The sequence below is a fragment of the Camellia sinensis genome, unplaced genomic scaffold (genome assembly GCF_055761805.1).
Source record: "Camellia sinensis isolate YWXY unplaced genomic scaffold, ASM5576180v1 Unanchor1, whole genome shotgun sequence".
Classification (NCBI taxonomy): Eukaryota; Viridiplantae; Streptophyta; class Magnoliopsida; order Ericales; family Theaceae; genus Camellia; species Camellia sinensis.
In genome coordinates, this window is record NW_028128987.1 from 7,012,936 (window position 1) to 7,085,024 (window position 72,089).

The 72,089-nt window shown below is 38.7% G+C and overlaps 2 protein-coding genes across 2 annotated transcripts; both read right to left on the reverse strand.

Moving 5' to 3' along the window:
• Window positions 1-9,215: 9,215 nt before the first annotated feature.
• LOC114295919 (uncharacterized) lies at window positions 9,216-22,856 on the reverse strand. Its single transcript, XM_082910884.1, has 6 exons — window positions 22,669-22,856; window positions 16,697-16,784; window positions 12,491-12,555; window positions 9,834-9,902; window positions 9,700-9,749; window positions 9,216-9,550 (listed from the first exon to the last, which is right to left on the reverse strand). The coding sequence occupies exons 1-6, from the start codon at window positions 22,741-22,743 to the stop codon at window positions 9,439-9,441; spliced, it is 459 nt and encodes a 152-aa protein (XP_082767010.1). The 5' UTR covers window positions 22,744-22,856; the 3' UTR covers window positions 9,216-9,438.
• Window positions 22,857-29,429: 6,573 nt separating this feature from the next.
• On the reverse strand, window positions 29,430-31,670 carry LOC145814061 (uncharacterized). The gene is made up of 4 exons (XM_082910587.1): window positions 30,915-31,670; window positions 30,575-30,797; window positions 30,232-30,475; window positions 29,430-30,075 (listed from the first exon to the last, which is right to left on the reverse strand). Exons 1-4 carry the CDS (start codon window positions 31,668-31,670, stop codon window positions 29,430-29,432), a joined length of 1,869 nt encoding a protein of 622 aa, XP_082766713.1.
• Window positions 31,671-72,089: the final 40,419 nt, after the last annotated feature.

Genomic DNA, 72,089 nt, shown 5'->3' on the forward strand with positions numbered 1-72,089 from the left:
CTTCTCTGTCTGTCTGTCTCTCCTTTTCTCTATGTGTCTCTGTCTTTCTTCTCTGTCTCTCTCTCACTCATTACTATTCTCTGTCTGTCCGTTTCTCTCTTTCTCTCTGTCTCTCTTCTCTTTCTCTCTCTCACTCATCACTTTTTTTCTGTCTGTCTGTCTCTCTTTTTCTCTGTATCTCTCGTCTATCTCTCTTCTCTCTATCTCTTTCATCTATCTTCTCTCTCTATCTCTCTTTTTTTTTTCTCTCTCGCTTTCTCGCTCATCTTTTTCTGTCTCTCTCTCATTTATCTCTTTTCGCTCTTTTTTTTTTCTCTCTCTCTATTTCTCTCTTTGTCTATATATTTTCACCCATTTTTTCATCTTTTTCTCTCTATTTTCTTTCTCTCTCTCATTCATCACTTTTCTCTCTCTGTCTGTCTATTTGTCTCTCTCTCTCTGTGTCTCTCATTCATCTATCTCTTTTCTCATCTCTTTTCTCTCTCTCTCTCTCTGTGCCTCTCACTCATCTCTTTCTCTCACCACCCATCTCTTTTACCACCTTTACCACTACTGCAAATGCCAATTCACTACCACCACTACAACCACGGTCGCCATTTCACCTCTACGACTACCATTACTACTACCATCGCCGCCACTCAACTACCGCCACTACCACTATTGCCACTACTACTACTACCATTACCTCTCTTTCACCACCGCCACCGCCGCCACCATCATCTCTACTACTACCACAACTTCACTACTAATCTCCTTCGTCATCACCACCACCGCCACCGCCGCCACCATTATCTCTTATCCATCACCTTCACCACTACTGTCGGTTCCTCTTCTCTACCACAAAATATTACCTCTCTTCTCTCTCTCACTCATCACTCTTGTCTCTCTCTCTCTTTCTCTCTCTGTGTCTGTTTGTCTGTCTCTCGCCCTTCTCTCTCTCTTTCTCTCTATGTGTCTGTCTGTCTTCTTGTCTCTCTCCCCCATTGTGTTCACCTTGCTCACTCTCTCCCTCATCTCTTCTCTATTTACCGAGCTCTCCACCACAAGAAAATGCACTTTTAGCGACCACTTTGTCTTTCTCTCTCGCTCATCACTTTGTCTCTGTCTGTCTGTCTGTCTCTCTCTCTTTCTCTCTCTCTATCTCTCTCTCTATCTCTCTTCTCTATCTGTCTCGTACTCATCTCTCTCTTACCACCCATCTTCTCTACCACATTCACCACTACTGCAAATGACATTCCATTATTACCACTACTACCACTGCAAATGCCACATTGACCACAAAAAATTAACTTTATTTTAATGGAAAATATTATCCCTACTTCTACCAAATAAAAAAATAATAATAATTTTTTATTCATTGAAATAAATATGAAACAAATAAATTTTCAACCTTACTAAATGAAAAAATAAAAATAAAAATTCATTAACTATAAAAAAAAATTATTTTTATTGCAAAAAAAAAATCATTTTATTATTTAAATATTTATTTGTAATGAAAATAAAAATAAAAAAAATCCCAAAAAATTTCCATGGCCACCCTCTCTCTTTCCATTCCCACCCGGTTCCCCCCCTCCCTCTTTCCATTCCCGCTCCCCCCTCCCCAAAAAACCCAAAATCCCTAATTTGTTTGTTGTTTTCCATTCCCTCTCCCCCCAAAAATCCAAAATCCCCAATCTGTTCAGTCTTTGATGGGGCAACCAGGCAAAGAAAAGAGAGAGAGAGAGAGAGAGAAAAGATCATCGATCTCGTGGATCATCGATCTCGTCTCCTCCCCGCCCTCTTTCTCTCTCTCTCTCTCTCTCTCTCTCTCTCTCTCTCTTATTCATCCTCTTCAAACCCTAATTTCTGCCTCCGATCCTCCTCTCGTCGCTCAATCTTCCACCCCTTGTTTCTCGCTGTGTTTGGGAATCTAGGGTTTTTTTTTTCTGTGAAACCCTAAGAATTAATTGAAGAGGGAGGGAGGGAGGGAGAGAGAGAGGGTTGATGGTGCAAAATGGGTAGGGGATGGACCCTGCCGTTCTTGATGACATCATTAATCGGCTTTTGGAGTTTCGGCAGGTGAGGAGTGTACGCCAGGTCCAGGTCCAGCTCTCCGAGGCTGTGATCCGTCAGCTTTGCACCGTTTCGAGAGAAATCTTCCTCCAACAACCCAATCTCTTAGAGCTTGAAGCCCCCATCAAGATCTACGGTAAAAGTTTCATCTTTTTCTTTGTTTATGTTATGTAACTCTGTATTTGTTTGTTGTTGGTTTTGGGTTTGTAAGATATTTGTTTGTTTGTGGGTTGTTCTTATCTTGGTTACATACATACATATATCCGTAGTTGTTTTTGTTTTTGGTCTGTTTTTGAATAGGATTTAGAGGAGTTGTTTTTGTTCAGGTTAAAGACTACTTTTGTTGAGGAATACCCTATTGCATTAATGAGTTAACGAACATGTGATTTTTACTTTGCAAAGATTTTTCTTTTTTCCAAGGAGTTAAAAGTGTCATGCTTTTGGGGTTAACTGTGTCTTGGGACATCACAGAACAACCAAACTTCTTTTGCTGCATTTAAGGCCAGAAAGTGTAGAGTAACTGACACTTTCTAAGTATTTGAGATCTTGGCTGTTCTAAGAAGTCATCTATTGCATTAATGATCTTCCCAATTATATTTCTGGAGTTATATTGATTACTTATTGATTGTTGGTTGGTTTTGGTAGTTAGTTGAGTTGAGTCAGTGTTTCCTCCAACACAACATCAGCCTCTATTACAGAACCAGGTTTCTTTCTAAATTGGGAGCTTTGAGGATCTTGGGTTGGTCTTCTCATGGCACATATTGGTGGGCATCATTTCTCTGGAGGGTCTCTATCAGGTTTGAGATTTTTATGTATTCAAATTAAATCCTATCATATGATTTTGTAATTAGTTGGAGTGTTTAATATCCCAATGGTGGTGGTTTATTGCTTATTGTTTGTGCCCACTTCACTACCAATTATAAGTGGTTGGAACTAAGAATTATGTAATGAAGTTTTTTGACTGAAACTTGTTCTTTAATTGCTCTCTGTTTGGTTGGTCTACCATAATTAGAGACCCAGTATTTCAATATCTTGGCACTAAAGAAAAATAAATAAAATAATTAAGGCTCGAGCAAGACCAGTTGAATTCCTTGTTTAGTTAAATAAGATCCAGTTGTTAGATAAAATACGATACTTCTAAATTCATGTTTGTTTTACTTTCCTCAAAATTTGGTGGTGAAAAAGCATTAAAAGCTCCATTTTATTCAGTTTGTTTGCATTAGCTTGTCCAGATGACGCTGATTGAATCACCACTACTTGTGCCTGATTCTTGGGCTATTATGGGGTTATTATAGAAACGTGAGTCTTGGGCTATTAAAGCAGCTGAAAATACATGAACAGTGCTTCTTTGCTCTCTTATTAAAACTTGGTAGTCATTTAAAGGATTTTTAATCTCTATGGTTACTACTTGCTATGTCATACTCCTATCACATGCTGGAGGTTTGGTGGCTTATCTACTCCATGTTTTAATTTGTTCATCTATCAGTTAATCAATTCAACGGAACTATTATTGACAAAGATACTTGGAATCCATAAATAAACAGAGGCATATTCTTATGTTCACCTTATTTAAATTATTTGCTGTACTAATTATGCATTGTATATCTAAGCTTATCTACTAATTCCTTTGTGATTGGCTCTGCTGAAAATATTCAATTGAGGCCCTTAATTCCTTTGATGTTCGGATGACATTAATTATATTCGAAGATTCTAGCTATTAAACACCTATTGTGGCTCTTATTATGTAAGGTTTTCAACATTGTTATGTTGTATTAATGCATTTACTTCCTTTATAGGTACTTTTGTTGAATGGTATTCATGATCGAGAAACTAGCGGCTTTTCTGCTGCTTGCTTTGGGTTGGGAGGGTTTCGAGCACAATCTAACTCTAACCCACATAAATAGGTCAGTCTCTCTTAATCAATTCATATACATCATTGTATTTGTTTTCAATTCTCTCAAATTTTCTTTCTTTGCTGTTTCCATTAGTTTTGAGGGATTGAATTAGTTTTTGGTTTCAATCTGAGGACTTGATGCTGCAAATGATATCATCTACGCCAAGTGTTTGTGTTTTTGCTTCTGTTTCTGTAATATGGTGTTTGTTGCTTTCATAGTTTTGCTCGAGTTCAAATCGTAGAATCGTATCAATTCATTGCTTGTCCTTCTAAGAATTAGTATATGATTTGTTGTTCAAGCTCTTCGGTGATTGAGTTTGTGTCTCGTTTGGTGGCTTGGGGTGTTGTTTTAATAATATAACTTGTTATATTTGTAAATACAATCACGCAGCTTTAATTCTCCGGATTTCTTAGCATATCATTTTTTGTCTTTCTTGACGTCATTAGGGATGGATGCATCACTTATCTATTACAGAAAAAGTATTTAGAACCATAATTGTTTTCAAGAACCCAAAATAATTCATATACTGTCCCACAGTGGAGGCCTCATCGTGCATATGTATGTCATGTAATCATATATCAGCGAATAAGCACTCTCCCTCACATTCTTGTCAGAATAACTTTTTTTCTTCTCTTCTTTTTTCATTTTTAAATTTTAAAATTTTGACAAATAGACTTGCCTAATACTATATGTCAAATGATAGTAGTAAGAGATGTAATTAGAAGGTTGTGATTGGTGGGCTTTGCCTAGAGTTCTGTTATTTTGTCAAGTTCTGTTTCTCTGAGACATCTTCTTTCATTGTGGGTTGATGCAATTTTGCATAATTTCTATTACATCATTTGTATGATGCTTCAGCTGAATTATTATGTTTGCCTTTTTATCAGTGAATTAAGGTATGAACTCTTCATTAACTCAATTTGCCACTTCAGGAATGATGGGTTTATATGAGAGACAAATTTTTTAGAAGTGGGCGCACCAATAAATTTTGTAAAATCTAGTCAATTCCTGTATATTTTTATGTTCATTCATGTATTTGGTTTCTAGATTTGTAGTAAAACTCTTTCCGGATAAACCACAACCTAGAAAAAATGTCCACAAAAATAAAATGTAAGATGTAGATTAATGAATCTTTGGTCTACATATTTTATTTTCTACAATTGAAAAAATGTCTAGCATTACTCTACATTTTCACACCCACCAACCACTTCATGGTTTTTTATTATAATTCCCCACTCTTAAGGTTTGGAAACCAAATCAAGTAACCATCACAATCTTATAACAAATTATTGGTTAATTTACAGGTAATGAAGCTCAAGGAACAGCTTTCCGAGGCAAAGAAGGAGATACAGAGGCTACTGGAGAGATGCGATGGTGTTTCAAGCAACAGCCCGGCTTCATTGTTCTCCATGGAAGCCATGGATCCACCTCTTTTTCTAGGGAAGTTTGGGATGGAAGGGTTTGGAAATATTTTTTATGTGCCAGAAAACAATTACAATCATGGCATGGATTGGGTTAATCTTATATGATATGTAATTAAAGCAATTCTAGTATTAATGTAGCTAGTGACCATCTTATGTACATCTTTTTTTCTTCCTTTTTTTTTTTTTTTTTTTTTGCCCTTGGCTTTGTTTTTATGTTGTAGTGTTTCAGTGGTACTTTACATTTGACTAGAAGATGGAATTATTAATGTTAGAATATAACTTGCTTTTTAATTATGGATGAATTTTTATTTATATATTGGACTTTTTATATTATTATATAATTATTGGTTTTTTTTTATAGTTATTTTTCATTTAGTACAGGTCATTTTCATATTTTTAATAATTTTATTACAGGTTTTTTTTTTTGTTTTTTGTTTTAATTTTTTTTAATTTTATATATTGGCTTTTTGCGACGACACTTATACTATCGCAAAAAGTAGGGAATATAATTGCAAAATAAGGCCTTTAGCGACGGTATCATAGCCGTCGACAATAGTCATTAGCGACGGCCCAGGTTGCTGTCTCAAATAGACTTTTAGCGACGGTATTTTTGCCGTCGCAAAAAACCCTTTTAGCGACGGCAATACTGTGCCGTCGCAAAAAACTCAGATTTTCATCCATTATTGGCGACAGAAATTTGCCGTCGCAAAAAAGAAATTTTCCCGTCGCAAAAGCAAAGGCGACGGCACTTGCCGTCGCTAAAACCCTTTTGCAACCCCTTTTGTTGCAACCCCCACTTGCCGTCGCAAAAACCTTTTGAGACGGCATTTGGGGTATTTGCGACGGCGTTTTGCCGTCGCAAAAAATAATTTTTTTTTGTAGTGAATGTATCATATGGTTTGGACTATTACATGGTTTTTATCAAAATTAATGAGAAAAAAATGAAAGTGAGAGCAATTGTTTGGTTTTTTAGTTCTTAGATATTATATCTGCTTCTGCTCTAAAATTTCTTATACAAAAAAATTCCTTCTAAAAAAAATTGTTAATGTAATGTTTTAATGCTGTGTTTAGAACTTAAATTTAAGAATTTTGTTTTTTTTACAAAAAAAAAAAAAAAAGAAAAAAAAAAGGAAGAGTTAAGAAAAGAAAGAAAATGAAATGGGGGATGAGATGAGACCATGACACTACTACAAAAGGTGGGATTTTGCTTTCTGTTTTCTTTCTTGACAGTGAGTTTGTCGATTCTAATAATAGTTTCGTGCGTTGTTAACAAGGCCGGTTTTGACATTTTTAGGCCCAAAGCGAGCTCTTAATAAGGGGCCTTTTATATGTTTACGAAGAAAAAAAAAATTTGTAATCAAAAGAATTTTTTTTATAGATTGATTGTAATCAAAAGATTATCCACCAATTTTTTTTTTCTTTTTTTGACATAAAATTTACTTAAATATATAACAAAGTTTACAATAAAAAAAATATCCAAAACAATCTAAACTTAAGTACTAAATAAAAAGAAAACAAATTGTAACGAAATTTCACTCAAACACCACCATTTTCACATTTTTAGTTGCAAAATTGCTAACCAAACTTGTATAATTCAACTTATCAACTAAATATTTTTCAATGGCTAAAATTATTAATCCATGTAATCTTTGTTGTGACATAGGTAAGATTTATTCAATTTTAAATTTGATTTTTTTTTTCCTCTAGAAACAATTGTAACTGGCATAATTAATTGTATTCTAAACACAATCCATAAATTTGGAAAATAATCATCTATTAATTTCAAATAACTCAGCAAATCAATAGACTTTTTGATATTTTTAGAGTAAACACACAAATCTACAAAAGTCCAATATACTTAAGTCAACCCAGCAAGTGTTCTTTACTAGTGAGTAGAAATTAGATAGGTATTTTGTCAATTTTTTATTTTTTTTAATCCTTGTTTTCCTTTCCCCTCATTAATTCCATATATTGCTCATTTCAATTGTGTTTGAAATTTATTGCCCTTCAAGGTTACTCCCTTTATCCCAAATTGTTTGTCCATTTTTTATATTCACCCCCCTTAATTGAGTCAATAAATATTATTTCTGTTTAAAAAAATCAAAAATTTCCCCACAAATTAAAAGATCTTAATTAGTTCTTTAATTGTGTCAATAAACAATTTTTTTTATAAAATTAAAATAAAAAGAAATTTTTTCCCACAAACTAAAGATCTTAACTAGTTCTTGCATAAAGTTTTCAAGATAAAATAAATTAAAAAATACAGACAATTTTTTAAAATGTCTAGAATAATAAAAATAGACAAACAATTTGAGACTAGGAAAGTATTAATAAGAGAATACACGTCTAGAAGAAGAAAAAAAAAAGCGCGTATTTGTAACTCTCGGTAACTATAAAGTTTCTTCATTGATGTGGTGTAAAAAATATACTTCTTTTCCTAAAATAAAATATATATATATATATATATATACAACTGATCTTAAGGTTTAATAATGGGCTCATAATGGTTAGGCCATTCAGTGCCCAAATGAACTTATAATTGTATCAAAAATGACTTAGACCCCCAGCTCGGGGTGCTGAGAATCGTCCGTGATTGGGCCAAAAAGATTGTTTTTTTTTTCAGCCAACCACAGGCCGACACGTGACACTGAGGCGTCGTTCGTACTGGGAGTCGGAAGCATTGTTGTAATTGTATGCATAGTGCTCGTTTGGCACGTGGGTTTGGTGGGTAGGATTGAGATTATTTTAGTAATAAAAAAATAAAATAATTTTTTTAATTTCAAATTAAAAATTATCATATTCAAATTATAATTATTACGTTTTTTTCTCTTATAAAAATTATAAAAAAATAAAAAATTCATCTCAAACGGAACTATTTTAATTCCAAACTAAAATAATTAAAAATTTAAAAAAAAAATCAACTCACATCCTAAATTAACCCATACCATATAAATATTGCAAAACTTTCTAAAATGAAATGATTGCATTGGTAGTATAATAGACAAAATAGTTGACTTAAGTGGCTCAAGTGCTTTGCTTCTTTGGAAAACTAATATTACAGCAATATATTCCATACCCCACAATTCATCAAATATGTGGGGGCCTATTAAAAATGAAATCATTTTCTTGTGAATTTTGTAACTAACCAGAACCTTAATTCTCAACAACTTTATATCAAATCATACAAATCATTACAAACCAAAGTCACAAAAGAACAAAACCTCTAGTAAAGGTTTGTAAATTTCTTCTTCTCATTTTCTTTTCTTTTCTTTTCTTTTCTTGAGAGTGGACCTTAGTGCAGCTATAAAGTTATTCCATCGTGACTTGACACACAAAGGTAAGACGGCATGTATCTGAACCTTCCCAAGCCACACATATTTATAAATTTTTTTGTAAGTAAATTACAAACACAACCTTGAAATTTATTTAAATTATAAATTACTCTTATAATTTTAAAAATTATATTATACCCCAAAAATTTCTAATTTCATAACAAATAGATCTTTTTATTAATAAATCAAATTAATTAACAATTTTTAATAATGTTAAAATTTTATTTCATTAATAATTCAGATAATTTTATTATTGTATAAGTAAACAGTTAGAAATTTCACTTTTTCAATTAATTTTATTAAATAAAAAATTATGACAGCAAGGTATTTGTAATTTTTCAAACCATAGGAGACAATTCGTATTTTAAGCAAATCTCAAAAATTGTATTTGTAATTTACCCATTTCTTTTCTATGTAATACATTTTTATCAATTACCTATTTTAATCGAAGTAATACCTTTAAAAGCACCTACCCCTTCTTATCCTTGACATTAATGTTATGTTTGTATCCTGAATTCATCAAGAAAAACGGCGTAAATATATATATATATATATATATATATATATATATATTTAGTAAAATAGCAAAGAGTTCTGTGAATCTAAATTGTATAGGCAACATCTACTGGACTAACATCACTTACCTGATCAACTACAAGCTTGCAATATGTAAGAGAAAAACTGCTCAACACTTTTAAGACACTTTTAACAGGTTTTCTTTTTCTTGAAGTTCCCATATTAGGAGACGCTTGCACTGCTAAGCTCAACTTGTGTAACTGCTGTGTTAATTGCATCAATAACGTCCATTTTTCCCCTACTCACTGCTTCGTCCATGGGAGTCCGCTCGTGGCTATCAATCACCCAAACACCACAATTGATTCAAGTAAAAACGAGGAAAACACAAGCGAAGTTAATAACAGAACAAACGACGACGAAGACAACTACGATTACAACAATAACGATAGAGAGGAGAGTAACTGTGGTTAGACATGAGCTAACCTGTTTAGAACCGATACACTTGCTCCCGCTAAAATCAAATTCTTAACCACCTGAAATGGTAATGTTTTATCTGAATTTCAAAAATGCAGAAGAAACAAAGAATGGTAGAATGCCTGAGGAAACACATTTCTTACTTCAATGTGCCCATTGAGGCAAGCCCAATGAAGAGGAGTGTTCTTCTCCACATTAGATGCATTAACGTCCTGTTTCCGTTGGGGGTGGGGTGGAGATCTTAGTAGTTGCAGAGGATAAAAAAAAGAATATATTGAAAAACATATATCGACACATTGTCTTTTAAAATACCAGAAAAAAATTTACTCATGACAACAAACTAATGAGACTCAGAAATAAATGCCCACTGGTCAAAACTGCAGTGAGAGAGAGAGAGAGAGAGAGGGGGGGGGGGGGGGGAAACAGTTGTCATTCATTTGGCTGCTATGAAAGGTCAACATAACAAAGTACTTGGGGAGTATAAAGCAACTACTAGAATGGTATTGTTTCCTAAGGGCACAGCATAACCCCTCTTCCATTTTTAGGAGCCTAAATTTTCTTGCCCGTTGTCAAATTGTAAATCTATAGAAAACAAAAACTATAGAAGCACAGTAAAATGGTTTTTCAATGAAATTTTACTGCCTTAGTTCACAAGGCCAAGGGAACTACAATCTAGCAAAGAAAGCACACAACAAAAGCAAACTGGCTTATAACCTTTGAACACAACCAAGGGTATCATCATCAATGGAAAATCACCTTGCCTATTGTAGACATCCCGTTTTGACTACCCATAACAGTCAGACCGACTCTTAGTAGTAGGATCCATTGTTTGCAAGTTGGACATCAGAGATATCGTTGCACCAACTTAAAAGTGTTATGTTATGTGCTTATCTATGAAGTATTGACATTCCAAAATAGGTGTTGTAATGCTGTCGAACACGGCAGGGACACGTATGGGACACGCAAGAACACGACAATGAGGTTTTTCTCATATTCTTTAGTACTTTTGATGAATATTAAATGTTTCTTACTTTGTACTTGGATTTAAATAATCAATATATTAACCATAAAAAAAACATAACAATAAGAGTCAACTTAAAAGAGAGTTTTTTATTATTATAATTTGAATTAGTATTAATTTTTGTTAATTTTGATTGATTGTGAATGTAATATTAATCTACATAACAAATGAAAATATATGAAATAATAATAAAATTTATTGTCATGTCCATGACTCCATTTTTTGAAATCACTGTGTCCCAGTTCCATGTCCATGCTTCTTAGGTGCTTATGCTTCTTAGTAGCTTGAGGGATATTTATGTACTTTGGACCATTCTAATATTAATGTGTGTTATGGGAGAGAACCCTAATTTCCGGCTCTCTTTCATTAGTTGTTTGTTGTATCTCTATCTTCTCTCTTCTCTTTTCCTTCTCATCTTTTTCTCTTAGAGAACACTAAAAGGACGCCATAGCCAGCTCATAACTTACTCTATCCTCGAGAATTCTCAACTCTCGTAAAGAACATATGTCACATTGTATTTGCTCATGATACTTGATTTTCAACACAACAAAAATTTTCTTATATATGAAACCATATTTTATTCAAGCAACATGACAGAGGTTGCAAGATTTTTTAGTCTATACCACAAATTAAGAGCCAGCATAAACATGTCTGACATCAGTTGGATATCCAATCCCATTTCACTCATTTTCTTCAAAATACGTTAACAAATCTGATAGCCATATGAAATGGTATAAAAAACATATCATTATGATAGTTGTACATAAAACTATAAAGAGTGTCTAAGAAGCACAAACACGAACACAGGCACAGACACAAGACAAGGTAATTCTAAAAAATTTAGGTTATGGATGTGAGAATATTAGGTTAGGTTTATATATATATGGTAGTGTACATTGTGCATATATTCTAAGAGATATATATATATATATATATATAAATCTAATCTAATATTCTCACAATGGATACACTGGGAATACAAGAATATATATATATATATTATAGGAAATCCTATGGTACACACCCGCCCTACCATAAATGGTAGTTTACTACAACATAACATCAATTACAAAATACGTAATCTCACTACAAATTAGCCTAACAAAATGTCCAAAATTTTGTGGTTCATGTAACAAAAGTTTTTGGCTTGGTTACGACATTTTTTGTTAGGCCAATTTTCAACGAGGTTACGTATTTTGTGGTTGATATTCTGAAATTTTGTAATAAAGTTATGCCAATTTGTGATAGGGTGCATATGGTACCATAGGATTTCCCATATTATATATATATATATATATATAATTTATCATATTTTTGTTTGCTAAATATTTTTGTTTACTATGTATATGAATATAATTTTTTCCCCCTATTTATTTCCATATATTTTACTTTGACCCCAAATCATCTTTCTAAAAAAAAAAAATAATGCTACAAAGGTGTCCCAAAACATGTCTAAGCAAAAGACACATGCGTCCATGAAGTACCAAAAATGGCCTACAAAAAAAATAATAATTAAAAAAATTGACACCACATGGCCACGTTGTGTCAGACATGTTGGCGTCCATGAATTACCAACATGACCACAAAAAAATAATAATTAAAAAAATTGACACCACGTGTCCCTGTCGTGTCGGACATGTTGGTTTAGACGAGTGTTTACTAAGATAGATAAAGCATGCCAATACAAATCATTTAAAATAACGCCACTTAAATATCAATCAATTAAATCATATAAACAAGAAAAAATCAAATAATACTCTGATGAAATGGCTCCCTCACCACTCCATTTCTGATAAGATAGTCCACAATGTCAAGATGCCCATTTGCCGAAGCCATATGAAGTGCTGCAAGCATAAGTCAGCAAAATAAGCTAAATTAAATACAGATGGAAGTAGCAGTATTTTTCTGTTACTTCAGGGAGAACTTGTCCTCCTTTGTATCCGCATTTGTACTCTTATCTATTTTGATAATATTATTTCTTGTTGCTAATCAAAAAAATAAAATTAAAGATGGAAACCATGAAATTATCAACACAACAACACTCTTTAGGTCCAATGATAGGACCATAAATAAATCTGTTCTGTTGTACCAGGTTAGGCTATCAAGTTTTCCAGTACTGAGATTAGGCACTTTTGGGACAATAAAATTTTAGGGATATCCAATTAGTCCAAAATGAAAATCATAACACATACTAAAGAAGTATGAACTTCATTTGGGGTCGAATCCTACAGAAAAGGTCCATATCATGAAAACCATAATTTCATTAAAGTCATAATTTAATGAAAGTTGAAGTCAAGCAACATCTACTTGAGCGCATTATGAGTAAAACATTCAGAATTTGATTAAAAAGTTCCTCAAAAAAACCAGATGGATAAATTGAAGAATTGCTTTTGTAAGTGTTTGTGTGGAGACTATAAAAGTAGCCCATGGTAAGTAAGAAATATTTAGAAAATATGAATGTATAGAAAAAGAATGTCAAAAGTCTCAAGACTAAAGAGTAGTAAAAAGCATGTAATAATATGCAAAGAAAATAATCCATTTACAAAAAGTTAAGAAGTAGAGCTAATTGAAAACAAGATTGGCCAAGATGGTTTTGATCCTTTGCCACAGTATTAAAAAAAAAAGTATGTTTCAACTGGAAGGTGCTCAAGGGAAAATCCATAAAAAACTTTTCTTGGCAAGTTTATAAGATAAAGCAATGTAGTCCCTGATGTTTCAAAAGATATTACTGTCCTACTAGAGAAATAGATTCTGTATAACAGATGTCTCTACATGATGTACACCACTGGATCAACTCAGATAAGCACTCTCCACTTTTCAGATAAGCATTTCAAGACCTTTGGCCTCTATCTCTATTCTTCTCGGGCTCATGTTTCATCTATACTTTAGAGATATGGAAGACCTTTTGTGCACTTCCTCTTGACATTCTTCTAATGTCTTATTCTCTTTGTCTTTGACTATCTTTATGTGCCCTTCCTCTTGACATTCTTCTTACGTCTTATTCTCATTCTCTTCATCTTTGTCTATCACTTTCGTTACTCGTATCATTGAAGCTTTGGTCTTCCATTTCGCTTGTAACTCCCAACATTTGAAATCATTATATTAAGTGGCATGTATCAAATTAGTTCTTCTAATTTTTCCAATTATCCAATCTAGATTTAGAAGCTCTGGTCTTCATTGATCATGCTTGGGGATTTTTTGATAACTCCTTTTATGTGTTTAGTTTAAAACATTTTGAGCGACTCTCCATTAGGTGTGCTTGATGATAACACATAATCATCTTCCAAGTAAATCTTAAATCGTGGCTTTCAAGGGTCATAATTTTGATGTTAGCTAACCTGCTTAACAATAATGTTGACCACACCAAAGTGAAATATGGTTAAAAATTCTAATATTAACTAAAACATTAATCATTATTAACATCTAAATTTAAAGAGTCGGTAGTAAAATATTTCCGCACATTTATTTCAGCAATAAATTTCTTAGTACTTTATTTTCAATTTTATCAAACGACTCCTTACTCTCATCCATCTCAACTTCATCATTTCCTTTCGCTCACACCAAAACACCATGCACTTGGGTTGTCAAACCAAAATGTTATTTAAGGTGAGGTGTCAATATCTCCTATGGTAGCAGGGTGAGGCACAGACTCCATCAAAATGAGGCTCATATTATAAATATTGCACAGTTTTTTATGAGTATTATGTTTAATAACAAAATACTAACCTAGTAAATATTATATTTTTACATGAGCTTCTTACTGTTGGGTCTTGTAGACCTTGATAACTATTGTTCAATGGGCCCTGGGTCCAATGGGCAAGGGGAGGGGGGTCTAGGGGGCGCCTCTTTTCTATTGCTTCCGCATTGCCCTAATTTTATACTTATAAATAGACGAAGGGAACGCCTCTTTTCTGCAAGAGAGTTGTATTGTTTTTTGATCATAGTGAAAACCGCAACAACCATGGACGTAGCCCTATTTTGGGATGAATCACATAAATCCTTGTGTTTTTGTGTGTGTGTGATTTCTTCAATTTGTTTTATCTTTCTTGTTTGTTATTTCGTGTCTCATAGATCCTGGTTAGGAAGAGTCAATTCCTAACACTTAGTACCCAACACATTATGTCAAGCTTGATAACTTGGACCATGCACAATTTCAACTGAAGCAAATTCAAATTGAGCACTCAAACAATTAAAAGTAGTTAAAAAATTATACAACCCAGCAGTTAAGCAAATTAAGTAATTAAAGAACTAAACACAAAAAAAGGGAGAGAGGAGGGGGGGCACACGTTGACTGGGGTTGAGGCTCTATGGACTTGTTTGGCAGAACTTCTTCACAAAGGATTGTTTTAGAATGGACTTCACTTGAAGTCCTTCAAAAAAAGACACAGAATAATAAATTGTGTTCGGTAGGTGCACATTATAAAAGTGTTGAATCTCCATCCCTTATTTTAGTTTTAAAGTTGTTTTCCAAAAATCTCCAACTATAAATTTCTATTCATGAAATCCTGGGCTCGTAATTAGGGCAAAATGGAGATTTCAATTATTATCATTAAGTGTTGCAATCACTTTGCGAGAAGTGATTTCAAGAGGCAGTCTTGCAAGCTTCTGTTAAATGGACTTTTGGAGGCTGCACTTCCCGTACCAGTTCATTTTGAAATTTTTACCGAACAAAAAATTTGTCTATGGAAGGACTTTTGGGTTTCAAAAGCCCTTTGCAAAGTTCCGCCAAACAGCCTATATATTTATTTGGGGGGCCTTTGATAGGATGCATAACACAAAATTATAATGAGTTTCATTAGATTGAAAGGTTGATCTCACGTCTTTAACAAATCAAACACAATTAAAAGTAGCACGAGCATCATTGCGCCTCATGTGCCTCAAGCACCTTGGTTACAACTTCATTAAAGTCACCTTGCCTCAAGGGTGTTGTTGACGCACCTCAAGTGTGCGTCACACCTAAACAAGCTTCTAATAACTGTGCCTAACAATCTGACACCTAAAGGGAAATTTTTATTAAGCCTAATATCCAAATTAGACGATATACTTGAACACAAAATTGTACTCGAACCAAACACCATAATCAACAGAGAAAAAGAGCAGGAAATCATTAACTTCATACCCACTGTTGATGGATCCAAAATCCCATCTCTCACTTGGCGGTATCAACTGAATAGCTGTTAATCATTGGGGTAACAGAGGAGGAAGAGATAACATCTCCAAGGAGGTGATTGATTACTTGAAAGTTATCTTAGAAGGTAGTCAGAAAATGCAATACACATATCAGAAATACAAGAAACCATGACTATGGTTGTAACCATCAAAAACATAGTTTTGTTCTTCTTCTTTTTTCATTTTGTCTATTCATGCTCTATTAACACAATTTAAAAACTACAATGTGCACAAGAACACATGCAAATCTAATTGCTAGAGCTAGAAGGAAAAACTGAAGAATAAGTCGTACATGTCATCTACAAATGCTTATAGAATGAGCAATTCAATAAGCGAGCTGAGAGAGAATTTGACCAATAAGCCCAATCAACAAATGAAATGAGCTACAGCTTTTTTTATTTATGCTTTTAACCACCTTTTTTTGGATAAGTGTTTCTTATCTTAAAACTGTACCACTCAAGTAAAGTTGACCAATTAACCTATATCAATGTTACTTAGCTCATAATAGCTTTCCAGATCTTTCATTTCAATCAATCAAGCTAAAGGATATGCAATGACTTATTTTATTTGATATACTGCAACAAAAATAAATAAATTCCTACATCATGATTTTTAGTCAAACAAACAACTAAACAATTGACTAGACCTTCTTACAGCATAAGGAAGTTAATAGTAGCTAATGAAACAACAAATCAACAATCCAAACATTTTAAGAAGTATGAAAAATAAAATAGCATGAAAAAGTATGAAAAAAAAAAAATACACCATCACGAAGCAAATAGGCAAAAATGTGCATTATATGTCGCAGGTAATAACCTGTTCGGCCCTGTGAATCCTTGGAATCAAGAGAAATGCCAGCAGAAGCTAAGTTCGTGACATCATCAATATCGTCATATCTGGCAGCCTATAAAACAAAAAATAAAATATAACATAATTCAAGTTAACTAACTGACTAATGGAACAGTTAGCAGCCAATAGACGTAACCAAAATGTTTTACTTGGAAACAATAGTCCAAAAACTTTAGACTGGAGATAGGGTGTGATAAGCATATTAGTAACAATGGTTCTGGTACGTCAGCCACAGTAAATTAAACCTCAGTTGTACATGATCCAAATGTATGACATGGAGGTTCACTTCTAAAATTAAATTTTTTGCTTTAAGTTTCTCCATCAAGGAGAACAGACAGATTGAATGTTGTTAGGTGTTATGTGTTTAGGGGGTAATTATGTGCTTTGGACCATTGTAATATAAATACTTGTGTTTATGAGAGTAAGCCCTAATTCTTGGGTTTCCCTTATTAAGCCGTATATTGTTTCTTTTTCTTCTCTTCTCTTCCTCTATTATTGTAGAATATTTCAGTAATGCATTCCTTTTAGTGTTGGTACTTTCTGTACTAAATTCAAACCAATTTCAGATTAATATGCACCAGAATATATGACATTCTATTGAAGATAAGATTATATATAAAAAGAGGAAGATATCAGGATATGTAAAGATCTCAAGATTTGTGCTTCCAATACTAATTTTGCCTGTTCCTGAATCAATTCCACCCGCTTCAAGTAAAGCTCAACTTCCACCACTTTCGGCTTCTTCCATTTTTCCTCAAATTCTATCTTCTTAGACCACTAATTAAGTGCAATCTCTCCTTTATAATCACCTCCTCCAAACTTGACAATACACCAATAATACTATTAAACTGAAGAACTGACAATAACATTGACAACCCTGAACCTGGCTCAACTTCTGTCATCATTTGTGAAACTTATGCTATTCCTGTACGAGAATTTGATAGGAAAGCAATGAATAGACAGATTGAATGTTGTTAGGTGTTATGTGTTTAGGGTAATTATGTACTTTGGACCATTTTTATATAAATACATGTGCTTATATGAGAGTAAACCTTAATTCTTGGGTCTCTCTCAATAAGCTGTATAATGTTTCTTCTTCTTCTATTCTCTTCGCTTCTTTTCCTCTATTATTGTATAACTTTTAAGTAATGCATTATTTTTAGTGTTGGTACTTTCCATGCTAAATTTGAACCAATTTTCAATTAATATGCATAAGAACATATGACATTCTATTGAAGATAAGATCATATATAAGTAGCTATGGAAGATATCAAGATCTATGGAGACCATGTGATTTGTGCTTCCAGTACTAGTTTTGCCTGCTCGCGGATCAATTCCACCCACTTCAAGTAAAACTCAAACTTCCTCCACTTTGAGCTTCTTCCACTTTTCCTCCAATTCTATCTTCTTATGACCACTAATTAACCACAATCCCTCCTTTATAATCACCTCCTCCAAACTTGTTGATACACTAATGATACTATTCAACTAAAGAACTTATTGTAACATTGACACCCCTGAACTTGGCTCAACTTCTGTCAATCATTTGTGAAACCAATGCTAAACCTGTATGCGGATTTGATGGGAAAACAATGAATAGGCAGATTGAATGTCATTAGGAGTTGTGTTTAGAGATAATTATGTAAATTGCACCATTGTAATATAAATACATAAGGTAATTCTATTTGCACACACTCATTTTATCAGTACCCCCCACTCTCACTTTTTTTTAATTACAATTGTGTCCCTCAGTCAAATTACTTTTTAGAGAAAATCCTAAACCCGAATTTCTCAATACAAACCTACACACCACCACCAGCCACCGCTTCTGCAACCTACCACCCACTGCTGCGCCTCCAGCTTTGGCTTTAGTGTCGACGCCGCCCCCTCCCTAGCCCCGTTGCCCCTCATCCTTTCCTAATACCACCCCCTCGCACCTCCCTGCCTTCCTCCTCCTCCTTCTTCACCGCTGGCTAAAACCATGTGCGAGTTGGGGGTCGCGATGGATGAGGGTTGTAGCAGTGGTCACAGCAGTGAGGGGTTACAGGGGTGGTGGGTCGCAACGGTGGGGGCTATGATTTTGGCAGGAAAAGTAGGTCATGGTGGAGAGCAAACCCTAATTCTTGGGTTTCTCCTAATAAGCCGTTTATTGTTTCTCTCTCTTCTCTTTTCTTCTCTTCCTCTATTGTTATATAACTTGTAAATAATGCATTCTTTTTAGTGTTGGTACCTTCCATGCTAAATTTGAACAAATTTCAAATTAATATGCCTAAGAATATATGACATTCTATTGACGATAAGGTTATATATCAAAAGATATGAAAGATATCATAATATATGGAGATTTCACGAAAATTACATCTATTATTAGAAAAATTACATAATATTTAAAAAAATTTAAATAAGTATACAATGTGCAAGCAATGTGGAGAGAAATAATGAAGCAAGAATTAAAAAAGGGTGGGGGATGAAAAGAAACGAAAAGAAGTGAAAGATATTAAGAAGTAAGATTCTTTTAACAAGATCTATCATATAAAGCTAGAATATGCACATATGCCACATCTTTTGAATTAGTAAAAATAAGTGTTTTAATTAGTGTGAGGCACATGTAAAATTTGGAAAGAAATATCATACTCAAGGAAAGTTGGAGGTTAGACATGCACTTTGAGAAACAACTTCCAGTGAAAACACCTAATTTTAGTTCTTCAATGTGCAAGTGCAAAAGGCATCAAAAGCCTTAAGACTTGTGAACCCTATTCATGCAGACTAAGGATGACAAATAAGTATAGTAAAGAAGAATGCATGGTTCCATATTATTTTATTTTATATATAAAATAATAATAATAATAAAATAACATAGAAATTTTGAGATGGGGAGATGCATATGTTGACGAAGAGAAAAAGCATTGCTTGGCATAATATGGTTTTGTAGGAGATTAGCAGCAGTTCCATTCATGAAAGATGATGATGTTTCAAAATATTGAAAGAAACATCCAAAGGTGAAGGCTAGATGGTCAACTTGAGGCAACGATGGTGTGGCAATGATGCAGCATGCCACATAGGAGTTATGGACCCGTATATACCCATGCATCTATTGTAGGACAACCATAAGTTTAAGAATTGCTCCAACAGTTCTATCATGCATGAAAACATCAATCGTTGGACAAACATTCTAGTCAATAGTAGGATGTTCATAAATTCATAAAAAAATAATAAATAAAATCAAGAAAATCTGCACAAAATTTAATAAGTAAATCATGTTAGTAATCCCTATGCTTTGGTTTTTATATCATTTTGGTCCATGTAATTTCAATGAGAAATTTAGTCAAAAGTCTCTTAACATAATTGTGTAGTATTAAAAGGATAAGTAAATATTTTCTAATGCATAAAGCCCTTCAAAATTTATTTATCATGGATTACGGACATAAAAAAAAACATGTCTTCAATATTTACTCTCTCTCTCTCTCTCTCTCTCTCTCTCTCTCTTTCATCTATATATATTATCATCAATATTTCCAAGTTGAAAATTCCTACAAGATTGCAAGAGATGGCACCACAATCGAGTCGTACAACTTCGATAATTGCTATATTTCGAACCTTATTTATTGTATTTCAATGATTGTTTCGATCAAAACTTGCAATTGAGCCATACAAAAAATATGTATTTCGTTTGCTTCTTTGAATGAAATAGTGAATAATTGTTAAATTTTTTTTTTTTTTTTGTGAGATTGAAGATTGAACAATGTGTATTTCGTTTGTTATGATTATTTTTATTGAGTCTAATTGAATAACGAAGTTTTTGTTTGTTGTTATATTAATTTTACTTTTGTTTACTTTAGTAATATGTGGCTTATGTTTTATTGGCTGATATGCTCTATTTTAAAGTGATAGTAAAATTTTACTCTGGTTTGCTACCTGTTTTTTGTTTGCTGACTTTGTTTTAAAGTAACAATAAAATTTTACCCTGTTAACATTATCATTTCATTGTTTTAATAATTTTTTTTACTCAATATTGTTACTCGTGACGGTAACAATTATAGTGACTATGGTGTTTAGTGATGATAATGGTATTTTACTATTTAAACACTAAAATTTCACTGTTGACGTTAATTTCGATGGTAAAAATTTTATTATTCTTTTTTAAAGAATTTCATGGCCAACATAGATCTTATTTGATAGATCTTGATGAGAGAATTTTAACAATACTAATTTTATCAAAAAGCAATAGCTAAATTAAAAGTTATATCATTTTAAAGTTTAAAATATTAAATTACTCACTAAGGATATTTTAGTAATAATGATGTGTGGTGGACTTTTCAAGGAAAAAATTTTTGTATTTGTCATTAATGCATAAAAATTTTATTATAAGAGAGGCCTTTGACCAAATTTCTCAATTTCAATTAGTTTGATTTTGACTCTTAATTTTAGATTTTGTATAAAGTTTATTCAATTGATAATAACGTTAAAGTTTTTGATGGAAAATGATTATTAAGTTGGTTGAGATTAACTTATTGAGTTGAGAAAGTATACAAGGAGTTAAGGTTTTTGATGGAAAATGATCATTGAGTTGGTTGAAGCTAACTTGTTGAGTTGAGCAAATTTACAATTTTGCCCCTAAAAGCATAATACATTCCGCTTATGTGTGTATTTTTAACTAAAAAATGATAATAGTTGTAATCAACTATACCAAATTGAGACAAAGTTATAAATTCAGGATCAAAATTGAACCAATTAAAAGTGTTATGACCAAAACAACACAAGAAGCAAAATCTAGGGACTATGACAGCACCATCAAGGTTTACAATTACAAGCAGAAAATAAAAAGAAATACCTCCAAATTCAAAAAATAAAACACTAGAGGGGTCAAGATTTGCACTAGGTCTCTATTTAAGGTTATTCATGCCCCTATTGAAGTACTTTTGGTGCAATATAACTCAGCATACTTCCTACAAGATGCAACACTTCCACCACTCCCTGCAACTTCCCTTGGCATACACAACTTAGAGAGAGAGAGAGAGAGAGAAGAATATCCTAAACTTGTACCTTCAAGCATTATACAATGCATTAAAACTTAGATTTGCAATGAAAAATTTAATGTCTAGCTTATTGGTACCCAATAAATGAGAAGCTTGATCATTTTTCAGAGACAACTGTTTTTTGCAAATACATGATGATTGACATAGTAAGTTCAAAGGTAACTAATCAATCAATCAGTTACAGTATGTTCAGGTGGGGTAATTTGGTTAGAAATGAAGATAAAGAGAATTTCTTCTCATGTTTGGTTTTAGATTAGATGAGAAATGAAGGGAAATTATTTGAAAGGAGAACTCACGTATTTTGCCTATTTCATTTCACACTAGAAGTGGTGACATGTGATGAGAAACAAACTAATTGGTTATATAGTTTTCACAATACCGAGATTGCCCCGTTAAAATACATTAAAATACACACACCAAAAAATAAAATAAAAATCTCACTCATATCCCTCTCTTACCTGCCTTGTTTTTTTACCCATTCAAACATGATAAAGAAAGAAATATATATAATCAATTTTTTTCTTTCCTTTTCTCACCAAGACACCGCAATCATTCCATTTCTTTTCTCACCTGCTATACCACGAAGATTGTTAATTGGGTTAAGTTAATTTTTTCACCAATTGGGACCATTGCTCACTAAAACCTCCATCATAGTCTGGGCATTCACATAGTTGAGTTTTTCTATTCATGTTATAAAACATCACAAAGCTTAAGAACATAACTTTCCTTTCTTTTCCTTTTTCCTCCATTTTCTCAACAACCAAACAGATATAATTAACCTTAGCCCTCAAATTTAAGTTCCCACCAAAAATCACAAGAAACCCATATCATGAACCACAGCATATAAGAAACAAAGACACAGATATATATATATATATATATAAAGCCGATGAGTGATCGTACCTCAAGCAAGGCCTCGACGTTCTCCGGTGTCGTTTCCACTGGAGTCTGCTCTGCCGCGTTCGCCTCCGCCCCCATCCCTGCTTGAGAGAGAGAGAGAGAGAGAGTACACACTCCACAACCTACGAATGAGTCGGACGACCCATAACTGATTAAAACGGGTCAACTGGATTCTAACCCCGTTATCAAACAGTTTAGGCCGGGTTGGCCCATTTACTTTTAATTTTTTTTGGGCGTCTGACCCAAAGGTCCAAGCCCAACATATCATACCTCATTTAGACTCAAAACAAATTTAATACTTCATTTAGGGCTGAGCAAGTGATCCGTGAAATCCGTAATCCGATCCAGTCCAGTCCAATCCGATAGGTTTGGATTGGTTTTTTGAATCCGTGGTTCGGTTCTGGATTGAAGAATTAAAAATCCGTAATCTACGGATTGGTTCCGGATTGAATCCCACGGTTCCGGATTGGAACCGATCCGAACCGTATACAAATAGTTTATATTTTTATTATACATCCTCCCCCATAGTATCTTCTCTTAATTCTATATAAAATCTAAACTCAAACCTAAAACCGTATAATATTTTCTTTTATTACTCTTATTTGTTGGTTTTTAGTTTTAATTTGTAATGGTTTAAATACTTATAGTAAAACCAAATTTTCTTATGGTTGTTTACATTTTAGAATAGTATGTCGCTATTATAGAAAAATATGTTGCTATTGTGGAACTAATATAGCGCTATGTTTATATTTTTATAAAATTAAAGTGTTATAAATATATATTTGTTATTTAATTATGTGAATCCGTGGTCCTAAACCGATCCAATCCGTATTTAAATGGATTGGTTCGGATTGGTTCCATGATTTAAACGGATTGGATTGGTTCCAATTTTTTAGGAACCGTAGATAACGGATTGGTCCTGGTTTTATCCCAATCCGATCCAATCCGGACCATGCTCACCCCTAACTTCATTAAGTCCTCAAATTAACAATAAGACGAAAATACCCACAATATATCATCCAATTTACACGCGCGCAACCATCTCCCACGTCCCCATCATCTCAGTCCGATCAGTACACTGTCACGTCTCCGCCGCTCGAAATCGACTCCTCAGTCCTCCATCTCTCTTCCGTTCAACTCCATCCCCTCTGAAACCCTAACCCTAACCAGAAAACGTAACCGTTCATCTTCATCACCCACAATCATCTCAGTCTGATCAGTACACTGTTACATCTCCGCCGCTCGAAATCGCATTCTCAATCCTCCATCTCTCCTCCGTTCGACTCCATTCCCTCTGAAACCCTACCCTAACCACAAAACCAAACCGTTCATCTTCAACACAACACCAAGTCGTTCATATTCTCCAATCAGCGACTCTCAACAACACGAAGAACCATCACCACTCTGAAGAGATTTCATAGTTCCTAACTTCCGATTCACAAAAATGGGGAAAAAAAGTAACATCTCTCTTCACCTATTCATTATTTTTCATTCACATTTGTACATCATTCTTTCATATTTCGTATATACACATTTTACATGCTTCCAAATGTATAAACCCTCTTTTATATATAGTCCCCTGTTTTTCAACATTCTAAACACTGTTTTTACACATAAATCCCTGTTTTTACACATTCAACACCTTATTCTTATTCTTGTTGTTCAATATTGGCTTCTCTTATTCTTATTTTTGAATTTTTAATCTTCTTATTGTTATTGTTGCTTTTTACAAAATACAATGGGCTGTTCCTATTGTTCATACTGTTTCCTTATAAAAATTGCAACATCATAGTGTTTCATTTCATCACTATACAAGTAACATATCTAAATTTATTCAAACTGCAAATGAAACTGCAAAATTACACAGTTTAACCACTACTCAAAACAAATAGCTAACTTATTATAAAGTGCAAATCAAACTGTCAAATTATACAGTTTCGTAACTGTTCCCAACAAAATACATATAACTTCATATTAAACTGCATATAAAACTTCAAAATTATACAGTTTTGTCACTATATTACTCATACCCTGCTGTCACTTTCATTTTTTCAGAAATAGCTGTTGGAAGATATTGGAAGAAACAAACCTATATGCCCACAAATCCAATCAGGGATTTAACCATCTCCCCTTTTGAAAGTCCATCTCATGTATCCACTATAATGCCACTACCATCTCCCCATCCACAAAAAACCAAACCACCACACCCAAAAACAACCAAACCCAACAGACCCCACCAAAAAACCCACAAAACAACCACACCACCTACAAGAAAAAGCCCAAGAACTACACCACAGACCCCACCCACCCAACAAACACCAACCACAACAAAAACAAACAAAAGAAAGCCAACAAAAAACCAAGAAGCTCCTCCAACCAAAAAAAGAAAGCTCTAAGAAAGCCAATCAACTCCCAAAACAAAAACGAAGGCATCAAAAGAAAAAAAAGCAGCAGTTCCTGCAAAGAGAGTCCAACAATTTAATTATCGTTCCAACATCGGAACGATAATCAAACTGTTGAAGGGGGTCAAATTCACAAAAGCCCAACAGACAAAGCTGCAAAAAACCCCTTTTTGGCCCCTTATAAATGCTCTCTCCTCAACACAACTGAAGGCCTCTTGGTGCAGATGCTACAATTCCATTGTAGCAAAAATGACAACACTCTACAACAAAAGAAAAAGATCATTTGTATTTGGCAAAAAGGAAATGAAACTCAGAAGCAATGATGTCAAGCTCATTTTTGGTATCGACTGTGGAGAAGACAGCATCACCACCAAATCCTATGCAAGACCAATGGATTTTGAGCTTCCATTTTACAAACGAAGATGCAAATCAGTCAAGAGATTGGATGGCAAGTCTTTGACCAAAATGTTTCAACGAACAAAAAAAGGAAAATCAACCAATGATCGTCAAGATCTTGCAAGGGTAATCACCCTTTACTTGTGCTTGAAACTTCTCATGCCCACAACAGGCCATACACTCAGTTGGAGTTTCCTCAACTATGTTGACAATCTCAACAACATCAAGAAGTACAATTGGGTTGAGGCAATAAAAGACACACTGATGAATTCAATGACAAATGCAAACAACAACCCAAGGCATGTCACTGGATGCGTCATGTTACTCTTGGTAAACACATTACTCAACTACCTCTCACAAAAATATCAGACATCCACCTATTTCTAACTATCTAACATATTTCAACTTTTTTTTTTTTTTTACAGTACTGGTACTGTGAGCATAGTAAACTCTTCCGACCATCCAACAAAGAAGGCTTCCCAAGGTTTATGAAATGGAACCTTGGCAAAATGTACTCCAAGTGAAAACACATTAGCCTTGCTCACTTTGAAAAGGTATTCAAACTCTTCTATACTATCATAGTACAAATCTATTCAACACTCCTTTCATATTCATTGTAGTACAAATCATATTATGAAACTGTGAAAATTTTCAGTTTCAAAGCACACACTTCTTTAACATCACTCATGTTATGAAACTGTAACATTTTTCAGTTTCAAAAAACATATTTCGACACTTAACCCACATTACTTACAGTACAACTCATCTTATGAAACTGACCAAATTTACAGTATTACTGATATATGCCACATTGTTCCAATGCAGGTTAACCAAAGTGCTTTAACCCCAACTGAACAAGAAATACAGTTATTGCATATCAATCAAAGCACATCAACAGACTCTTCAGCAAAGAAACAAGACCATAAAAAGGACAATAAGCAAAAAAAGAAAACAAAAGCAACAAAAAAAAAGAAGACTTCTAGATAGTGATGAGGATGACTTTCTCGAAGAAGAACATCATTCAGAATCAGAATCACAATCAGAACAAGAAGAACAACAACAACAAAAAAAAAAAAAAGAAAGCAAAAACCACAAGAAGAACCAGAAAGTGATGAACAAGAAGAAAAGAGTGATGATGAAAAAAATCAAGTGACTGATGAAGAAATAACTGATGAAGAAGAAACTGAAGAAGAAGAAGAAACTGAAACTGAAGAAGAAACTGAAGAAGAAGAAGAAGAAGAAGAACAACAACAACAACAACAACAACAAGAAAAAGAAGAAGAACCTGATGAACAACAAGACAATGACAAAGCAGAAGAAAGACAACAAACAAAAGGTGATCAACAAGAAGACCTTGATGAAGAAGAAGACCAACAACAAGAACAAGAAGAACAGCAAACAAACCAACAAGAAAAAGCCAATGAACAAGAACTGACAAACCAACAAAAAGAACTGCAAGAGAAATCTAACATATTTCATGCACAAGGTAAACTATTGTCTAATACTAAAGCATACTGCAAAATTTCATTAAACTAACCAAAACACAATCCAACATTTTTATAGGTCATGACCAACCACAAACACTAACCAAAGAGGACGACAAGGACAAGCTCATATCAGCCATGAGAGCACAAATGCAAGAAATGGAACAAAAATTCATGGCTGAATTGCGTAAAAAAGAAGATCAATTGAAGGAAATGTCCACCAAAAAAACTGGCAGTCCCCAACAAAGATCCATGGTCAAGAGAATCAAACAAAAATCAAGAAAACAAGCACATGACCCAGATTTTGAATACCAACCAATGACCAAACCCAAAGAAGATGCAAGAAACAAGACACAAACTGCTGCTGATGTACCCAAACCAACACAGGGTACCGATGAAGAAAAAGAGAAGAAGAATGACAACAAAAAAGAGGGTGCTCATGAAGCAAAACAACAGCAGAAAGAAAAGATGCAAGAACATATTGGCCAAGAGAAAGCAGTTGCTGCTGAAACAAACCCAAAAGAGCATGCCAATCAAAAGAAGACAAAACTTTAAGTATTGGAAAGTGATGATGATTTTCAGGAAGAATCAATCCCAAACAAGCCATTCGTCATTTCATGCCGCAAAACAAACAAGGTTTGGCATAGCCTATCCAAAAAAGACCAAGACCAAATTCAACTCATCAACAACACACAATCAAGTGCTTGTGTCTGGTCTGGCAGCGAAGATGAAAATTGCGTATACTTTTCAGATATATGCAGATTGACCAACAGGGAACCCTTATATGGGAATGTAGGTCTCCAACTGCACAATTTTACAGTTTCTGTACATATTTAATAACCTATTCCACAAACCTAACACATTCTCATATATAACATGTTTTAGGTCATTGATGCCTTCTCAGAAAAGCAATTGGCACTCCAACAAACCATTGAAGAATTTGAGAAAAATGATCTAATTTTTGCAAGCAATCCATATGCAGGAAGATCTTACGTTTTCTCAACACTCATCAATGTAAGCAAAACTTAACATACCTTATAACTGCAAAATTTTCTACTTTCTCAACATGTATTACTACATAGTTTTATAACATATTTCAAACATATATATAACTTACAGACTCCACTACAAAACCAAGATCAAGCACTGAGAGAAAAACTGAAGGACAGCCATTTTCCAGAAGCAATGAAAAACAGATATATCCATTTCCCAATCAACCACGACAACCGTTGGACAATTGTGGTCTTTGACAATGCTGATGGAATATGGAGACATTATGACTCTTTGAGACCAGCAAAAGATTGCCACAACAAGCACTTTGAAATTGCAAAGCAAATTGTAACTTAAAATAAAATTTCATACTTAGTTCCATTCCTTTACAAACATCTCAACTCATCACTATAACTAACAAAAACACCCACTAACTATTTTGTAGCAACAACATCAACTAAGATGGAATAAAGCATTACTCAGCAAACAGGGAAATATGTTATCATCTCAAGAGTGCGAGACAGAAATTGTATCAATTGAGGAATGCCCACAACAAACCCTACACTCGTAAGATACAAAATCCATAAACTAATCTTCCAATATGCTAAATTTTGCAGTTTCACCTAACTAATTAACTTCATCTCAAACACTGCAAGAATGATTGTGCAATCGCCGTCTGCAATGTTATCAACCAATATCTCAACTGGCAACCTGTGCAGAAAAAACTTCGTTCAACTGAGTGGGTCAAATTTCGAGCACAAATCATCAATCAATTCCTCAATGATGAGAACCGATCCTGGAAACTCGAGTACTGCCAAATGTTGACAAAACATACCAAACCATAGAAACAATGAACAAACTTCTTGACAATACAAATATTCAAGGGAACATATCTTTGTACCTTTTTTTTATTTTTCTTTTTTAACATGTGACAAGTACTTTATATACTTTTGGGAATGATCTTTTTCAGGTTATTATGGTTATGGTGAAAATGATTGATGTTGTTGTTGCTCTTCTTCTTGTTATTATTATTGTGGTTCTTCTTCTGATTGTTTGTCTACTTGTTTGTGGTTGCATATATTTTCATACAATAAAGGTTGTTTCTAATAATTCTTCAAACTGCAAAATTTTGCAGTTTCATCAGCTTGTTTTTAATAATTTTTAAAACTGCAAAATTATGCGGTTTCATCAGGTTGTTTCTAATAATTCTTAAAACTGCAAAATTATACAGTTTTCTCGTTATGAAATATGAACTGCATTTCCATATTATACTGTTTCAATAAGAAATTTTCAACAACCTTCTTTGCATTCCATAAAAATAAAAAACAAAACCAGACTGTTACAAAACAACTTCAATAAGTAAAGAACACATCAACAAACAAAAAACAATTCAATCAACTTTATTCATTACTTCCATAATATCAAGTATCCCATTTTTTATTATCATAATTCCTCAAATTCAAATACAAATCCAAAAGAATAGATTGTGGCCTCAAATAGCAGCCTTGCACGTCTTCTTATTGTGATTCCCATATTTCAAGCACCTCTCCCACTTGATTTGCTTCACATTCTCACCCCTAGAAGGTATCCTCTTCTTCTTGTTCCGCCCGGGCTGCTTCTTCGTTATAGGAGGTTTGATAACCAAACTACTGGCACCATCAAAGTCAAATCTCTCACTTGAAGGCACTGGATAAACAGATTCCTTGTATGACTCTCTAAAACAATCTACATGAAAAAAAGGATCAATGAAACCATACACATCTCTACCACTACTACGCAAAGCATGCACAGCATGACTACAAGGAAAACCATTCAATTGCCATTCATGGCAAGAACAAGTCTGTCTACCAATATCAACATAAAAAGAAATAGAAGAATAAATCTCGAGCACAGTATCACTAGCAACAATCACATCCCAAGACTTAGCTAGCTCCAAAGAGTCCACCAACTTCTTTTCCATAACTGGACACAATTTCGTAGTCCATCTTCTAGATTCAGCTCTTCTATCCGACAATTGAGTCATGATTTGAACCCTAATCATATCAACCATACAAGTAATAGGCAACTCACGGACCCCACCAATCCAATTATTGTAAGACTCAGCAGCATTAGATGACATCTCACCATATCGTTTCCCTCTAAAAAATGCATTGGCCCACTTATCATTTTGCAAACCATCCAACATACTATCAACTCTACCATTCCCAGCAATACGCCTCAATTTCTCCATATAATGTTGGAAAGAAGCAACCGTTGGCGCATAAGCACATTCAACTAATATTTTCATCAAACACAATTTATAGTTAGTACGAAGTCCCACCAATTTGTCAATCAAATTTCTCTTCAAATGATTCAAGCAATAAGCATGATGTGCATTGGGGAAAACCACTGAAAGAACGTCTAGCAATCCATATTGACGGTCCAACACAAAAGTCAATCTCCGGCCTGAACCAACAGCCTTCAACAACTGACTTAAGAACCATATCCAATTATCTTGATTTTCAGCGTCAACAATCGCAAAAGCCAAAGCAAACAAACCTGCAAACAAAACCACATGAAACTGCAAAAATTAGCAGACTCACAATACAATAACACACTGACAAACTAAACCAATACTAACTGCAAATAAATACATACCTTGATTACCATCCTTTGATGTTGCTGCAAGCAAATGCCCCTTGTAACGCCCCTTAAAAAATGTACCATCAACAAACAACAACGGACGACAAAATTGAAAGCCATACAAACATCCATGAAATGCCACAAACAACCTCCGAAAACACCCACTACTTTCATCCACATCTAATTCAAAAACACTTCCCGGATTCGTTCTCATAGCCGTCTCAAGGTACCATCGAAGCTGGTCAAAAGAAGTTGCAAAATCACCAAACAACCCACATCTTGCCTTATCAACTCCTAACCATGCAACCCGATAAGAAACATCTATACCATATTGCTTCTTTAACTTTTTTTTAACTTCAATAGGACGAGTCAACGGATTATCACTAATATCATTTTGCACAATATCAGACACAAGTCTAGAACCAACCATTTTGCTACAAGATCTACGAGCAACAACGCCACAAGTATGCACATTATCCAACTTCATTATAAAAAAAACACCAAAATCCATCACCACCCTTCCCTGCACAACCCATTTACAACCCGTAGACGACTTCATCATACATTCAGCGGTTACTCTTGTTGCATCGTTCTTCAAATAATTCACTGCAAAACCACACTCAACTGCATACTTAGCCAATGCAATGCGGAACCCCGGCACTCCACCTTCAAATTCTTGACCAACACTATGTATAATCCCCTTCCAACTAGCAGACAACAAAACTCTCTCTGGTTCTGGATAAAAACTACGCAACAAACCACCAACATCATCACAATCATTCACAAAAGAACTCTCACAAGTTACAGAATCAATCCTATAAGAATTACCATCATTAACCTCCACAACTCTCTTATCCCCCACAATAACATCAACAACATGACAACCACTACTACCTACCATTGACAGCATATTCCCCAAATCATCATCACATTCAACAATACAATTAGAATATCCAGGAACAGAGAAAAACAAACAAAAGTTACCAACACTCAACGCCTTGAACTTCGCACATATTTTCTCAACAACTTCATCATAACTACATCCCTCACTAATCTTAATAGCAGCACAACAATTACTGTATTTGCACATTAACATGAAACACCGCTCCATACTACAAAATCACAAACCAACAAACAATTGTTCACAGATTCCAAACTGCAAAATTATACAGTTACAACATATCAATACCAACAGTGCACAATTTACAATTCCAAATTACAAAATTATACACTTACAACATATCAGTATCAAAACACCAGAATTCACAATTCCAAAATACAACTTCAAAATACATTACACTATACGACAAACAAAATCAACAAAATCAAAATCAAACAAACAAAATTCGCCAAACACAAACCACATATCACGCAAATTTGCTTATCTATATATACATACATATATATCGACAAATACAAACCACATACACACACAGACATATATATATATATATATGTATATCTATGTATCGACAGATACATACATACACATACATATATCTATCACCACAGAGAGAGAGAGAGAGAGAGAACGTACGCAGATATCGCATGTACACAGAGATTCAAATCGCACAACCAGATCCACCTCACAGCACAATGAGATCGACCACACAGCACAATGAGATCGCCACAACGAAGAGAAATCAAGATCGCGGAGATGAAGATTTGATTTCCTTTTTTTAAACGGAGCAAAAATTTGATTTTTCACGTATATATAGATCTCAAAACAAAGGGTAATACAGTCATTTAAAAATACGAAAATAAAAAACGGGACCTCTGGGTATAAGACTTAAAAAACTGTGGACCTATTGATCTATTAAAAATAAATTGGGATTAGAAGGGAAATAGATCCCCTACATAGGACTACATGGTAATTTTCCCTTTTTTTAAAAAAATTATATATTTGAAATCTACTCAATTAGACGGAGAGAAAAAATAAAAAAATAAAATAAAAACTTGAAGAAAAAAAAGTCCATAAAGGACCCCTAAAAAATAAAGAAACAACAAATAATGTTTTTAGTCTTTTTTTTTTTCCTCTTTGGCGAATTTTATTAGAATTTTCTTTTAAAAAAAATTTACTTTGTAGATTTGTTTACATAAGATAAACTTGAAAAGTATATAATATTGAAAAAAAGTTACTTAAAATAAAATAATTATAAAAAAATAACTTTTTTTAACTATATGACAAACTCAAAGTTATTGGATATTTTTTTTTTATTCAAAACAAAGGATGCTCTACGGTGTCATTACGCATCTGTAGGCCCAAACTCCGGGGTAACCGATTGCCGACCTAATTTGACCAAACTCATAAAAAAGGACCCACCATCGAGACATCAATGGAGCTCAACTATGCGTCACAAATGAGCCCAAGTTTCGATCAAAGTATAGGACGAGGTTTCCGTAGAGAGCTAGCTGCAAAGCAGCAAATTCGTCTCCCTAGGATTCAAACTAGGGTCACGCCTGTGAAAAGAGATGTCTTCTCCACTAGACCACCACCCCCGATAGTAAAGTTATTGGGTAAATTAATTTGATATTTTAAAATTTTATGTATTTTATTAAAATAAAATTGAGTTCATTTAATAACCATAATTTATATCATTAAAACTTCTAATTATTTTTTTAAAAATATAGTAATATCATATCATATTAGATAGAGAGATTTATTTATAAATCTCATTTAGAGGACTTACAGTATCATAAGTCCATAATGTTTTCTTGTGTTAGATCTAATCCCATATATTTAGACTTGTATTCTAAAAGGTCCTTTTTTCCTTATTTATAATATTTTTGGGACTAATATACCCTTTGTTCTATTTTTTATAGTAAGTTTTACACACAATTGCAATCTTCATGTTTTCTTTTTCTATTTTGACAGTTTTGTTGATCATCAATTCTAGAGAAATTAGTGGCATACATTTATTTAAAAACTAAATATATGTTATTAAATTATAATATTGACAAAAAAAAAAAAAAACACATGGTTGAAAGATAAAATATGACTCTAACTGACATCATCCACCAGAGCATCAAGATCTTGCAGCACAACGAAGCTTCGTCTCATACTCTCTCTCTCTTGCTCTCTCTCTCTCTCTCTCTCTCTCTCACTCTCACACGCACACATACACACACACACATATGCCAATTTGAAAATTGGAGGAAATCAATAACAACAAAAACCCATAAAGATGAATTGGATAATGATCATCTAAGAAAAATATAAAACAAAACAAACCCAGAAAGGAACGCTGTAAGAGCTCATCATCATTATCATTCTTTTATTGTTGCGGATCGAAACTCTGTGTGCTTCCATTATTGTGGTTCAAAACTTTGTGTTCTTCTATTGTTGCAGTTCAAAACTCTGTGTTATTCTATTGTTGCAATTTGGAAACTCTATTTTTTTCTATTAAAAGATCGTGAGGGCAAGGTTAGCACCGTTTTTATTTTGTAACTACAAGTAAGTATGCGTTGGGTAGGGATTTGTGTTCAGTAATGTTTGCTAGGGAGGTATGTTCAAAATTGTTCAATAATTGATTAAATTTTCATTTAACTTTTTGTTTCGAGATGGATTGATATGGTATTATGTATTCATGTGTGTATGCTTATTGGTTAGGTATTTCAGTGGATGTAAACATTTACATCCACTGAAGTCATTGTTGTTGTTGACTATTATATTTTAATGTTTTGCATTTGGTGATGTGAATTTCAACATAGAAGCATGTGATGGTTGCATGATATACAATGTGGACTGGTGATTGCATAATATGAATGTGTTGGAAAAAAATAGTTTCATTGCTGATTTTTCGGAAACTTTATGCTAATAATTTTTTAGGACCCATAAGTCGGTTTGAAGGGTCCCAGTAGCAATGTGTTCGTTGCCGTGTGGTGAACAAGATTATGAAATTAGTGAGTCAAAACCATTTATAGGTGAATGGGAAATTGACTCCACAGTGAGGTTCATGAACATTAAGTCATTCCTCAAAATGGTGTTGATTGTTCTTGTCCCACATAGGAAAGTTAGAAAAAATTTGGTGAAGATATAAGGTCCTAAATGGAACCTTGGGCATGGGCTCAAAGAACACCCAAAGTGTGAGGTGGGTTGGGTTGGTTGGCCCATTACTATCTTCTTGGGCCAAAATTATTTGAAAATATTTTCAATTGGTTGCTGGGAAACAAATAATTTTGAAATTCATTTTCAAACTTCTGCAACGGCTCAAAGATTTGAATTTCATATTCAAATTTGAACAGGCATGTCTCTTCCGAAAGGGTTTTCTATTGCCTATATTAAGGCAATCCTCTATCTAGGTTTAGGAATCAAAATAGAAAAAGAAAATTTAGATTTCTAGTTTCCTCCTCCTTTGTTCATCTTGCATTATATTTTTATTTTTTAGAGTTTAAGTTTGAGAGAGTGTAAAGCACATATTCTGGCTCGCTGTACACATAAAGTTAGTGTAAATTCTGTGTGTGGTGATTGTTGTATCCTGGAGATAGGACGCCTATTAATCTCGAACACCAGTGGAGAGGGCGTTATTCTGTCTTAAAGACACAGTGTCCATACACTGGCCTCAATCACAACTTCATTCGAGTTTGATCTTCGAAAAATTGTAAGTTTGTTTTATTTTATTTATTATTCGCTATTAATTAATTTTACCAAAAATATTCTCCAACAATTTTAATTCGCAGTGGACCACTTTTATTTATTTGTTTGATTTGGTGCACTTTGTTTATGGTTTGACCAATTCAAATACTGTAGTGTGTGTTTAGAATTTTGGTCTATGGTGCTTCAGGTTATTTATTAAGATTATATTTTATATTTTATTGCTTGGTCTGTTAGATTGGTTCTTACAATTGGAAAAGGGAAAAAAAAAAAGAAAGAGTTGATTTGGTATGCATCGTTGTGGATTGCACTGCACAGACTATTACATTTTTGTTTGTTTGTTTGTTTTTTTTTTTTTTTAGATTGGTGTATTGTGCTTCTGTTTGACTGTTGAGAAAGGAAGAATAATAATAATAATAATTAATGGTATTTCTTTTAGTTTGTGTTGTGATTTGCAGTACTATTGTTTGTTGTTGCGTAATGGTTTTCCTAAACTTAGTGATTTAATTTCAAATTTGATTTAGTTATTGGGAAATTATATTTTATTTATTGGGAAAAGATTTGTTTTTGTTATTTTATTTTGATCAGAATGTTTAAATGGCAACTAAGATTGTAAACAGTACTGAAAATGCAAACCCGACATCTGCATCTGTCATCGTTCCTACTCCTTTGGTTACTTCATTTCCCACCACTGTCCCAGTTAACCACAATGAAAAGCCGAAAAAATTTAATAGGACAGAGTTTAAGAGATGGCAGCAGAAAATACTGTTTTATCTTGCAACTCTGAATTTGGCAAGATTTGTCAAAGAAAATGCACCCGCCTTGAGCGAGGACGACACTGAACGACAAGCAATTGCTGCAGTTGAGGCGTGGAAGCATTCTGATTTTTTGTGCCGAAACTATATTTTGAATGGATTGGACAACACGTTGTATAACGTGTATAGTCCATTACAAACGACTAGAGAATTGTGGGAATCCTTGGACAAGAAGTATAAAATGTAAGATGCGGGAATCAAGAAATATGTGGTTGGCCGTTTTCTTGAATACATGATGGTGGACTCGAAGACCGTAATTGGTCAAGTCCAAGAGCTTTAATTGATTTTACATGAAATTCATGCAGAGGGTATGAGTTTGAGTGAATCTTTCCAAGTGGCAGCTATCATTGAGAAACTACCACCATCTTGGAAAGAATTCAAAAACTACTTGAAGCACAAACGCAAGGAAATGAAGTTAGAAGACTTGATTGTCTGATTACGGATTGAGGAAGACAACCGTGATGCAGAAAAAAAAAGAAATCCGGGATTTATTTTCAAAGCAAAGGCTAACATATTGGAGCAAGGACAAAAAGAGAAAAAGAGACAGCGTCCTAGGCAAAACTCTAAACAAAATGCTGGTCAGAGTTTTAAGATTGTTTATATAAATTTCAAGGGAAAGTGCTTTGTGTGCAACAAGGTAGGACATCAGGCTAAAGACTGTCGGAATCGTAAAGATCAACAAGGTCCTTTCAAAAAGACAAAGTATGAATAGGCACACATAACTAAATTGGAGGCTTTGTCTGATGGAGTAACTGAGATGAACCTTGCAGCGGTTGTGTCTGAAGTAAATCTGATGGGATCAAACTCCAAGGAATGGTGGGTAGACACCGGGGCAACACAACATGTGTGTGCAGATAAGAAAATTTTTACTACCTATCAACAAGTTAAGGATGACGAGCAGCTCTTCGTGGGAAACTCCTCTACTGCAAAAGTTGAAGGAAAAGGGAAGATTGTGCTCAAGATGACTTCGGCAAGGAGCTAACGCTTAACAATGTTTTGCATGTTCCAGAAATTCGGAAAAACTTGGTGTCTGGATCATTGTTAAGCAAGAATGGTTTTAAATTGGTTTTTGTTTCTGATAAATTTGTTCTGTGTAAGGATGGTGTTTATGTAGGAAAGGGATACCTGTGTGATGAGTTATTCGAAATGAATGTACTGATTGTAATTCCTAGTATTAATAAGAACACCACATCTTCTGCTTATTTGTTTGAATCTTCTCATTTATGGCATAGTAGATTAGGACATGTTAACTATGATTCGTTGCGTAGATTAATTCACTTGAACTATCTAACTAATTTTTATATTGACTCAAATCATAAATGTGAAGTATGTGTTGAAGCTAAATTGACTAAGACAACATTTAATTCAGTTGAAAGAAGTACTGAGCCTCTCGGCTTAATTCATAGTGGTATTTGTGATTTGAAATTTGTTCAAACACGAGGAGGCAAGAAGTACTTCATCACTTTTATTGATGATAGTACAAAATATTGCTATGTATATTTATTACGAAGTAAGGATGAAGCCTTAGAAAAATTCATTGAATATAAAACTGAGGTTGAGAATCAACTTGGCAAGAAAATTAAGGCATTAAGAAGTGATCGAGGTGGTGAATATGATGCTCCTTTTGGAACGTTATGTTCACAACTTGGAATCATTCATCAAACTACTGCGCCTTATGCACCACAGCAAAATGGAGTTGCTGAGCGAAAAAATCGTACATTGAAAGAAATGATGAATGCCATGTTGATTAGCTCAGGTTTACCCCAGAACTTATGGGGTGAAGCGATTCTTTCCGCTAATTATATTTTGAATAAAATACCTCATAAGAAGATTCTTAAAACTCCATATGAATTACGGAAAAGTCGGAATCCTTCTTATAAATATCCGAAAGTGTGGCGGGGTTTAGCTAAGGTGGCCATTCCCGATCCTAAAAAGGTCAAAATCGGACCTAAAACTGTTGATTGCATATTCATAGGATATGCACATAACAGTAGTGCTTATTGATTTTTAGTATACAAAAGTGACAATTCAGATGTGCATGTCAATACTATAATCGAGTCGAGAAATGCATCTTTCTTTAAACATATATTTCCTTGTAAATCTATACAATAATCAAGTTCTTCTAAATGTTCTTATGAAAGTACATTTGATAATAATCAAGGACATATTGAGGAAAATCAAGAAGGAACAAATGAGGCAGAACCTAGACGTAGTAAGCGAGCTAGGACTAGTAAATCCTTTGGCCCTGATTTCTTGACTTATCTACTGGAAAATGAGCCTTGAACACTTAAGGAAGCTATGTCTACGCCTGAAGCTCCTTCATGGAAGGAAGCTATTAATAGTGAAATTGAGTCCATCTTATAGAATCATACTTGGGAATTGGTGGATCTTCCACTAGGATGTAAGCCTCTTGGATATAAATGGATATTCGAGAGAAAAATGAAACCTGATGGATCAATTGAGAAATTCAAGGCTAGACTTGTACTTAAAGGTTATATGCAAACTGAGGGAATAGATTATTTTGACACTTATTTGCCTGTAACAAGAATAACATCCATTAGAATGTTGATTGCTATAGCGGCTTTATACAATCTTGAAGTACATCAAATGGATGTTAAGACTGCATTTTTAAATGGAGATCTTAATGAAGAAATCTACATGGAACAACCAGAAGGTTTTGTAGTTCCACGGCAAGAAAAGAAAGTGTGCAAGCTTATAAAATCCCTTTATGGTTTAAAGCAAGCTCCAAAACAATGGCATGAAAAATTTGACAATGTTATGATGTCAAATGGATTCAAAATAAATGAATGTGACAAATGTGTTTATGTGAAAGACACAGAAAAAGGATATGTCATTGTTTGCCTATATGTAGGTGATATGCTTATTATTGATAGCAATAATGAAATTATAAAAACTACCAAGAAAATGTTGAACACTAAGTTTGACATGAAGGACATGGGAGTAGCAGATGTAATTTTAGGAATTAAAATTACCAGAACATCTGATGGATATGCTTTGTCTCAAGGTCATTATGTAGAAAAAATCCTTAAGAAATTTAATAAACATGATGACCGTCTTTCAAAAACCCCTGTGGATGCTAGTCTTCATTTAATGAAGAACATGGGTGCAGGTGTATCACAACTAGAGTACTCCCGAATAATTGGAAGTTTAATGTACCTCATGAATTGCACAAGTCCTGACATATCATATGCTGTTAGTAAATTGAGCAGGTACACAGGTAATCCAGGGAAAGATCATTGGACAGTGATAATAAGAGTACTTAGATATCTAAGATATACTTGTAATTATGGATTGAACTATACAAGATATCCAACAGTACTGGAAGGGTACAGTGACGCTAAATGGATATCTGTAGTCACTCCATTTTTGACTGTCCTCAAGACTTGGACGTTATCGTTTGAACACTCGATGATTATCCATGTTCGTGTTCGTTTTGAGTTCTCGAAGGTCTCGGCTGCGTGCCTTGCCTTAGGATCTCTCAACTTGTCTGTTTTGTGCTTAGTTGTGGACCAAGGACTTGTGGTTTTGCTTCTGAGGGAAGAGAGTGGCTTGTTTGCCATCCCCTGAACCCATCGGCCAAGGCTTGAAGCCATCGGCCTTGTTTTCTTTCCATCGGCCAAAAGTTTTGGCCGGTCAGCACTTATTTTGGTCAATCGACCATATTTTCTGGCCAAGGCCTTTTATTTGCCTTTTTCAGGCATTGTGCATGCCAGCTGTGCCAGTTGGTGAGCACAAACCCTCCCTTCCATACACGTGTATGGAGGGATTTGAACCAAATCTTAGCTTCTCTAAGAAGCTTTGAATTTGATTTCCTATAAGAGGGGAGCCTCCCCTCTCTTTCCAGAGGTTCAACAAAATAGATATAGAGTTTATATATCCCTCTCTCTCTATCTCTCTCTCTCTCTCTATATTTGTGTGTGTGTTAGTGCCTTAAAAGTGTATTTTGTTCATACTTTTGCACTATAGCACCTAGTAGAACACCTTCGTTTGGTTGTTGAGGCACTAGGAAGTTGGTTTCAGAGTTCTTGGGCTGGTTTTGATCTAAGGGAGTGGCTGGAGTTGTGTTCTTGGAGGTGTTCTTCAAGGGTGAGCAACTAACCTTTTGTTTCCCCATTTTGGCTTAAGCTTTTTGACCTATTTGCTTATTGTTTTAAGCTTAACTATAAACTGAAAAAAATTCTGTTTTTGTGTGCTTAAGATGATTGTTTAAGGTCACTTTTTGGTTGGGGGTTGTCTACCCCCTCTTAGGCCTTGTTTGGCCTTGTTTCGAGCCACCTCTTTTGGCCTTTGTTCTTGCCTTTGCATGACCTTTCTACCACTGAAATCCAAAGGATTTTCAGTGGTGGAAAGGTAGTTTTAGAGTCTTGTATAGGAAAGGGACACCCCTCTCTCCTTGTATCTCATATGGTTGTGTTATTGGCTCATAATAGTAGCATGTTTTGGCTTCATTTCAGCAAGTGTTTGGTGTCATTTGGTCATGATATACCTCTGTTCTAGGTTGGTTTAATGGCTTCTTGTATGCACCATATACTTGCCTTGTAATCTCCTCTATTGCCTTAACATGCATCTAACATTTGGACTATCATACTTATATATTTTGGCTCAACTCAAAGGAACTTTAGGTCATATTTTAGCATGCTAAAGCTTTGTTTGGTGTTGTTTTGATCATATATGCATTGCTTTGTATAGCTACCATACATCCTCGCTTACTAGCTTTGAATGTCCAAATCATTAGCATGCACTACTTGAACCTTTTTTCATGATTTGGCATCATCTAATATGTTATTTCAGTCCATGTTCCATGCTCATATACTTGCATTTGCCATCCTTTCAAAGCTTTGAAGAGTTAGTGTTTTATGCCTCATGAATGGACCATTGTGTATGTCTCCATGCTTAGGTCTATGGGATGCCATCTAAGTGGGTTTTTGGGTTTATTTTGATATGCCATAACTATGTTTTCCATTGTTTAAATCATGTCATGTTTGGTATTGTTAGGTGTAGTGTAACACCCCATTGTAGCCTTGTTTGCCTCATGCCCTTTGGAGTCGCATTCTAGCTTGTGTTGGCTAGGTTTAAGCTTGGTTTTGGTCTCATCAGACCTACCTTGGGACTGTTTTGGGTCCCCTTGGCCCTTTAGGGCTTGCCTTATGTGGTCACGTTTTGAGTCTCTTGGCTAGCTTCAAGCTTTGAGCCTTCTTGCATGCTTTGTTTGTGTTATATGTGTGATTTGGCATCATTCCCAACATCATTACAGAGCTTATGGTGTTGTCATATATCCATGTTTGCTACTCTTTAAGTGTGCTTAAGAGTTGTCCTCTTTATGCCTTAATGCTTGGGCCAATTGGTGTGCATGATTGTCTTGCATTTTCACGCTTTTCTTACCATCATTTTAGCACTTATGGCCACTGATTTTGGGCATGGCTCGAGGTCTGTCCATCTTCGGTATAAGTCCATTGGGTATGTGGTTTGCATGTTGTTGCGTGCCTATTGCATTGTATGTTTGCATGCTTTGATTGCATTGCATTGTGCATGCTTAGCATATTACATGTTTGCATGTTTAGGGCACATGTCTATTGCATATTAGTTGCATTGCATGACATTAATGCATACTTGTTGCATGCTTACATGTTTGCATGTTTGCTTGCATACTCATATTGCATTGAGTTTGTTTGCATGCCATTAGTCTTGTTGCATTGTATAAATGTCCCCATGTTGCATTGTACTTGGCATACTTGCATTGCATTGTGTTTGGTTTGGGGTGTCGAACCAAACACGAGGACCGAGGGACGTTCGTACTTGAAGTGACGAAATGTGCCTCAATCCTCGGTCACCGATACTCTTGATCCAACATGATAGAGTTCTAGGCATTCATGTGTTTTTGTGCATTCATTCCATATTGAATCGCACACTTGGCTCCTTTGGCCATCATACATCGACATGCATGATTGATGGCTCGAGGGTCGAGCACTACACTCCCTTGAGCTCATGACATGATAGGGAGGGTGTTTGTGTACACATTGCCTTAAAAATGCATTGCCATGCTCTGTTTGTCCTCTGCTGCAGCAAAACAGCATTCTGCAGGAAGATATGGCCAGCCGACCATCTTCAGTGCCGATCGACTAAACATTGTTGGCCGAGATCCTCACAAATGGTCGATGACCAATTCCACATAGCCGATGTTCTTATATTTTGGCCGGTGACATCTCACAGTGCTCAGGGAGTGGTTCGGAAGCATCCTTGGGACTTGTGCAGTTTTCAGAGGTGCAGAACAGTGCAAACAGAGGCAACATGTGGCATGGCAACGGGTTTCAGAGCGAGGCGATCGAGCATGCATCATTCAATCATTCTGAGGCGGAGCTGCGGCGGCCTCTTTAGTTTCATAGCTTAGTTAATTTGTTTAAATTAGTTAAAAGTGATATAATAATTAATTAGCTAGGGTAGTTAATTAATTAGTTGATTTATATTATTTATTCGGACCCTCCGTCGAGAGGGCGAATTTTGTAATAAGTGTGCGTGAGTGTGCGAATGTCTTCCAACCCCACATCTTTCTCCCTTTTACTTACCTGCTTTCAATGGTTAGGTTTAGGTCATGTTTCAATTAGCATCCTTATGCTCGCATGTTTGAATCATTCATCTGTATTGCATGCACCGGGCTCGGCGCATCATACTAACCGCATAGTATTTCAATTCTAACTTGAATACGTGTATCGAGTTGTCATATTTCACATGCCATTCTTAGATAGCCGAGCCTATTTCTAGTTGCATTTTGCATGTGTTGCATTAGGCATCTTAACATAGCTAGGATCATGCATTGATTACTAACTAGCTATTGTTTTGGCTCGGAGTACTAGGTAAGCTTTTATGCTTTAGCATCTTGCATGAGTGTGAGTGTTAACATGACAGCATGCTTGCCATGAGGCTAACTACTTATATGATATAATTGCCTGAATGCCTGTGGGTGAATGTTAGATTACTTGAATTGGAACAATTCATTGAAATGCGAGTTTTAAGCCCACTTGATTGTGGCAAAATCATGTTTTCTAAGCCTACTCGAGGGTGGCAAATTTCACGTCTTAGCCTACTTGCGAGTAGCACCTTCAAACCATTTTCAAACAAACAAACATGAGATGATTTGTTTCAACTTAGGCGATCTAGTCTATACTTGTGTGTTGTGCGCATCACATAGTAATTCTAGGCTAATAACCGGAATAAGAATGCTTGTGTTTTCAAAAATAAGATATCATGTTAATAAAGGCCGATCTTTGATCGGGCGAGCGAGGGTGCTCATTGCATGACCTTCCCCTCTCGTACCCAAGTTCCCGAGCCGAGGCAACTTTGGTGATAACAGACACGTGGCCTTAGGCACGAGCCAGGGTTTCCTAAATTTTCCAAAATAAAATATTTAGGTGGCGACTACATATTTGGCAAAGCAGTCCATGTTTGGCACTTCTTTACAAAAATTAGTTTTCCAAAACGATTTGCCAGATTTGGACTCTTTGATGATTTATCAATCTCACATTACACATTGTGAGATCAGATTAAGAACCGTGACATTTGAGTCCGAACTGTAGCATAGCATAAAGCCCTCGGGGCGCATCTACAGTTTCTGGCAACTCTGCTGGGGATTTAGAGAACTTAACTCGAACTCATGATATCTTGTTTTGACTACATTTATGTGTTTCTTTGTATTGCATGTGCATTGGTTCGCTTAGGACACCGTGTTTGCCGTATGCTATTCCTGAACGGTTTGCCGGAGGCATACTTTGAGAAGCGTGTCATAAGGCTGTGTAACAAGCCCGCGGGGGACCTCGCTACAGCTCGGACTCGACTTGTAGTCACGGTTCTAAATCTGAACCAAAGAGTCCAAATCTGGCAAATCGTTTTGAGAAAATAGATTTTGAAAGAAGTGCCAAACATGGACTGCTTTGCCAGATACAGAGTCGCCACCTAAATGTTTTTTAATGGGAAATTTAGGAAACCCTGACTCGGTGCCAAAGGCCACGTGTCCGTCATTACCAAAGTTGCCTCGGCTCGGGAACTTGGGTACGATTAGGGAAGGTCACTTCGTGAGCACCCCCGTTCGCCCGATCAAAGATCGGCCTCTACTAACCATGATATCTATTTTTGAAAACATTGTGTGTTCTTAATCCGGTTATTAGCCTATGTTACTTATGTGATGCGCATAGCATACAAGTATAGACTGGGTCGCCCGAATTGGAACAAAACATTTCATGCTTGTTTATTTGAAAGATGGTTTGCTACTCGCAAGTAGGCTTAAAATGCAGATTTTGCCACCCTCGGGTGGGCTTAGTAAAGATGGTTTTGCCACTATCTAGTGGGCTTAAAACACACATTTGATGAATTATTCCAATTCAAATAACCTAACCTTCACCCACAGGCACTCAGGCAGTTATATCACATAAGCAATTAGCCTCATGGTAAGCATGCTATTCATGGCAGTCACTCACACGCATGCAAGGATGCTAAAGCATAGAACTTACCGAGTACTCCAAGCCAAGACAGAAACTACATTAGAAATCATGCATGATCCTAAGTGTACAAAAATGCCTAATGCAACACATGCAAGAATGCAAACTATAGCAGGCTCGGCTATTCTAAACATGGCATATGGAATGCTACAGCTAACATGTATTCAATTTAGAATTGAAAAATACAATGCAGTTAGTATGATGCGCCGAGCCCGGTGCATACAAAACAGATGAATGAATGCAAACATGCTATCATACTGTATGCTAATTTAAACATGCCCTAATCTAACCATCATAAGCGGATAAATAAAATGGAGAAAGACGTGGGGTTGGAAGACATACATCACACTCACGCACACTTATTACAGTTTTGCCTTCGCGCAGAGGGTCCGAATAAATAATACAGTCCCGAATAAAAGAATATTACAGTCCAAATGTTACAGTCCGAATAATATACAAATTCCTAATTAATTAACAAATTAACTAAGAAAACTGTAAAACTGGCGTGCAAGCCAGGGACTGCCTTGCTTTTGATGAATGATGCATGTCTGGGCTGCCTTGCGCGGAAATCCACTGGGATGCCCCAATTAGCCTCTGTTTACACTTGTTCTTGAAATGCGTGCCAAGCTCCAGAAAGTTGCTGATTCTTTATTTTGCTGCAACAGAGAGCAGGAAAGGGGCATAGCAATGTATTTTCACAGATATATGCATGTCTCGATCCTCGTGCCACCAATCACGCATACCGAGGCATGATGGCCGAGGAGTCGAAATGCACAATTTAATATAGAATGAATGCACATGTAAACACAACAAGAACTTAACTCCATCATGGGTAATCCGGAGTGTCGGTGACTGGGAATTGAGACGCGTTCCGTCACTCGGAGTACGAAACGCACCTCGTTTCCCGTGCCCGGGCTAACTCCTATCCCGAACACGATGCAATATGCATGATATGCATGAATGCAACTAAGGTACAGCCTAGCATGCATAATGCTATGAAAATGAGATGCCTCGAAATGCGTGCACACGGGCACACAAACCGAGGAAATACATAAATGCGATCTAAGATACAACCTAGTATGCACAATGCTATGAAAATGAGATGCCTCGAAATGCGTGCACACAGGCACGCAAACCGAGAAAATGACATACGCAATGCAAATGACATGGAAATAGGATATGGGCTTACACCAACATGAGAGAGCCTCAGCCACACTCACATAAGAGGCCGATGAATGCAAATGAAGCGCCTCGAAATGCGTGCACACGGGCACGCGAACCGAGACAATGGCATACGCAATGCAATATGGCTAAAATGGCATATAGAATGCAACATGGACTTATACTAACATGAGAGAGCCTCAGCCACACTCACATAAGAGGCCGATGGAAGAAAATGAAGTGCCTCGAAATGCGTGCACACGGGTACGCAAACCGAGGTAATGGCATACGCAATGCAAATGACATGAAAATATGATATGGGCTTATACCAACATGAGAGAGCCTCAGCCACACTCACATAGGATGCCGATGAATGAAAATGAAGTGCCTCGAAATGCGTGCACACGGGCACACAAACCGAGGCGATGGCATATGCAATGCAATGGCATGAAAATATGATATGGGCTTATACCAACATGAGAGAGCCTCAGCCACACTCACATAAGAGGCTGATGAATGCAAATGAAGTGCCTCGAAATGCGTGCACACGGGCACGCGAACCGAGACAATGGCATACGCAATGTAATATGGCTAAAATGGCATATAGAATGCAACATGGACTTATACTAACATGAGAGAGCCTCAGCCACACTCACATAAGAGGCCGATGGAAGAAAATGAAGTGCCTCGAAATGCGTGCACACGGGCACGCAAACTGAGGTAATGGCATACGCAATGCAAATGACATGAAAATATGATATGGGCTTATACCAACATGAGAGAGCCTCAGCCACACTCACATAGGATGCCGATGAATGAAAATGAAGTGCCTCGAAATGCGTGCACACGGGCACGCAAACCGAGGCGATGGCATATGCAATGCAATGGCATGAAAATATGATATGGGTTTATACCAACATGAGAGAGCCTCAGCCACACTCACATAAGAGGCCGATGGATGAAAGTGAAGTGCCTCGAAATGCGTGCACACGGGCACGCAAATCGAGGCAATGGCATATGCAATGCAAATGCATGGAAAATGATATGCAAACATGTTAATGGATTTTCAGCAATGAAATGTGGGGGAAAACAGTCCCGAAATGAGGCGAGAACACACCCGATGCATGGAATCTCTCCCGAAATGCAAATTAGGCGCATAGAATGAACTACAGCTATACAAAGCATGCATAATTGGTACATGAGATGAAAAGACAGAATCAAGGCAGCCTCAAAATAAGCATTTTTACAGTACAAATTATGGCCAAACAGCAAGCAAAGATAGGGCAACAATGGCATGCAAAAATGGCCCTAAACATGAGATTATGAAGCAACTCACAGCTGCTAACTCCAAATAGGTTAGGGCCCTTCAACAACATTGAAGAGGGGCCAAAAATAAGCCACTTTACAGAACTGTAAAAACCCTAAAAACAAACACAGGTATGGCTGCACTCCCATGCAAGAAAAAGGGCCAAAAGGTGGCCAAAGAGGCAAGTGGTATATGCACAGCCCAAACTGAAAAATTTCCTTCTACAACATTGAAGAGGGACCAAAAATATGCACATTTACAGAACTGTAAAAACCCCAAAACAGTATACAAACATGCTAAAAATGTAATGCAAAATGAGGCTCAAAAGTGACTTATAACACAAAGTATACAAAATATTCATCAAAAAGCCAAAGACCCTTAATGAAACATGAAGAATGGGCCAAAATAAGACTATTTTAAGAACTGTAAAATGGCCAAAAACAAAAGCATGATAGGCTGACAAAGCATGCAAGAATGGGGACCAAAAGAGAGATATAACATGAAGTGACATATGGAGGTCCCAAACCATGAAAGGCCCTAAATGAAATATGAAGAATGGGCCAAAATAAGACTATTTTAAGTGCTGTAAAATGGCCAAAAATAAAAGCACAATAGGCTTCCAAAGCATGCAAAAATGGGACCAAAAAGGGAGTATAAAGGCAAGTACAACATGGAAGTTCCAAACAGTGTTGAGCCCTTCTTCAATGTTGAAGAGGGGCTCAAAATAAGCCTATTATCAGTTTACAACATGCTCCAAAAAAAATCACACACAAGCTAAAAATATCATGCAAGAAAATGACATTTTAGAGGGATAATGAAGCAAGTGCAAGATGGAGGGCTCAAACAGCGTTGAGCCCTTAATGAGACATGAAAATGAGCTCAAAAGAAGGCCACTTTCAGTAATGGCCGGAGCTCAAAGCAAAAAGCATAGATGGCTAAGAAATATTGCAAAGAAAAACTCAAAAAAGGGGAAATGGCAACTCACCCTTGGAGACAAGTCTTTTGTTGCTTCTTGGACCAATTTTGATGACTCTAAGCTGCTGGAATTCTTCCCCTTGCTGCTGAAATGGAGTGGTGGTGGTAGAGCTTGGTGGTGATGAAGAAAACAAGGTGTAGGACTTAAGGATTTTTAGGAAAATGAGGAAGATGGAGGGAGATATGTGTATTGAGGCTTGAAGACAATTTTTTCTAACCCCTAAATGTAATATTGCCTGCTGGTTATAAGGGCCAAAAAGGGGGTGTAAAGGTGGGGGAAAAGGAGGCCAACTTTCCCCCACAAAATATCCCCCGGATATAGATATTTTCTGGGGGATAAAGCTATACAGTTGTAAAGTGAACAGTGTGAGGATCATGGTCGGCCAAGTATTTTTGCTACAGGTGGCCGGCCGGCCACATCCCCTAGCCGGCCGGCTAGGGGTCAAAAGGGTCAAGCTGGTTTAGTGGCCGGCCACCAACTTTTAGGATCCTCCCAAGTGTGTACATCACAAATATGTGGTTGAAAGTTCAAGAATGTGGCCCCAAGGTGTTCAACATTAGCCCGGAAAGAGGGGTTCAAAAGGGTCAGGTGGAATTACTGGCCGGCCACCAACTTTTAGGATCCTCCCAAGTGTGTACATCACAAATATGTGGTTGAAAGTTCAAGAATGTGGCCCCAAGGTGTTCAACATTAGCCCGGAAGTGTGAAAAACGGGCGTCGGAGGGCGTCGGAGGATGTATAACTGGTTGCTGTAACAATTACTGGCCTCCCACCCTTCAGTGACCTCCTCGGTGATAAAACAGAGGTACCTGCCAAAAATGAATGAAAACCGTTGCAAAACGAATGTTCGGGGGCCAAAACGTGCAGTTCGAGGTCCCGAAAATGGGCTGTTAAGCACCGAAAGTGGCATTCAGCCACGAAGTGGGTTTCTCAGACCCCAGTGTCCCTCAAAAGGGAGAAAATAGGAAGTATGCCAAAAATCAGAGCAAACGGAGATGGTTAGGCGGTCCCGAACCGAGGCACACGGCCAACGATTCCGAAAAACCGGAAACCGGACTCCGAAATGGGCAAAATGGCCTACGACCACGAAATGTAGCCTACGGACATTGAGAGATGGTCTACGAGACCTCTCCCTCCCCTCAGGAAAAGAAACAGAGAAAATCGAGCCTGGTTCGCAAACCGAGGCAAAGCACAAAAGAGTCCGGAAGTCCGAAGGCGGGGCTCACGGCCGCGACTCTGAAACTTCTGAACAAGCACATTATGCAATATCACCAAGTGTTCAATTGGTGACGTTTGAGTCTCAAGGTCGGTCAAAAATGAGGTGTCTATAGGCTGACAGGTTACAGGCTCTACCACGACGGGAACACAAACCTCGATTTTTACCGAGGCACCCTCTTTGACCATTCGACCTAGTGCATATCGGAATCTATAGTGACTATTCCAAACTAGGACAGGTTGCTTACTCGATTGTAGGTTGTTTGAAAACCGCTGTGTGCGTAGTGAAACCCTAGCTCCTGACAATAGGACAGGGAAACCCTACCCCAACATAGGGGTGTTTTGGCCCTTACTTGCTTGTTATGTGCTTTTACAGTTGGCCTCTACAGGTATGCACGTATTAGTCTGCAAGTTTGGGTATCAGGCCTACAGGCATCAGCATCAGTACTTTGAGAATCAATTATATCTGTGGGTATCAGATTTAGATTTAGGGGCAGTGATTTGGGAACAGTGATCAGTGGTTGAGAACAGTCCATTCAGCTTATATTTGTCAACTGTGTTTTGTCTTTATTTAAGCTATTATGCTATCCGTTTTTCTGTTCATTATTTCCTTATTATTACTTTATTTATCTTTTTGCAAGGAAGTTTAGCACCATTGCATCCGACCAGGCAGATATCCCCTGAGCACTCTGGGTTAGAGGTCGTAGACCTAATCGATCCAGGGATCTGATAGACGGACAAGCAGTGTTCCTTTCTTTACCCCCGGTTACCAGGAGGAGGTTAAGATGACGTAGTGTATCGGTGTAGCGGTCGCCAGATCAGTGGTTTACCCCATCAGTGGACAATCAGGCTGAGGTCTTAGTTTCTACTGTAGGGACAGATATACCGGTTGTGCAGATAGATCAGTGCGGTATGGCAGGTATAGAGGAGATGATGTGTCAGCTCCAGGAAAGTATGAGGACCATGTAGCAGGACGCTACCCGTCAAGCAGAATTCGCCAAACAACAGGCCGAGGTCATGGCTCAACAGGCAGAAGTAATTGCCAGGCTGCAACAGCAAACTGGAGCATCTGCTTCACACCAAGCTCCTCCCCCACCAAGAGTTCCAATACTCGGGGAGACAGCACCCGTCCAGGATGATACGGACATTCCAACGGGGCCAGCTCCAATCCCAATCCTACCCCAACTATCCAAAACACCTATCAACCTACCGGATTCCCCCTTTGAGTTCGAGGTGGACCCCACAACGTTAAAAGGGAGCAAGCTTGAAAAGCTGTTCAAGAAATCCCAGGGTGTGAAGTCCATTCCGGATATCGAGGACGGATACACTGACTCGGCCGTGATGCTGCCAGACCGATTTAAAATGCCGCACATAGACCATTTCGACGGGTCTGGAGATCCTATGGTGCACTTGCGGCTATTCTCGGACATACTAAGGCCGATGGGCCTCTCTAGATTGCAGAAACTTTTTCTGTTTGGCCAAACCCTGTCAGGTATAGCGGCTATTTGGTATGCAAAACTGGAAGACTCTGTTAAGAGGAACTGGGATAAGATGGCTGAGGCCTTTGTGGCTCAATACTCCTATAATACTCAAATCTCGAGACAACTAGGCAAGAGCCGAAGGAGAGCTTCTCCGATTTTGTGGCTCGGTGGAGGGCCAAGGCCTTGATGATGACCATTAGGCCTATTGACAAAGATCAGATTCGGATGGTTGTGCGTAACCTCCAGCCCAAACTTATGCAGAAGATGATCGTTCTCCCCCTCTCCACCTTTGCAAATTTACATGAGATAGGGGTGCAGATCGAGGACGCTATGAAGCAGGGCCTCATTGATCATGAGAGAGAACAGCCCAAGAGGGCATTCAACCGCAGTACGAACGCAGACACAAGCAGTGCTGCAGCTGCCAGAGCTTCAGATGTGAGTATGGTCACCACCACCACCACCCCAAGAACCCTTTCAGCTACACCATTCACCGGTGCGTCCAGAAGTAGCTCACAAACAACCAAGTTTCCACCCAGAGGCCAAAGAACCTTTACCCCACTATACATGTCTTTGTCTAAGGCTTTGGGGGTTTTGATCAGGAAAGGGCACTTGAAGCCCCTAGAGCCGCGACCATTGCCAGAAAAACTTCTCCCTTCCTACAACCCAGCTAAATACTGCGCATTTCACCAACAGCATGGTCATGACACCGACCAGTGCTATAGATTGCGTCACGAGATTCAGGATCTCGTTGACAATAGGGTGATCGTGCCTCTGGAGAAACCGAATGTCACAACCAACCCTCTCCCACCACATAACCAAGCTCCAGCTCCCAAACGCATCAATTTGTTCCAAATAGGGGTTGTGTCATACGACCCTAGTATATATATCATCCCTTCTCACCTACCCAAGCCGGAGGTGTTCATTCCTGACAGCACTGACTTGTGCGTCTTGGACATCTCCCGAACCCAACCCGAAACTGTGGTGGTAGCTATCGAAGATAGAAGTGGGTTGAATGCGGAGGCAGATGAGAATGCAAATACAGAGCCTGAGAGGTCTACAAGCTTCATGTACAACCCGAGCGGTTACATTACATCAGTAGGCCAGGCTAGGTCGAATGTAGAATTGCCAGTGGAGGTAGAGATATGTGTGGTGCAGGAGGATGGACTTAATCAGTGGCTGGATGACCTGGCAGAACTAGAAGAGGACATTGCTAACCTTCAGTTTTTCAACGAGCAAGATCCGGGAGACGTGACAGTCAACTGGTTTGATTTGGATGGGGCAGCGGAGTCTACTGGGTGGCTTGACGACCAGCCGGATGTTGTTGAACAACCTCAGCTAGAATAGGGTCTGTCAGGGACGGGGACATCAACTATGGCTGGAAGGGCCGGGAATCTAGATGCACCGCCAAAGAGCACCGGTGATAAGAATTTTGCTCAGGACCAGAGCATTTTGAGTACAGAGGATATTAAATAGCAAGCCGCACTGAAACACTTTGAGCGGGAAAGGACCGAGGATTCTGAGAGAGTCAGGAAAGCCAAAGCCCTTGCGAGGACAGAGCGTACTGTGTGCACAGGAATAGAGCGTGCTGCGGGCACAGGAACAGAGCGTGCTGCGGGCACAGGAACGGAAGGTGCTGTGGGCACAGGAATAGTTGTGACGGAGCCGGACCGGTGTCTGTCGGCTACCGATGGCATGTGGTGGGAAGATGATGATCTATGTCTTGCCCACACCGATGAAGACTGGGGACGAAGCCAACCGGATGATACCTGTTATATTGGCGAAGTTGACCACATGACTAAGAGTCGGCGGTATTTCAAGCCCCCACACTTAGATCAACCAGAGGAGTCCAGAAAGGACAGCGAGGCAAACAAGTAGAAAGAAAAGCTACTCGAAGAAGAGGCAGTGCTGAAACAGCTTAAGAAGATACAGGTAGACATCTCCATCTGGGGACTGCTTATGACTTCAAGAGTACATAGACAAGCTGTCCTTTCTGCTATGGACAAGGCCAAACTTTCAATAGATACCACGCCTGAGCAGCTGGTAGGATTGGTTTTTCCGGGAGGAGCTTCCCCGACGTTGACCTTTTCTGACAAGGAACTGCCACCTGAGGGCGCAAACCATAACAAATCGCTCTACATCTCTATGGAGTGTAGAGACAAGTGGGTACCGGTAGTTCTTGTCGACACAGGATTCACCATTAACGCGTGTCCGTCAAGGACGGCATATGCAATCGGGTTGAAGCCCGCGGACTTTCTGCCAATTGCCTAGGTGATAAGGGCTTATGACAATACTAGCAGAGAAGTAATAGGGACTATGCAGATTCAGACCAAGGTTGGTCCAGGACATCACGAGATTGACTTTCATGTCTTGGACGTTCCCATGACTTTTAATCTACTCCTAGGGCGGCCGTGGCTACACTAGGTAAAGGCGGTCTCTTCCACCCTGCATCAAATGTTGAAGTACCCCCACGGGAAAGGGATGGCCATTGTTTTTGGGAATTCATCAATCCATCTACCGCCAGAGGTGTCTACACCAGTTTTGGAAATCGAGCATGGCACGGAGGATGTGTTCCTATCAGGATTCACCCTAGCTGAGGCCCGGGTCGTACAGAACATTTTGGCTGTTGATGAGGGGTTGTATGTCAGTGCACAGTCTGTGTACCTCATGAACAAGCTCCAGCATATCCCTGGGATGGGATTAGGAAAGAGTGGCCGGAAATGCATTGTAGTATCGGCCAAAGTGTCGCATAACCCGCATACCTTTGGTTTGGGTTATCTTCCCACCAAAGAGGACTAGGTAAGAAAGGGCAAAGAAATGGTTGGGAGAGCCAGAGCCAAGCAGACCGAGAAGCATTTTGAGCTGATGCATCGGCCTATCCAAGGCACTCTGAACGGACGGTTTGTCCGGGAGGGGGAGGACTTTCCATTCTGCGGCTTCCCAGAGCCATGGCTGAATACCGAGAAGAGACGCCTGCCAGGTTTTGAGATCTTCTTTGACTTACAGTTGTCCGGGGATGATGTTGCCAAGGAGCAGACAAACCCATCAGCTGAGGTTGAGCAGTGTAAGGAAGTGGATTCCGAGAGCACTGAGATTGAAATGGAGGTAGCACTGGCTTGTCTACTATCATATCCTCTGATCGTACATGAGTGCTTGGGGGATGACCTCTCAGTGTCTATGCTTGGGAATGAAGCGGCTGCGAGCCCATCTGCAAACATTTTGGATGCGTCCATCGCACCCTCTCTCGTCTGGCAGTACAAGGAGGGATTCTCTCGTCTGGGTTAAGTAGTGAGCCGGAATTTGATTCTACCGAGTCTGTAGTGTCAGAATCAGGTTCCAGCTCGTCTGAGTTTGAGCCCGGTATTCCTGGGGGTGACAACCCGGATGCCATAGTCCTGTCTAGGTCGTCTTTTTCTTTTTCCTTTGAGTCTGTTGTAATAGAGGAATCAGGCGATTTAGAAGTGATTAATGAGAATGGAATGGCTGTGGCCTTTGAGTATTTTTCTGTGCCTTTGATTTATTGCATTAATTCAGACTTTCAAAACTTCGATGAAAACGACGAGGAAGAAATTCCTCCGATTTTGAAATATTTGCTAGATCAGGAGCATGAGAGGTTTGTAAAACCGCTGGTTAATGAAATCACCCAAATTAATGTTGGTACTGAGAAGGACCCGCGGCTGGTCCAGATCGGGTCCACGTTGTCTTCGGAGGAGCGCGAGCGCTTAGTCGCTTTATTAAAAGATTTCAAAGATGTTTTCACGTGGTCCTACGAAGACATGCCTGGAATCGATCCTGAGATTGCACAGCACCGGATCCCTCTTGACCCCGAGGCCCGACCTGTTAAGCAGAAGCTCAGAAGGATCCGTCCAGACTGGGCTATCAAGATCAAAGAAGAGGTCGCCAAGAAAATCGACGCAGGGTTCCTGCTGGTATCTGAATACCCAACTTGGTTGGCCAACATAGTTCCAGTACCGAAGAAGGATGCAGGATTCGGGTATGTGTGGATTTTAGGGATTTGAATAAAGCCAATCCGAAGGACGACTTTCCTCTACTGCATATCGAAAAATTAGTGGACTTCACTGCTGGGCACGCATTGCTTTCATTCATGGATGGCTTTTCAGGCTACAATCAGATTGTGATGGCACCCGAAGATCGGAAGAAGATTGCTTTTACCACCCCGTGGGGGACCTACTGTTACAGAGTGATGCCGTTTGGGCTGAAGAATATTGGAGCTACATATCAACGGGCTGCGACCACAATATTGCACAACATGAGCCACAAGGAGGTTGAGGTGTACGTGGACGACATGATTGTCAAGTCCAAAGAAAGAGAGGGCCACTACACCGCCTTGCAAAAGTTCTTTCAACGGATCCGAGAGTATTGGCTGTGGCTGAATCCTCAGAAGTGTACATTCAACGTTATAGCAGGGAAAATGCTGGGGTTCTTGATTACACAGAGAGGTATCGAAGTCGACCCTTTCCAAAATCAAGGCCAACTTAGAAATGCCACCACCAAGGACTGAAAAGGAGGTACGAGGCTTTCTGGGTAAAGTGCAATTCATAAGACGGTTTATTTCAAAATTAACCTTGACTTGTGAACCACTCTTTGGTCTTCTGAAGAAAGGAATAAAGTTCCAATGGGATGGCCTATGCCAAGCTACTTTTGAACAGATCAAGCAATACTTACAGAACCCACCCGTCTTGTCACCGTCTGAGCCGGGGAAACCGTTGATTTTGTACCTTTCAGTAACTGAAACTACAATGCGCTACATGCTTGCACAGGAGTTTGAGGACAAGGTGGAGAGAGCTATTTACTACCTGAGCAAGAAGGTGCTGGATTACGAGACTCGTTACACTCCGCTGGAAAAGGCTTGCTTGGCCTTTGTGTGGGCTACCAGAAAGTTGCGACACTACCTGTTAGCTCACTCTGTAATGTTGGTTTCAAGATTAGATCCCATCAAATACCTCTTCGAGAAACCGGCACTTACGGGTAGGCTAGCTCGTTGGTTGCTTCTGCTTTCTGAATTCGATCTGAAGTATGTGACGCGCAAGTCAGTGAAGGGGAGAGCGGTAGCGGAGTTCCTAGCCGATCACCCAGTTGAAGGGGATGAAGCAGTTGAGTACCTATTCCCAGACGAGGCCATTCTGCATGTCGAAGAAGAATTTTGGACGATATACTTTGACGAAGCGTCAAACCAATACGGGTATGGGATAGGGGTGTTGCTAATAGCACCTGATAATTCTCGTATTCCTCTAGCATTCAAACTCCGGTTCAAAGTCTCGAACAATGAGGCAGAGTATGAAGTGTGTATTATTGGACTAGAAGCAGCTCTGGAACTAGGGACAAAACGGTTGGACGTCATCGGGGACTCGAACCTTGTTGTATCTCAAGCAAAAGGAGATTGGAAAATCAAAGAAGAAAAGATGAGAATATAACACCAGACCTTGGACTTACTGATTCCTCAGTTTGAGAAGCTGAACTTCGCTCATCTGCGAAGAGAGAACAACAAGTTCGCAGATTCACTAGCAACTCTATCTTCTATGATAGACATCCCTTTCGAAATCCGGATCCGTCTGATCATCATTGACCAAAAGTTTGTACCGGCCTACGAGCTGATTGCTACCATAGATGAGGTTCAAGATGAGAACCCCTAGTATTACGATGTTTGGAACTTCTTGGAAAAAGAGGCGTATCCACCAGGGGCAAATGCCAAGGACAAAAAGGCAATTAGAAGAATGGCTGCTCAGTTCATCATCTGCGAGGGTAAACTGTACAAGAGAGGTCATCTAGGAATGCATAAGATGTGTGTTGATGCTGAAGAGTCGAAGTGCCTAATGGAGGCCATCCATGGAGGAGAGTGCGGAGCGCACATGAACGGGGTGATGCTAGCCCGAAAGATCCTCAGACAGGGTTATTACTGGTCTACCATGGAGGAGGATTGTATTGGCTTTGTCTGGCGATGCCACAAATGCCAGATCCATGCAAACCGCATGAATATTCCGCCGTCGAAGCTGTACAACATGACTTCGCCATAGCCATTTTCAGTTTGGGGGATTGATGTGATCGGGGCTGTTACTCCAAAGGGATCCAATGGGCATGAGTTCATTCTAGTCGCGATAGACTATTTCACAAAGTGGGTTGAGGCCCAATCTTATGCGGTGTTGAAGGCATCGCATGTTGCGAAATTCATCAGGAACAACATCATCTGTCACTATGGGGTCCCGAACGAGATCATTTCAGATAATGGTTCCCACTTCAAGAAGGAAGTGATTAACTTGTTGGAAAAGTATAACGTGGCTTTTCACAAGTCATCTACATATCGGCCACAGACTAACGGAGCAGTTGCGGCCACCAACAAGAACATTAAACACAATTTGCAGAAGATGGTGGAAACCTACCGGGACTGTCCAGATAAGCTGCCATTTGCTCTGTGAGGCTACCAGACTTCAATTCGAACTTCCACTGGGGCGACTCCGTATTCCTTGGTCTATGGGATGGAGGCCGTTCTACCAATCGAAGTTGAAGTTCCGTCATTATGAGTATTGGCTGAGTGTCAGATAGCTGAGGCAGATTGACAGTAGAGCAGATTCGAGGAACTCATGCTCTTTGATTAGAGAAGGCTGAAAGCACTGTACCATGTTCAAGGTTATCAACGACGAATTGCCAAGGCTTTTAACAAGAAGGTTAAGTCCAGGAATTTAAAAGAAGGAGATTTGGTGCTCAAAGACAACCGAGCTCCCATCCACGACCCTAGGGGCAAGTTCAGACCCAATTGGACTGGCCCTTACATCATCAAGTCTATCTGGTCAGGTGAAGCTATCGTTCTGATGGACCTAGATGGCCTAGAGTTCTCCCAACCAATCAACATGGACAAGTTGAAAAAATATTTTCCCTGAGAGGCTCGCTAGGCCGAAAACCCGAAAGGGCGACTTAGGTAAAAGTTAGAGCACAGAAAATTTGAAATTATAAAAACTGAGCTCACAAGGTTGAAAACCCGCAAGGGGCGGCCTTGGCAAAAGTTAGAGCGTAAAAGGTGAGGGTTAATACACGAGTGAACTTGAGCCGAACTATGTAAGGCTTGATTCCGTTGTTTGGGAAACGTAGGCAACTTCGTCCTGAAGTCCAGCCATAGTCACTTCCCCGATCAACTTTGTTCATTTGATCATCTCGGTCATCTTTGTCTATTCAGCATTCAAGAGTTCGGTTGTGATCTCCGGTATGGTGCTATTTAGACTAGGGGCAACATTCCAGTTACTGGAATCCCGGGTTGTGCATCTCAGTGACAGATCTCAGGCGTGTCCAGTTCTGATCCATACCGAAAATGGTTTTGACAAGTTTTAATAAAAGTTGATTTTGCTCAAATTAATCTTTTTACAACTTAGACCATTTTTTTGGACCAAACGAAAAATTTTCAGTACCCACAGCCTTCAATTTTATTGATTTCAATACAAAGTCCTCCTGCTCTTGAATACAAAATTCAACTTGCTTTTCATTACATTCATAAAGAAAACTTGAAAGTTCTGATTAAAAGCAAATAAATCCGGGGCATAGTCAGGTGTCCTTGCGTCCCCTCCCAGAGCCGGTCGAAGCCTCTGATGCCAAGCTGGGCTCGATCTGTGCCTCTTCATTGAGCCAATCTAAGCACTCATCAGAGAGGGTGTAGCTGAAAGTGGGAGCGGGGGCCAGAAGCTCTCTCGTCCTTCCTACTGCGGCATACCGAGATAATTATGCACCTCGGACCGGAAATGTAGCAGGGTACTCTATCCCCTCCTCCGGGCAAATCTGATCATGTCCAAACTGGCGTTGAAACCGGAACAAAAAATAGAAGACACAGTGTGTCATGCCAATCAACTGAATCCCAGGCGATGGGTCATGCTGTAACTCATTCCCGGTAGGTTAAGCCAAGGGCAGCGCCAAGCAATGCGATCCGCGGACAAATTGCACATCCAGTTGTACCACCATCCTTCATCCAGAGCATCGACTAGACGTCGTCAGGAGAAATAGCTGCGAGCTGAATATGCCGGACATGAGTCCACAACTCTCAACTTGTCCATCAACCACACCTAGAGAGGGATGAAAAATGAGAGAATAAAGAATAGAGAGATGTACGTTGAGAGAAAAAGTGAGCAGAAGGTTTTGAGAGAAAAATCGAGCCTAAGGGTCGAGTGATGTGAGATACATATGTGAGATGGGGTGGGAAACATTACCTACAATAGTAGTGGACTCCCCGCAAACCTAGCCGTCTCCCGGCAATGAAAAGCATCTAAGCCCATCAATGTCTCAGCCAATGTCATGGCGATCCAGCTTTTGCCCTCTTTCAAGCCCTCGGCGACTTCGATCAAACAAGTGCTAAACCCGCCGGAGCCCGGGGCTAATAAGAAATGAGATAGCATGCATAAGTAGAGCGCATATCGTCGATAACCCTGCCAATGATGGTCGCTGCGGTCACCAGCATCAGAAAACTGACAAACCAAGCTCGGAGTGTCCAACTCTACATCATGAATCAATGACCGAGCGTCATGCACAGTAAGGCCGCACATCCGTCCTAAGGCTTGGACGTGGCCGAACTGGAACCAAGGCAAGATTTTCTCGTTGCGCTCAGATTCTATTAAAGCTTGGAAATCCTCAAAAGTGGGACACATCTCTTGACCGCCAAAACTAAAGACGTGTGTTACCGGATTCCAAAACCTTGCCGCGGCATGGAGGAACGGAAAACGCAGCGGGGTGTGACCCAGCGTGAATAGTGCATTTATGCCAAAACCCCGAAAATTCAACAATTTTGAGCCATCCAAGTTGGCAATCCAAGTTGTGAGATTTTGAACAAGAAACTCTTCCATTTGGTGCAAATCAGTGTTGAAATGAGGAAAACTATGAAGCTGAGGCTTTTGTAGAAGATAAGGTGTTGAGTGGAAGACAGGTGTCAACATTCTGGAGGTTCTTGCCATTTTGGCCGATCGGCTAAAAATTGTGCTGACCAACCATCCTTTTTGGCCGATCGGCTAAAAATGTTGGCCGATGGCCATTTCTTGTGGCCGGTGACCTTTCCCTTTGGCTGATGGCCTTCCTTTTTGTTCCCTGAGCTGTTTATTTATTGAACATGCTGAGAATTTGTGATTGGCACCACTTCCAATGCCTTCTGGTGATGATTTTGCAAAGTCACGCCTGCGTTACTTTGATTTATTTATCGAGTTGTTGTATATTTGCTTATCGAGTTGTATTTCACATTCTTTAAGTCTTTGCTTTGCTTATCGAGTTGTATTTACAATTACTTAGCTTATCTAGTTCTTTGTTTTGATTATCGAGTTGTTTTTGTCGTTAGTCGGTTCACTACCTGATTATTACGATGCAAGTGCTTAATTTCAAACAAAAGTTCAATCTCATTTACATTATTATGTAATGCGATGCGATGCGATACGATGCATAGAATGTACAAATGCAACACTTTTTTAACAAAATGGCTGTTTCATTTCTATTATGTCTTTTGCAGAAGTACATAATTTTGAGGAAAGTAAAACTTTCCTGAGGCAGTACAATGTGCTCAAACTACCAGTAAAAAGAAAAGTAAAGCAAAAAAAAGAGAGAGGAAAAAAGTAACAAAATGTCTGAACAGAGCAAAGAAAAGAAAAAGCAACAGAATGTCAGGATCAATATCGATGGCCTTAAGTGCGGGAGTCGATCCTGGTCCTCTTCCTGGACGAGGGTCTAGGGTCACCACTGCCATCTCCATAGTCAGAATCTGAGCTGTCTCAAGCCTCGCCCTGGGACGACGCCGCCTCCTCGTCAGAATCATCGGGAGAGAGGTCTCACAAACTACTCTCAGCATGAGCATACCTATGTCTGCCCTGGCTATGGAATGTCATCCCCCGCTTGGCTCTCCCTCCTCCTCGAGTAGGAATAGATGGCCTAGCTGGAGCACCTCCCGCGGTCGGAATCTGGAATGGGGCCTGAAAAGGACAAATGGCAAATGCATCAGTTATGCTACGCAAAGTAGAGTATGAATACCAAATACAGTGTATGAGTACAGTGTATGAATGTTGTGAGCAGTGTATCATTACAGAATGCAGTGTATGAGTACAGTGTATGAATGCTGTGAGCAGTGCATCATTACAGAATGCAGTGTATGAGTACAGTGTATGAATACTGTGAGCAACGCTGTGAGCAGTATGTGGGGTACAGTGTATCAGTGTCGTGAGTGTTGTATATCAAGTGCCGTGTTGATAGTGTGATGCATCAGATTATGTATGAAACAAATTATGTAGAGTTTGAGACTACGGTTGAAAGAACTTACCGGGATGCCATAGATGGTCAACAGGTCGATGCTCCGCTGTAGCATCCCCATCACAGAGGCAGTCAGCTCCAGAGACTGGCGAGTGTGCTCGACAGAAGCCTACAAAAGGGTTACAAGCATCAGTATTCTGCGGAATATCAAGAGAAATGAAATGAAATGGCTGTATAGAATGCAAAGTGTGGTAGTACATACCGGGGTCGAGCCATAGACTCCGACAAGCTCATGATCAGCCAGAGGAGGAGCGATGGGTATCTAGTAAGTCTCCCCACCCTGTCCTCGGCATGTCATCATCATAGGCAACTCTGGCCGTCCAGCTCCTTGCCCTCTCCGGGACCTACTCCTGCCTTGCACCGGAGGTGCCCTCGGTACCCTTGCTCTTGCTACTGGTGCCGCTGGCCTCTCTCTTTCGACTTGGCGAGCACCGGTCGGAGGCCGTATGAGATAAGCCTGGATGTACTCAGTGTAATCGCCCTCGTCTCTAAAGCGCTCATAGCTCCAGCCAATCGTGTAGTCTATCATCTCCTCTAAGGTGTACCTCTCAGTGTGCCTCGTATGGGTAGGAGGAGATGCTGGAATTGTCTGCTCTGGCACGCCCAAGGTCTGCCGCAAGAAGCGCTCCCCAAAGTACCAAGCGCGGCAGACCAGTCCCTCTAATAAGACCCTGAACCGGGCAGTCTCCCGAGCACCAGTATACCGCTCCCGAATTGTATCAGGCAACGGGGCCCAAGGCTGCCAGGTGATCTGCAAATAATACACAGTTTGTTATCTACTGTTATTGAGAGTATAATATAAAGTGAAGCTTAAATAAACTGTAATGTTTGACACACCTCAGCTGCGGTGATGGTGTCAAAGTAGTGGCGGAAGAACATGAAGGACTCCCGTGGCCTCTGCTCGCATCTCACATCGAAGCGGTGGGAAAACGGAACCATAGGGGGCATCTCCTCATCCGGCACTGGGGTGAGCCTAGGAAAGTAGGCATACACCCACAACTACAGAATGTAACAGAGTAGATATGAGTATGCTTATCAGATAAAGCAGTATACAGATAAAGCAAAGTGTAGTATGTGCAGTGTATTGTGCAGTGTGTGTAGTGTACAACCAGTGTAAAGCAGATTGCGTGCGCGCAGTGTGTGTGATGTACAGATAATGAAAAACAAAATTGAAAAGACAGAAAAGGGAACATGTACCTCCCAGGCTCGCCAGTAGCCTCCAAGCAACTGCCCGCTGCGGCGGGAGGATGAGCTCATATATCCGTAAAGGGTGGCCAAGCCTGCGCTACCTTAGTCGTAGCCGCGAATCCGCGTCACGTCCACAAGTGCGCTCAATAGGTAAAGGGCGACAGTGTTCGCCCGGGCGGCGAAAAGCGTGGTCTATAGTAGGAACATGATGAAGCCATGGGCATACTGCTCCTCCTCCTCCCGATTAATAGGCGCCTGGATCCGAAAGTGATCCTCGAACCATGAGTACTTCACAAATCCTGACCGGGCAAGAGGTGGCTGAGTGCCAAGCAAATATAGCTGGGCGGCGTCCCACTCATCTATATCTGTATCAAAGGGGATCGGATCACCCCCTACTCCAATGTCTGTGAGCATGGAGAAGTCAAAGGGAGTCATAGTCATCTCCGCGGTGGCAGAAAGGTAGAAAGAGTCGGTGGTGTCCCACCACCTCTCCACCAAAGCAGCAAGAAGGGGCCTGCTCGCAGTTAGGCGCAAGAGTCCCATGCAGAAGGTCCCAAAGCTAGCCTGGTCGACAATATGGCGAACCGCATCGGGTAGCTCTATATACCATCCTCGAGCGACGATATTCCCATACCCCTAGAAGGCATAGGAATCTCCCTGTGTTCAAAGACAAACAGATGCGAAGCAAGGTCAGATGTACAATGTTTGGATGCCTTCAGAATTGGGAAAAATGCAGTGTATGTGCATATGTTTGAGTTTACACAGATATTGGGTGGGCTAAGCATACGATGTAACAGTTTGTTTGGGTTATTCAGTTGAAAATGCAGTGTGAGTGCATGTGTTTGGGTGCGCTCAGAAATGATGAAAATGTAGTGCGGGTGCATGTGTTCAGATTTAAACAGATATCGGGTGTGGGTGTGCTCACAGTGAACTACAGCATATGATGTATCAATGTGTTTGAATTGTTCAGTTGAGAATGCAGCGTGTGTGCATGTGTTCAGATTTAAACAGATATTGGGCGTGGGTGTGCTCACAGTGAACTACAGCATGTGATGTGTCAGTGTGTCTGAGTTAAGCAGTTAAAGAACAGGATCGACTATCGCAGTTATATGTTTTACATTGCAGAAAATGAAACAGAGGAAGAGTGTACCTCAGAAGCGCCGTAGGACAGATGTGACTCTGGCTTGCGCAATAAAAGCTCCAGTGGCGCACCCCGCGCATAGCTCCTGAAGTGGCGGATGCCGTTGGGAGGCAACACGTGTATCGCTGGCCTGTAAGTCGTCGGATCGAATAGCCGGATGCGAAGAGGTAGGAGCTCGACCTCGGGGTCCACGTCCATCTCCGGGGGAGTCCCACCACGTGGAATATCACTTGCGATCTCAAAAGAAGCGTGAAAATGGCCGAGAATGTGAAAAACAGGCAAGAATGCGAAAGGTCAACCCAAAAGTCAACCCCAAGAGGATGAAAAATGGGAGAACAGGTCGAAGTGTGGAAAAGGCACAAAAACCAAGTAAACTCGGGGGGAAACAAACCCCAAGTAGTGGAAACCAAGAAAGAAACATCGAAAATCGAGTTTTGTTCGGTTTAAAGTGTGCGAAACGGGAAGGGTTTCGCGAATCGAACAACGAAAAAGGCTAAAAAACAAGAGAAAAACGAAGATTGAAGGCGGGAAAATCACCTAGAGAGAAAGAGAAAGGATTTTTGAGCTTGGAGAAGTGAAAATATGGGGTTTGGAACCCCATATTTAAAGACCCGTGGCCAAAAGACAAAACTGCCCCGAAACTGCTATTTTTGGCCGATCGGCCAAATTGTTAGCCGATCGGCTAAATATTTGGCCGATGAGATCATTTTGTGGCCGATGGATGGCCGATGGCCTCCCCTTGTGGTCGATGAACATCCCATACCCTTGGTTGGGTTAATTATGTGGTTTGGGACTTTCATCTCTCAAGATAGTGCAAGAAAGTACACTTTTGAAGCTTAACTGGTCTTCGTGTTGACCTCGAATTGTGTCTTCCGTGTACGGAATTCGATGCGCGCGAGGTGTATCCTTTACGTATCCTTTTGTATGTTGCAAAAAATCAAGAATTGCTTTTGAGCATGTTATGTTACAATGTTTTGTCATAATTGTAATAAGGGCGCTTGTTATGTGTCTTATCGCCCTTGCATTGAGCATGCTTCATCTTGCTTTCGAGTTGCATCTCAACATCACGAATAACATGCATTTACCATGCTTCCGTTGAATATATACCTCTTTTTGTTGTTGCATTGTTACACACATTGCTTGCGTTGTTGCGCATGCTTTACTTACATGTGTTTATGCACCCCGTTCTCGCATTGTTACACACATTGCTTGCGTTGTTGCGTATACTTTACTTACATGTGTTTATGCACCCCGTTCTCGCATTATTACACACATTGCTTGCGTTGTTGCACATGCTTTACTTACATGTGTTTATGCACCCCGTTCTCGCATTGTTACACACATTGCCTGCGTTGTTGCGCATGCTTTACTTACATGTGTTTATGCACCCCGTTGTTGCATTGTTACACACATTACTTGTGTTGTTGCGCATGCTTTACTTACATGTGTTTATGCACCTTTTCGCATCGTTACACACATTGCTTGCGTTGTCGCGTATGCTTTATTTACATGTGTTGTCATGCTTTTCCTCGCATTGTTATGCGTACACTTAGGTTGCATTGTTATGCACCCTTTGCTTGCGCTGTCACGCATGTTTTACTTGCATTGTCATGCTTGTTTCAGTTGCATTGTTATGTACCCCTTATTTGCGTTGTCGCGCACACTTGTTGCATTGTCATGCACTTTTTTACTTGCGTTGTCACGCACGTCTTGCTCGCATTGTTATGCGTACACTTAGGTTGCATTGTTATGTACCCCTTACTTGCGTTGTCGCGCACACTTGTTGCATTGTCATGCACCTTTCTACTTGCGTTGTCACGCACGTCTTGCTCGCATTGTTATGCGTACACTTAGGTTGCATTGTTATGTACCCCTTGCTTGCGTCGTCGCGCATGCCTTTACTTGCATTGTTATGCTCGTTCTACTAGCATTGTTATGCCCTACTTGCATTGTTATACTCGTGTTTATCTCATATTGTAATGATTTCTTCATCTAACGATTGAAAATATGTTTCTACTATATTGTACCTGTTGAATTTCTTTCTTTTGCAGGCACGATATTGTATGTACGGTTCATTCAAAGGAAGTCCCGGTTCAGTTTAACTGTTACCCTTCTCCACTCGCATTTGGCACGCGCTTGGACGTATCTCTCTCCTCTCGCGTTTGGCACGCGTTTGGATGACTACGCTTTCTTGCACAGTCCTTTCCTCTCATGCGTTGCCACGCTAAGAGATGTTGTGCTTGAGACCCTAGGTGTCCTCGGTAGTCGCTTTTAGTCTTCTCCGCGTGAGACACAGCGAGAATTGCATAATTTTCTTACATCCTTTCTGTTGGAACGTGTAGGATCGTTATCTCTTATTCACTTGTTTAAATTGTTGTATTTATTTTGCATAAATGCTTCATTACAGCTCTCTTTGCATGATCATAAGTTATGCTCGGCATCTTGCATGTCATTTGCATCTTGCCCTGCCTGCGGGCGCATCTCTTTGTTATCCTGTATGCTTGTCTGAGTCTTCGGCCTTGTCAAAAATGGGTCGTCTCTGGGTTTTGACATTCACTCCCGTCATCTTATGACTTTCTAGTTCTGTCAAAGAGGGGCAACTGTAGACACCCCATTTTTGATCGTCCTCAAGACTTGGACGTCATCGCTTGAACACTCGATGATCATCAAATGGATTGCTATAGCGGCTTTATACAATCTTGAAATACATCAAATGGATGTTAAGACTGCATTTTTAAATGGAGATCTTAATGAAGAAATCTACATGGAACAACCAGAAGGTTTTGTAGTTCCACGGCAAGAAAAGAAAGTGTGCAAGCTTGTAAAATCCCTTTATGGTTTAAAGCAAGCTCCAAAACAATGGCATGAAAAATTTGACAATGTTATGATGTCAAATGGGTTCAAAATAAATGAATGTGACAAATGTGTTTATGTGAAAGACACAGAAAAGGGATATGTCATTGTTTGCCTATATGTAGGTGATATGCTTATTATTGATAGCAATAATGAAATTATAAAAACTACCAAGAAAATGTTGAACACTAAGTTTGACATGAAAGACATGGGAGTAGCAGATGTAATTTTAGGAATTAAAATTACCAGAACATCTGATGGATATGCTTTGTCTCAAGGTCATTATGTAGAAAAAATCCTTGAGAAATTTAATAAACATGATGACCGTCTTTCAAAATCCCCTGTGGATGCTAGTCTTCATTTAATGAAGAACATGGGTGCAGGTGTATCACAACTAGAGTACTCCCGAGTAATTGGAAGTTTAATGTACCTCATGAATTGCACAAGTCCTGACATATCATATGCTGTTAGTAAATTGAGCAGGTACACAAGTAATCCAGGAAAAGATCATTGGACAGCGATAATAAGAGTACTTAGATATCTAAGATATACTTGTAATTATGGATTGAACTATACAAGATATCCAACAGTACTGGAAGGGTACAGTGACACTAAATGGATATCTGTAGTCACTCCATTTTTGACCGTCCTCAAGACTTGGACGTCATCGTTTGAACACTCGATGATTATCCATGTTCGTGTTCGTTTTGAGTTCCCGAAGGTCTCAGCTGCGTGCCTTGCCTTAGGATCTCTCAGCTTGTCTGTTTTGTGCTTGGTTGTGGACCAAGGACTTGTGGTTTTGCTTCTGAGGGAAGAGGGTGGCTTGTTTTCCATCCCCTGAACCCATCGGCCAAGGCTTGAAGCCATCGGCCTTGTTTTCTCTCCATCGGCCAAAAGTTTTGGCCGGTCGGCACTTATTTTGGTCAATCGACCATATTTTCTGGCCAAGGCCTTTTCTTTGCCTTTTTTAGGCATTGTGCATGCCAGTTGTGCCAGCTGGTGAGCACAAACCCTCCCCTCCATACACGTGTATGGAGGGATTTGAACCAAAGCTTAGCTTCTCTAAGAAGCTTTGAATTTGATTTCCTATAAGAGGGGAGCCTCCCCTTCCTTTCCAGAGGTTCAGCAAAATAGATATAGAGTTCATATATCCCTCTCTCTCTCTCTCTCTCTATATATATATATATATATATCTCTCTCTATATTTGTGTGTGTGTTAGTGCCTTAAAAGTGTATTTGTTCATACTTTTGCACTATAGCACCTAGTAGAACACCTTCATTTGGTTGTTGAGGCACTAGGAAGTTGGTTTCAGAGTTCTTGGGCTGGTTTTGATCCAAGGGAGTGGCTGGAGTTGTGTTCTTGAAGGTGTTCTTCAAGGGTGAGCAACTAACCTTTTGTTTTCCCATTTTGGCTTAAGCTTTTAGACCTATTTGCATATTGTTTTAAGCTTAACTATAAACTGAAAAAAGTTCTGTTTTTGTGTGCTTAAAATGATTGTTTAAGGTCACTTTTTGGTTGGGGGTTGTCTACCCCCTCTTAGGCCTTATTTGGCCTTGTTTCGAGCCACCTCTTTTGGCCTTTGTTCTTACCTTCGCATGACCTTTCTACCACTGAAATCTAGAGGATTTTCAGTGGTGGAAAGATAGTTTTAGAGTCTTGTATAGGAGAGGGACACCCCTCTCTCCTTGTATCTCATATGCTTGTGTTATTGGCTCATAATGGTAGCATGTTTGCTTAGCATGTTTTGGCTTCATTTCAGCAAGTGTTTGGTGTCATTTGGTCATGATATACCTCTGTTCTAGGTTGGTTTAATGGCTTCTTGCATGCACCATATACTTGCCTTGTAATCCCCTATATTACCTTAACATGCATCTAATATTTAGACTATCATACTTGCATATTTTGGCTCAACTCAAAGGAACTTTAGGTCATATTTTAGCATGCTAAAGCTCTGTTTGGTGTTGTTTTGATCATATATGCATTGCTTTGTATAGTTACCATACATCCTCGCTTACTAGCTCTGAATGCCCAAGTCATTAGCATGCACTACTTGGACCTTTTTTCATGATTTGGCATCATCTAATATGTTATTTCAGTCCATGTTTTATGCTCATATACTTGCATTTTCCATCCTTTCAAAGCTTCGAAGAGTTAGTGTTTTATGCCTCATGAATGGACCAATGTGTATGTCTCCATGCTTAGGTCTATGGGATGCCATCTAAGTGAGTTTTTGGGTTTATTTTGATATGCCATAACTCTGTTTTCCATTGTTTAAATCATGTCATGTTTGGTATTGTTAGGTGTAGTGTAGCACCCCATTGTAGCCTTGTTTGCCTCATGCCTTTTGGAATCGTATTCTAGCTTGTGTTGGCTAGGTTTAAGCTTGGTTTTGGTCTCATCTTGACCTGCCTTGGGACTATTTTGGGTCCCCTTGGGGCTTGCCTTACGTGGTCACGGTGTGAGTCTCTTGGCTAGCTTCAAGCTTTGAGCCTTCTTCCATGCTTTGTTTGTGTTATATGTGTGATTTGGCATCATTCCCAACATCATTACAGAGCTTATGGTGCTGTCATATATCCATGTTTGCTACTCTTTAAGTGTGCTTAAGAGTTGTCCTCTTTATGCCTTAATGCTTGGGCCAATTGGTGTGCATGATTGTCTTGCATTTTCACGCTCTTCTTACCATCATTTTAGCACTTATGGCCATTGATTTTGGGCATGGCTCGAGGTCTGTCCATCTTCGGTATAAGTACATTGGGTATGTGGTTTGCATGTTGTTACGTGCCTATTGCATTATATGTTTGCATGCTTTGATTTCATTGCATTGCATTGTGCATGCTTAGCATATTACATGTTTGCATGTTTAGGGCGCATGTCTATTGCATATTAGTTGCATTGCATGACATTAATGCATACTTGTTGCATGCTTACATGTTTGCATGTTTGCCTGCATACTCATATTGCATTGAGTTTGTTTGCATGCCATTAGTCTTGTTGCATTGTATAAATGTCCCCATGTTGCATTGTACTTGGCATACTTGCATTGCATTGTGTTTGGTTTGGGGTGTCGAACCAAACACGAGGACCGAGGGACGTTTGTACTTGAAGTGACGAAACGTGCCTCAATCCTCAGTCGCCGATACTCTTGATCTAACATGATAGAGTTCTAGGCATTCATGTGTTTTTGTGCATTCATTCCATATTGAATCGCACACTTGGCTCCTTTGGCCATCATGCATCGACATGCGTGATTGATGGCCCGAGGGTCGAGCACTACACTCTCTTGTGCTCATGACATAATGGGGAGGGTGTTTGTGCACACATTGCCTTGAAAATGCATTGCCATGCTCTGTTTGTCCTCTGCTGTAGCAAAACAACATTCTGTAGGAAGATATGGACGGCCGGCCATCTTTAGTGCCGATTGACTAAACATTGTTGGCCGAGATCCTCACAAATGGTCGATGACCAATTCCACATGGCCGATGTTCCTATATTTTGGCCGGTGACATCTCACAGTGCTCAGGGAGTGGTTCGGAAGCATCCTTGGGACTTGTGCAGTTTTCTGAGGTGCAGAACAGTGCAAACAGAGGCAACATGTGGTATGGCAACGGGTTTCCGAGCGAGGCGATCGAGCATGCATCATTCAATCATTCTGAGGCGGAGCTGCGGCGGCCTCTTTAGTTTCATAGCTTAGTTAATTTGTTTAAATTAGTTAAAAGTTATGTAATAATTAATTAGCTAGGGTAGTTAATTAATTAGTTGATTTGTATTATTTATTCGGACCCTCCGTCGAGAGGGCGGATTTTGTAATAAGTTTGCGAGAGTGTGTGAATGTCTTCCAACCCCACGTCTTTCTCCCTTTTACTTACCCGCTTTCAATGGTTAGTTTTAGGTCATGTTTCAATTAGTATCCTTATGCTCGCATGTTTGCATCATTCATCTGTATTGCATGCACCGGGCTCAGCACATCATACTAACCGCATAGTATTTCAATTCCAACTTGAATACGTGTATCGAGTTGTCGTATTTCACATGCCATTCTTAGATAGCCGAGCCTATTTCTAGTTGCATTTTGCATGTGTTGCATTAGACATCTTAACATAGCTAGGATCATGCATTGATTACTAACTAGCTATTGTTTTGGCTCGAAGTACTAGGTAAGCTTTTGTGCTTTAGCATCTTGCATGAGTGTGAGTGTTAACATGACAGCATGCTTGCCATGAGGCTAACTGCTTATATGATATAACTACCTGAATGCCTGTGGGTGAAGGTTAGATTACTTGAATTGGAACAATTCATTGAAATGCGTGTTTTAAGCCCACTTGATTGTGGCAAAATCATGTTTTCTAAGCCCACTTGAGGGTGGCAAAATTCACGTCTTAGCCTACTTGCGAGTAGCACCTTCAAACCATTTTCAAACAAACAAACATGAGATGATTTGTTCCAACTTAGGCGATCTGGTCTATACTTGTGTGTTGTGCGCATCACATAGTAATTCTAGGCTAATAACAGGAATAAGCACGCATGTGTTTTCAAAAATAAGATATCATGTTAGTAAAGGCCGATCTTTGATCGGGCGAGCGGGGGTGCTCATTGCATGACCTTCCCCTCTCGTACCTAAGTTCCCAAGCCGAGACAACTTTGGTGATGACAGACACGTGGCCTTAGGCACGAGTCAGGGTTTCCTAAATTTCCCAAAATAAAATATTTAGGTGACGACTCCATATCTGGCAAAGTAGTCCATGTTTGGCACTTCTTTACAAAAATCAGTTTTCCAAAACGATTTTCTAGATTTAGACTCTTTGGTGATTTATCAATTTCACATTGCACATTGTGAGATCAGATTGCACCGAACTGTAGCACAGCATAAAGCCCTCAGGGCGCGTCTACAATATCCGACACGAAAGACTCTAAGTCTACTAGTGGCTATGTCTTTATCTTGAGAAGTGCAGCAGTCTCTTGGAAATCGTCCAAACAGACGTGCATTGCCAGGTCCACAATGGAATCCGAGTTTATTGCATTAGGTAAAGTAGGAGAAGAAGCAGAATGGCTTCAACATTTCTTGGAAGATATTCCAATGTGGCCCAAACCTATGCCCGCAATTTGCATCCATTGCGATAGCCAAACAGCTATGGCTAGCGCACAACATAATATGTATAACGGTAAGTCTCGTCATATACATCGTAGACATAATACCGTTAAGCAACTACTCTCAAGTGGAATTATTTCCATTGAATATATAAGGTCAAGAGATAACATTGCGGATCCGTTAACAAAAGGTTTGACCAGAGAGCAAATTATGAGATCATCGAGGGGAATGAGATTAAAGCCTACTAGCGAAGAATCGACTTAATGGCAACCCAACCTAGCTGACTGGAGATCCCAAGATCTAAGTTCAAAGGGACAACCGAATTAAGTATAATTCCCGAATATCACTAAGGAGGTAAATCTCCTACCCATTTCTATGATAACAAGTGATGTCTGCAGCGAGAATTAGGATAAGTTTTACTTTTAATGAAGTTCATATCTTGGAAAACCAAGTGAGGTATAGTAGAATACTCTTAATGAGCATCACCTATATGAGTATGAATTGGGCCGGTTCTATGAGAATGCTAAGGCTACATTTTCTAGAGCACTCATGAAAACCAGGTATTGCCTAGGGACAAAACGGGCACAACCGGAAGAACCAAGTTGTGTATGAAAACAAAACTGTGTGAAAGTTGTTGTCTCGGTATACATTAACGGCAGAACATTTCAAGACATCATGTTCACTGATCAGCCAGTAAACTCGATAGTTTCTCACAAGGGAAGGTTTAAGGCCAAAAGCTACCTATCTTATGTAGGATGTTATCAGTTTTGTACTTTCTCAGGTTGCATGTTGTTGCATGTCCTTTTCATCAATTTCATTCATGTAGGGGATTGTTGGAAAAAAAATGGTTTCAATACTAATTTTTCAGAAACTTTATGCTAATAATTTTTTAGGACCCATAAGTCGGTTTGAAGGGTCCAAGTAGCAA

Bases quoted from the DNA above. Each gene is read 5' to 3' on its own strand.
- LOC145814061 (XM_082910587.1), bottom strand. From the start codon at position 31,670: ATGGAGCGGTGTTTCATGTTAATGTGCAAATACAGTAATTGTTGTGCT. The intron at 30,476-30,574 runs GTATGTATTTAT...TTTTGTTTGCAG, and splicing joins ATCAAAGGATGGTAATCAAG to GTTTGTTTGCTTTGGCTTTT. The intron at 30,076-30,231 runs GTGTTTGATGAA...TGCATTTTTTAG, and splicing joins CTTCGTACTAACTATAAATT to AGGGAAACGATATGGTGAGA.
- LOC114295919 (XM_082910884.1), bottom strand. From the start codon at position 22,743: ATGGGGGCGGAGGCGAACGCGGCAGAGCAGACTCCAGTGGAAACGACA. The intron at 9,750-9,833 runs GTAAGAAATGTG...TTACCATTTCAG, and splicing joins GCCTCAATGGGCACATTGAA to GTGGTTAAGAATTTGATTTT. The intron at 9,551-9,699 runs GTTAGCTCATGT...GGTGATTGATAG, and splicing joins AGTGTATCGGTTCTAAACAG to CCACGAGCGGACTCCCATGG.